We start from the raw sequence: 72,089 nt of genomic DNA, 5'->3' as shown, positions 1-72,089 counted from the left end.
CTTGACATCACCACCGAAGCTCCGTGCAAGACGAAGCCGCTCCACCTCCTGCCTCTAACATCCAGCGCTGCTCCGCAAACGATGCTCCCAAGAGAGAAACGACACCGCAGTGCCGCCATCGTCCAATCTGGAACACCAGATCCTAGGGTTTCCCCCGGAGCAGCATGAGTGGGTCGACAATAGTTACACGACGATGCCTTCATCAAGGTAACGACGAGAACGCCGCCATCGCCTGCCGTCGGCTCGGTTTTCACCGGCAACCATGTCTCCCCTACTCGCAACCGGGACAAGATGATGGATCTCGAGATCCGATCACCAAACCTCTGGCCGGCCATCTCGGGAAGAAGATGACCACCACGTCCAGCAGTGCCACCACGCCGGGCACGCGTCGCCGTCGGCACCCCCATGGTGCCTAGAGGCCGACAAGCCCCGACGAATCCCATGCCTCGCTAAAAGTGCAACTATCCCTAGGTGGTTTTGGTAATTCATAACAACATATAGCTCATTGAGCTAATGCTATTCCAAGACAATTATTTCAGGAAAGCTCAATGATTGGCATGGCATGGATGGTGAAAGTGGAACCCTCAAAATGCTAAGGACAAAGGATTGGCTCAAGCTCAAAAGCTCAAGACTCTTCATTTTACATTTTAGTGATCCAAGATCACATTGAGTCCATAGGAAAAGCCAATACTATCAAGGAGGGATGAGGTGTTGCTTAATGAGCTTTTTGCTTCGTGTGCTTAATGATATGCTCCAAAATCCTCAGCTGCTTTCCCATATCCACAAATGACCTAAACCCTAAGCCAAACTCGGCCCTACCGATTCTTTCAACCCGGCACCACCGAGTTTCACTTGTCATAGCCACTGCCAAACCCTAGCAAATCGGTTCTACCGATAGGGATCTCGGTCTCACCGAGATGGGACTGCAATCTCTCTGTTTTCTTTTCGTAACTTTTCGGTCTCACCGAAAGAGCGGATCGGTCCCACCGAGATTGCAATGTAAACTCTCTGTTTCCCTTTTGTAACATTTCGGTCTCACCGAAATAGCAAATCGGTCCCACCGAGTTTACCTGACCAACTCTCTGGTTAGCTAATTACCAAATCGGTCTCACCGAGTTTGTGTAATCGGTCTCACCGAGATTACGTTATGCCCTAACCCTAACCATATCGGTCCTACCGAGTTGCATGTCAGTCCCACCGAAAATCTCTAATGGTCACTAGGTTTACTATTTCGGTCCGACCGAGTTTGTTGATTCGGTCCCACCGAGATTGGTAAATTGTGTGTAACGGTTGGATTTTGTGTGGAGGCTATATATACCCCTCCACCTCCTCTTCACTCGTGGAGAGAGCCATCAGAACACAACTACACTTCCAACTCATATGTTCTGAGAGAGAACCACCTACTCATGTGTTGAGACCAAGATATTCCATTCCTACCATATGAATCTTGATCTCTAGACTTTCCCAAGTTGCTTTCCACTCAAATCTTCTTTCCACCAAATCCAAATCCTGTGAGAGAGAGTTGAGTGTTGGGGAGACTATCATTTGAAGCACAAGAGCAAGGAGTTCATCATCAACACACCATTTGTTACATCTTGGAGAGTGGTGTCTCCTAGATTGGCTAGATGTCACTTGGGAGCCTCCGACAAGATTGTGGAGTTGAACCAAGGAGTTTGTAAGGGCAAGGAGATCATCTACTTCGTGAAGATCTACCGCTAGTGAGGCAAGTCCTTCATGGGCGATGGCCATGGTGGGATAGACAAGGTTGCTTCTTCGTGGACCCTTCGTGGGTGGAGCCCTCCGTGGACTCGCGCAACCCTTACCCTTCGTGGGTTGAAGTCTTCATCAACGTGGATGTAGGATAGCACCACCGATTAGAACCACGGGAAAAACATCCGTGTCTCCAATTGCGTTTGAATTCTCTAAACCCTTCCCTTTACATTCTTGCAAGTTGCATGCTTTACTTTCCGCTGCCTATATACTCTTTGCATGCTTGCTTGAATTGTGTGATGATTGCTTGACTTGTCCTAAAGTAGCTAAAATCTTCCAAGAACTAAAATTGGGAAAAGGTTAAGTTTTTATTTGGTCAAGTATTCTAATCACCCCCCCTCTAGACATACTTCTGATCCTACAAGTGGTATCAGAGCTTTGGTCTCCATTTGCTTTGATTTTCATAGCTTTTGGTGGTCATAGCCTTGGTTTCACAACCTAGGAGAGTATGGCGTCTAGCGAGGGAAATTATCACCGTAGAGGTCCTTACTTTGATGTACTAATTTTGCTAGTTGGAAGCATAAAATGAAAATGCATATTCTCGGACATAACCCCGCCGTTTGGGCTATTGTGTGTGTTGGCTTGCAAGGTGACTTCTTCGATGGGAAAGAACCAAACCGTGAAGCTACCGCGGATGAGTTGAAGATGCTGCAATACAACGCTCAAGCTTGTGATATTCTCTTCAACGGATTGTGCCCCGAAGAATTCAACAAAATCAGCCGTCTTGAGAATGCAAAGGAAATTTGGGATACTTTGATTGATATGCACGAAGGTACCGACTCCGTCAAGGAATCCAAATTGGATGTGCTTCAAAGTCAACTTGACAAGTTCAAAATGAAGGATGGTGAAGGCGTCACTGAAATGTACTCTAGGCTTGCTCTCATCACAAACGAGATTGCCGGCTTAGGGAGTGAAGAGATGACCGATAGATTCATCATCAAGAAGATCCTAAGAGCCTTGGATGGAAAATATGATACCGTGTGCACATTGATCCAAATGATGCCCAATTACAAAGATCTCAAGCCAACGGAGGTCATTGGAAGAATTGTTGCTAATGAGATGTCACTCAAGGATAAAGAGGAACTTCACAACAAATCAAGTGGTGCCTACAAAGCCTCATGTGAAGCCCCCACATCATCAAGTCAGAAACAAAACTTCAATGAAGAATTGAGCTTAATGTTGAAGAACTTCAACAAGTTCTACAAGAGTAGAAGCAAAGATAGAAGCTCCAAGTCAAGGTCCTACAATGACAAAAGATCTTCTAGTTGAGAGCGAAACTGCTACAATTGTGGAAGACCCGGACACTATTCCAATGAGTGTACGGCTCCCTACAAAAGAAGAGAAGATTCTCCAAAAAGAAGAAGCAAAAGAGAAGAATCACCACCAAGAGAGAGAAGGAGTAGAGATGATCGTTATGAACGAAGACACTCACGGAGAAGCAAGGATTCGAAAAGAAAGGAAAAATCATCAAGGAGCTATAAAAAACGAAGACATCAAGCTCATGTTGGTGAAGTTGTCACTCCGATTCCGAATATACTCAAGATGAAGGTGTTGCCGGTCTAGCACTTGTGTCAACCAACTCCTACGACATATTTGACTCACCAAATGAAGGAATTGGAAGATGCTTCATGGCCAAAGGTCCTAAGGTAACACACCCCGAGTATGTTGATTTTAATAGTGATGAAGATGACTTGTTAGGTGACGATGAATTACTTGTTGACAACTCTAGTGATGAATACTATGATGAAACGTCAATTAATCATGCTAATCAAGATAAAACGAATGACAATGATAAGGAGAAGATTGAGGCTCTAACTAAAGAACTAAACACTCTTAAGTTAGCTCATGAAACTATCTTCGAAGATCATCGAGAACTTTTAAGAGCTCATGAGAAGTTACGCTTTGAAAAGCTCAATCTTGAGCAAGAGCATGAGTTTTTAAAGGCAATCAATGATGATCTCCGCAAGAAAAGTTCTTCTTACATTGCCAAGCGTTTACTCTTCTCCACTTACATGCCTCAAGTCAAGACTAGTAACAAGAGCAAGAAAGATTCTTCCTCTAGTAGTAACAATGATCATGTTAAATCCAATATTGTTGCTTCTAGAAGTTCTCTTGATTCCACTAATGATTCTCTTAGCCAAGTTACACTTGAGAAAGAAAATAGCTTATTGAAGGGAATCATAGAGAAAGGAGTGTACACACTAATAGAAAAAGGGTCAAACATGAAGCACATTAGTGCCGGTTTGAATTAGAGCCGGCACTAATGTGTATATTAGTGCCGGTTCGTGGCGGCGATCAATAGTACCGGTTCGTGGCGAACCTCTAGTACCGGTTCATGCCACGAACCGGTACTAAAGAGGCTGTGTCAGCCTGCGGTCAGGCTATGGCCCCACCATCACCATTTAGTGCCGGTTCGAACCACGAACCGGTACTAATGACGTTGTGGCAGGCTGTTTTTAGTCCCACCTCGCTCCCCTAACAAGCCTTTTACCACCTTAAATTTGTTATTTCTCAAACTATCACAAGCACTTGGTCTTCATTAAACTCTATGTGTAGAATTTGTGGCCGCAATATGAGTCTTCATCGGTTTATAAATCGTTGATGACTCATATTGACAATTCAGATTGTACACACAAAGATCATTGATGATCAAAGTATTTTTTATGTTATAAGTTCATATTGACAATTTCGACTGTAAAGAAATATAAGATCATGATGTAAATGCTCTTATATTTTTTTCATGCATTCAATGATTTGTTTTGAGAACTAAATGACACTAAATTTTGTGCAGGCATAGCACCACCTTTAGTACCGGTTGGTGGCTCCAACCGGTACTAAAGGGTGACCAGTACTACAGTTTCTTAGTAAGCTGTTTTTTAGTCCCACCTCGCCAAGAGAGAGGGACTAGGAGCGGTTTATAAGCCCTGAATGCAGAGACAACGAAGAAGAGGCTCAATGCTCACGTTGCTTAGCTTCAAGCCTTCAGGAATATGGTAGATTGCACAAAGCTACGCGCAGTGCACTTTACACTATTCCAAAAGGCTTGAAGCAAATTAACGAAGCATTGCACCTCTTTTTTATTTTTAATAACTTATTACAACTCCGGACTTATTACACTACACGTCGGCATTTCTTTTTTTAAAACTTTGGTTATAACTCCACACTTTGACCATCAAGTTTTGCAGAAAAGAAAAAATAGCAGAAAAGAAAATAATTATATAAAAAAACTACTCACAAATAAATAGAACAAAATAAATATAGCAGAAAAGAAAAAACTACTCAGAAATAAATAGAAGAAAAAATAAAGCAGAAAAGAAAAAAAAATTATATTTGCTATTTTTCAATCGTTCACAAAATGACCGTGAAATTGAAAATCACTACAAAATGAACTCTGAAAATGTTGAATTTTGGCAAACTAGATGAAAAACTACTCACAAATAAATATAACAGAAAAAAAACTATACAAAAAACTACGAAGAAATAAAAAGAAGAAACAGAAAAGAAAAAATTTAAAAAAAATTGGGGCGCTGCCCTGTGGGCCTGCTACGCCACAGGCGTGCAATTACAGGCCCTAAAGGCCCATCAGACTCAAAGGGCAGCGCGCAGTAGTTAGGCCCAGAAGCCTGCTTATAGAGGAGTTCGAAAGGGCAGCCGCGGCTGGGTTTATAAACCAGTGCGGCTGCCCTTCGCCCGACGAGGTGGGACTAAACTTTGTGCAGGCAGCGCGAGGCCTTTAGTACCGGTTGGTGGCTCCAACCGGTACTAAAGACCACCCTTTAGTACCGGTTGGAGCCACCAACCGGTACTAAAGGCCTTGTCTTCCCGCCTCCTGGCCTGGCCAAAGCTGGCCTTTAGTACCGGTTGGTGGCTCCAACCGGTACTAAAGGCCCACCCTATATATACAGCACTTACGAAATTTCAGTTACATCTCCACTTCTTTCGTCAACCTCTCGCGCGCCGCTCCCGTCGTCGCCGCCCGTCGCCCGTCGTCGTCGTCGTCGTCCCCGCCGCCGCCCCGAACGCCGCGCGCTGCCATCCGTCCTCGTCGCCGTCCGCCCCGAACACCGCTGCGCCGCCGTCCGTACGTATCTCGCTCTCTCTCCTCGCGCGTACCCGGCCGCCGCGCCGCCCCGAAAATGCCGCGCGCCGCCGCCCCGAACGCCGGCGCCCCCGCCCTGTACGCCAGCGCCCCCGCTCGTACGTACGGGGCGGCGGCGTACGGGCCGGCGGATGGCACACACACACACACATATACCACACACGCATACACACACACATACACACATACGTACTAGATTAATGTCGAATAGATTAGTGTCGAATGTTAGATGAATTAGCTAGCTAGATAGAAAAATTGTCGAACTAGAGATTAGAACTAGTTCAATAATTAATATAACTAGTTCATAGAATTTTTTCATAGAATTTTTATGAATTTTTTTATGAACTAGAGATTAAAAAGAAGGAGAGAAAAAAGGAAAATAAGAAGAGGAAGAAGGAGGAGAAGAGGAAGAATAAGAAGAAGAGGAGAGGAATAACAGAAGAAATAAATAAGAAGATGAAAAAGAAGAAAAAAAGAGGAGAAGAAGAAGCATATAAAATAGATCTTCTTCTTCTCCTCTATTATTCCTTCTTCTTATCCTCTATTTTTCTTCTTTTTCATCTTCTTATTTTTGTTATCGGGTATGTCGTTGTCGATATACCCCCCCTCCCCGATAACTTTTAGTAATTAGTACTACTTAGAAAGTGTTTAATGGACTTAGTTAGAGGGCAACTTGTTTATTTTGAGTAAGTACTACATTATTCTATTTATAGTAAGTGCTTAGTAGTTGAACTAGTTGAAGTAGTTTATTTTTAGCAAGAAAAATAATAGAACTAGTTTTTTTAGTCGAATTGGAGAGCACTATATGCAAGGCATATGCATATGATTAGTTGAATAATAATGATCTAATTTAGTGTTTTAATTATGAACGTATAGGAAATGTCATCATCGGACGACGAAAGTCTCCCGGGGGAGTGCGACTGGTGCCACGACGATCGAGGTGAGTGCGACAGACCTCACCTGGACGATGGTCGGCGCTTCAGCATTAAGCTCGAGGAGACCTTCGAAGTTGAAACGGTACGCAACGACGACAAGTGTTTTTTTCATAATTAAGCATGACTTCAACTATTTCAACGTGTAATTTTCATCTTTTACAATTCGAGTATAGTTGATCCCATGCCATGCAAGACGCTATGTCTTGGAGAGGATGGATTTTGAAGACCATGAAAATTTTGAAACGAAGAAAATTCACCTAAGGACCCATCATGATGTGGATTTTGAAGTAAAGTTGTATAATGCTGAGAGCGTAACCCATTTTGGTTGCAAAAATTGGGAAGCATTTTGCAAATTGTATGGTTTTGATGAGGGTACGCTTGTCACCATGGATCTCGGTGATCCTGAAATCGAGCAAGACAATATGGACATTTGGGTCCTTGTTGATACTCCTCCAGTTCTACCGCTATGTGAGTTTCTCAAACATAGTTAATTATTAATAGAACTTATATTGTTCATTTCAAAATAGTTGACAGCTTATTTCCATTGACAGCTTATTTTGAAGTATCAAAGAATGTGCAGAATATGGTAGATAGAACTTACTACACTGATGGCTCTGAGTTAACTTACAAGGAGAAAACTCATCTGGTTGGATTTTGTAATGATATTGAGAATTACAATATCTACAATCGAACTCCTGAACATTATGGTCAATACGTGCCACTAGTGCACGTGTTGAACTACGGTAACTACCATGGAGATACCCTGGTAAGTTTTTTTACTATTACGACATCCGTGCATCTTTTTGCATACTTCTAAAACTAGTACATCATTGCTAACTACGAAGTTATTACTATGTTTTTCAACAGCTTATCCCAGAGGATTGTGTGCCTCATTTGATGTATCAGAATGGCGGCAGCGTTCGTGTTTTGAACATATATCCAGGTCATCCTACGAATCTCAACTGTCCATACCGGATTTCTAAAACAAGTGGAGACATGACAATCAAAGGATGGAAAAAATGTATGGACAGTCGTAAGGAGCTTCTTGGAAGCAAAAGGAAGCGAGGCGCAAGAATTGGAGACAGGATGATCTCCATTCTTCATAATGGAGAGTCAGGGTCTATATTGTTTTATGCTATTTTACCTTAAGTGTGTTTAGTTCCGATCCTACCTGATACTGATGATCATGTGCTAAGAACAATTATGTAGGGTTGGATTCGATGACTATGAGGATGATGATCATATGACTTATTATTAATAACGAGTAGAAGTTGTATGATGATGCTTGATTAATTAGCTAGTAGGACTTGTTATTATATATGATGATGTATGATGCGAGCATGCATGAGTTATTATATATATATATATATATATATATATATCTGCGGGTGAAACGAAAAAGAATTAAAATGGAAAACACAAAATTAAATGAAAAAGAAATCATAAAACCAAAAACCCCCCAAACATTTTAGTACCGGTTGGTGTTACCAACCGGTACTAAAGGGCTCCCGGCCCCCGGAGCTGGCTCGTGCCACGTGGTTGCCCTTTAGCACCGGTTCGTGCTGAACCGGTACTAAGGGGGGGGGCTTTAGTGCCCAAACTTTAGTGCCGGTTCCTAAACCGGCACTAAAGGGCCTTACGAACCGGTGCTATTGCCCGGTTCTGCACTAGTGACAAAAGCCTTGTCGGGAGTAAGCAATTCGAGGAAATTGTACGCACTTCCCACCTCAACCTTCTCCAGCAATGTCCGGAGCGGGAGGCAAGTGGATGGTCTCCTCCGTCACGGAGGGCCATGTCAAAAAGCTAAGGAAGGCCGGATACTTGTCCAAGGACATCGCGCACCGGCATCCCGAGGAGGGGCAGCTTCTCCCCACCCCAAGGCCCCATGAGAGGGTAGTATTCCTTCCCCACTTCCTCCGCAGACTGGGTTTTCCACTCCACCCATTTGTCCAGGGGCTCATGTTCTACTACGGCCTGGATTTCCACGATCTGGCCCTGAACTTCGTCCTCAACATCTCGGCGTTTATCGTCGTGTGCGAGGCTTTCCTCCGCTTCTGCCCCCATTTCGGCCTCTGGCTCAAGACCTTCAACGTCAAGCCCAAGGTGGTGCGCGGCAGCCAGGCGGAGTGCGGAGGCGCCATGGCGGGCAAGATGGCCAACGTCCTATGGCTCGAGGGCTCCTTCGTGGAGACCCTAAAGGGGTGGCAATCCGGGTGGTTTTACATCACCAAGCCACGCGATCCGAAATGGACCGCAGCCCCCGAGTTCCGATCCGGACCCCCCACGCGGCTTATGTCCTGGAAAGAGATGGGCCTGTCGTGGGGCGATGAAAAAGAGGTGACTGGACTGCAGACATGCATCCAGTCCCTGGTGAGCAAGCCGATCAAGCTTGTCCATGTAGTCCAGGTTATGCTCGTCCGCCGGATCCTCCCGTGTCAACAACGGGACTTTAATCTGTGGGAGTTCGACCCGGCGTAGCACTAAACCCTTAACAGGCTCTTCGACACGACGTATGAAGACGTCTGGAAGGTGCTAACCAAAGGCGCCGAGGCTCCCGCATCCGCTTCCGAGGACCGCGGATACAGCTCGCAGCGTCATGCAAGCGAGGTAAGCTATTTTCACCTTTTACAGGATGTTGAGTTTTTTCATAGTTTGACTCCATGCGGGATCTAAACTCCCTCACCTTTGACAGGCTTGGCAGGCGAAGTCCGGATCAATTAACCGTCCGGCTCCCCTGCTCGAAGACCTAGCCCCTGCTCTCCTAGTGAAGCTGCTGGTTCCGGCGCCTTATGTGGTGCCGGAGAAGAAGGCCAAGAAGAAGAAGGCCATGGGGACTCGAAAGAGTGCCCGCAATATGGTGGTGTCGGACTCGTCATCCGACGAGTCTGAGACGCTCTCCTCCCGTGAAAACGAGGAGGAGGAAGAAGAAACCTCTCCCCCTCCAGCGGGGGGAGGAAAGAAAAGGAAGGCCGCCCCAACGGGGGAGGCCGAAGGGTCCAGGAAGAGGAAGACCCCTCCGCCGGACTACTCCCCCGACGCCGAAGAGGACGAAGAGGAGTGGCCAGACAGGGCCAAGCGTCCGGCGAAATCGTAAGTTCGGATATCAGAGTAACTCATGACGTTCCTTTGTTGCACAGCTTTCCCTAATGTCGAACATAATTAGGCAGCCCGCCCTGGGCCGGACTCGACGAGTCGTCGAGTGGCTCCCTGGATTCATCGGACGTGAACTCAGTTCCGCCTGCTGTCTCCCCTCGCACCGCGGACGACGCCGAAGTGGCATCGCGACGAGCTCCGGGGCAGGAGGAGGTGGTCCTGGAGGAGCCGCAAGGCGACCTCCCGGAACCCAGGAGTAAAGGGGACAAGACCCCCCAGGGCTCCAAGTCCGGCTTTGACCCGGACACCGCGCCAGAATCTTCAACAGTTCCGGACCGCGGTAGGCGAACTCCTTCCAAGAGGAGCAAGCCTTCTGAGACGGCGGCCTCCGTCCAACCGGAGGTGCCGGACAATCTGCTGGAGGTGCTTGACGGCGCCTCCATCGACGAGGAGCACCGTACTATTATGAGTACGGTGATCCAGAAGGTTCAGTCCGCCAAGAGCGGACTGAGTGAAGCTTGCGCTAGCCTTCTAACAGGCTTCAAGGTAAGTAAAAAATATGTAAAAATATAACCGCATAGACAGTAGCCCCTGATGCTCTGTTTGGCGTTCGGAAAGAAAAGCCGAATAGAGGATCTATTAAATTTCACAGGAGTCTAACAACAAAGAGTCAATATGCGTATGCAGGCTTCGCTGCTAGCCACCGCCGCACTGTCTGCGGAGGTGGGTGCCCTGAAACAGGGCCTCGAGCGGACCGAGCAAGAGCTCGGCCTTGCCAAGCGGCAGCTCGGGGAGAAAGAAGGTAAGAAATACCTTACAGAAAAAGTGCCTATAAAAAGACATGATTGCAAAAAATAACGGGATTGTACTGCTTATTGTAGGGGCCACGACTGAGGTGGCGACCCTCAAGCAGGCGCTGTCCGAGGCCGAAAAGAAAGCGGCCGCAGAGCGCACCGAGCGAGAGAAACTTGAGGCCCAGGTCGGCGAGGTGCAGCAAGAGCTTCAGGCTCTCATGAAAAACATGAGAGTTTGGAGCTTGAGTCAAAGACGCAAGCGTCCAAGCTCGCGGCGGCCCTTGAGACTACCAAGTCTGCCAAGGCCGAAGCCCAAAAGGCCCTCCAATAGTTGGAGGAGATGAAAAAGATAGCGGCGGGTAAGGCATTCTTTATGCAAAGCAGAAGTATAAAAGTAAACTACTTGTTACTTACCCGAATCCGGAGCTCTCCAGGGGCATTCGCAGATCTTCCCCGCGGCGTATCCGACGCCGCCGCATTCTACTGAGCCGAAGAGGGCAGCTCGACGGAGAAGGTGTTCTGGTCTCAGTATGCTGAGGCCGGACACCCTGTGCCCTTGAGCGACCAGCTGAAACAGTTGGTCGAGCTCCACAAGGCGGCCGAACAGGCCATGAAGGGCTTCATAGTTTGGCTGTGGCCCGGAGAGGCCCTGCCTGGGAGCTACTTCGGGCTGGTGCGGTGGCTGGTGGAGGCCTGTCCAAGGCTCAAGGTCATCAAGCACTCCATCTGCATCGAAGGTGCCCGTAGGGCCCTTGCCCGTGCAAAGGTGCACTGGGGTAAGCTGGACGGTGAGAAGTTTGTGAGGGACGGGCCGCCGCCAGGGAAGGAGCATCGCAAGCCCGAGAACTACTATAAGGATGTTCTTGCGGGTGCCCGCCTTGTGGCGGATGAATGTACCAAGGATGTAATTTTTGAATGAGCTCACTCGTGTTTATCCTGTGCGCTGAAAACTTGTTCATATGCGCTAAGCAATGCTTGTTGAATTTAAAATATTACTTTCTGTGCGGCCGTTTATCAAAAAATTGAGAGATGGCCAGTCGTCGGCTTCTGCTCCCATGCCACTAGTGCTGGGGTGTTCAGGATAAACCTGAGCGCTCTTTTTCCCATAGTTGGGTCCTTCGAGGGAGGCGCTCAGCACAACGAACCAGGCAATCAGACTATAATGCTTGAACACTCTCACTTAGCCATAGAACTCTATAATTTTAAATTTTGGCGAAGCCCCTAGTTCGGAAGACCGAGTTCGGGGCGCTATCCACGCCTTGGCCGGACAAAGCCGGCTCCTCACTCGAAGCGGCATAAGTCTTTAGGGACTCGAAAAACCTCTCGAACAGCGACTGCCCTCTCGCCTCATCATGACAGTCAGTTTTAGCTTTCTCCACTGAGGTGCTTAACCCAGCTCAACCGGGGCACAATCGCAGTGGTTCTCCTAGTGCTACCTTAGCCGATATAGCGGAACGTAAGGCACCAAAACATATGAGCCAGGCAAACCCAACTATTGACCCAAATCATGATTCGGAGCCGATGCATATAGTGCTATAAGTTCGGGGTGCCGCACTTGTGAAAGTGTACGGACTTCTCACGCCATATTTATGGGTACTAAAGCCCCTGGCGTATTTTGCCGTACCATAGTGTACGGGTGCAACATGTCATAAACATATATATGAAAGAGGATAATGCAAAAAATAGACAGAAAGCTATGCATTGTTTATAGAAAGGCTGCTATCAGAGAAGAACGATACAAGTGGTGTGATAAGCAAAAGATATTGGACTATTTAACATGTCCTGGCCAGGGGCAGGCCGCGGAATTGTATTCAAAACAGGTATATTGCTCGTAACAGAGACCACCTGGGAGTTCCATAATGCGGCATGGCTTGTCTGCCTCCCTGGATCTTGCATCGTTTGTGCGGCAGTTGAATTGCCGAACAGGTCGTCCGAAGTATGGAGTCCTGAAAGTAAGAGAAAATTAAAATAATAATTCGGAAGCCCCTAGTATGTTTTAAGCCGTATTTTGGGCTTGCCATTATTCTGCCCCTTCCCCTGTGCCCATGGTATTTCAAGAGCGTAGTTATGTATGCGAGGCACTGGTTTCGCTATGTTGCGAGGGCTGGGGTTGGGGCCGCATTGCTACGCCTGCTCAGAACGTGCCAGGCGGTCTTGTTGTAGGTTACTCCGGGCGCGCTTGGCAGTGTCTGGCTTTTTAGCGGTCGGACTAGAGAATTGCCTAAGAAGGCTGCTTTGTACTTCCGCTGCGAGAGCCGCCGTGTGCTCCTCCGTACGGAGGGAGCGTTCGGTGTTTCCGTTGACCATGATTACTCCTCGAGGGCCTGGCATCTTGATCTTGAGATATGCGTAGTGCAGCACCGCATTGAACTTTGCAAATGCGGTTCGCCCGAGCAGGGCGTGATAGCCACTGCGGAATGGGACTATATCGAAGATTAACTCTTCGCATCGGAAATTGTCTGGAGATCCGAAGACCACTTCAAGTGTTACTGAGCCTGTATAGTTGGCCTCTACACCTGGTATAACGCCTTTAAAGGTCATTTTTATGGGCTTAATCCTCGAGGGATCTATGCCCATTTTCCGCACTGTATCCTGGTAAAGCAGGTTCAGGCTACTTCCACTGTCCATGAGGACTCTTGTGAGATGAAATCCGTTGATAATTGGGTCGAGAACCAATGCGGCAAAGCCGCCGTGACGGATGCTAGTGGGGTGGTCCCTTCGATCAAAAGTGATCGGGCGGGAGGACCATGGGTTGAACTTTTGGGCGACTGGCTCCATCGCGTATACGTCCCGTAGCGCACGCTTCCGCTCCCTCTTGGGAATGTGGGTTGCGTATATCATGTTCACCGTCCGCACTTGTGGGGGAAAACCCTTCTGTCCACTGTTGTTCGGCGGCCTGGGCTCCTCCTCGTCATCGCTATGCAGCCCCTTGTCTTTATTTTCGACTCTTAGCATGCCTGCCTGCTTGAACACCCAACAATCCCTGTTGGTGTGATTGGCTGGCCTTTCGGGGGTGCCATGTATCTGGCACAAGCGGTCGAGTATTCGGTCCAAACTGGACGGGCCCTGAGTATTCTTTTTGAATGCCTTTTTCCGCTGACCGGATTTATAGCCTCTGAATCCGGCATTAACTGCCGTGTCTTCATTGCTATCGCTGCTAACGCGGCGCTTTTGCTTATTCCGACGTGTCCTGCCACTTTTGTCCTTGGTATCCGAATTACCAGGGTTCTTTGCTAAGTTGTTACTGCGAGCTAGCCAACTGTCTTCTCCCACGCAAAAGCGGGTCATGAGTGTCGTGAGGGCTGCCATGGACTTTGGATTTTCCTATCCCAGGTGCCGGCAAGCCACTCGTCCCGGATATTATGTTTGAAGGCTGCTAGGGCCTCTGCGTCCGGATAGTCGACTATCTGGTTTTTCTTTGTTAGGAACCGTGTCCAGAATTGCCTGGCTGATTCCTCTGGCTGCTGAATTATGTGGCTTAAGTCATCGGCATCTGGTGGTCGCACAAAGTGCCCTAGAAGTTGTCGAGGAATGTGGCTTCCAGGTCCTCCCAAGAACCGATTGAGTCTGCTGGCAAGCTGTTAAGCCAACCGACATTACATTCATGTTCACACACTCATGCTAGTTGTCGGTGCTCATACTTCTTCACTGTAATATCCATGCTAGTTTATTTTCCTTTTTATGCCTTCTTCTTGTGTGTTTGAAAAACCTTAAGAAAAACAAAAAAAATTAGTTGTAGCTTTTAGCTAGTTTACTTTTCATGTTGTAGCAGTAATAATTAAAAGAAAACCCCAAAAAAATCTTGTTCTTCTTTTGCTTGTTGGGAGCTTTCCCGTGTAAATAGTTTTATTTCCTTTCTTTTTCTTTGGGGGTCGATAGGAGAAGACCATAATGAAATGTTGAAGTGGCTCTTATATGCATTATTGTTGATTTAAGTGAGAGCCCATATTGCCATGTCTTCTCCTGTTTATCAGATGCCTGCATATTCCAGCTTAGTCCAATGCACGTGCACTATTATTATTATTCACATCGTTCGGTCGTGCAAGTGAAAGGCAATTATGACGATATATGATGGACTGATTGAGATGAGAGAAGCTGGTATGAACTCGACCTCTCTTGTTTTTGTAAATATGATTAGTTCATCGTTCCTGATTCAGCCCATTATGAATAAACATGTTTGCAATGACAATTAGAGATTATAGTTGCTTATGCCATGCTTAATTAGCTAGGAGTTTATAATGGTTTACCTTGCATGCCAACATGCTATTAAAATGGTTGTGATGTGGTATAGTAGGGTGGTATCCTCCTTTGAATGATTCAAGTGACTGGACTTGGCACATGCTCTGAGTAGAGATACCGGATTCGTATAGTAGAACAGTTATTTGAAATGGCTCCAAATATAGCGTAGTAGCTGCATCCACAAGATGACATACATACGGATCTGAATGTTGCAGACCCGTAGACTACAACCTCTCTCACAAGCATAACATGATCAAACCCAGAACTCATTGAGTGTTAATCACATAGTGATGTGAACTAGATTATTGAACTCCAGTAAACTCTTTGGATGTTGGTCACATGGCGATGTGACCTGTGAATGTTAATCACATGGCGATGTGAACTAGATTATTGACTCTAGTGCAAGTGGGAGACTGTTGGAAATATGCCCTAGAGGCAATAATAAATTGGTTATTATTGTATTTCCTTGTTCAAGATAATCGTTTATTATCCATGCTATAATTGTATTGATAGGAAACTAAGATACATGTGTGGATACATAGACAACACCATGTCCCTAGTAAGCCTCTAGTTGACTAGCTCGTTGATCAATAGATGGTTACGGTTTCCTGACCATGGACATTGGATGTCGTTGATAGCGGGATCACATCATTAGGAGAATGATGTGATGGACAAGACCTAATCCTAAGCCTAGCACAAAGATCGTGTAGTTCGTATGCTAAAGCTTTTCTAATGTCAAGTATCATTTCCTTAGACCATGAGATTGTGCAACTCCCGGATACCGTAGGAATGCTTTGGGTGTACCAAACGTCACAACGTAACTGGGTGGCTATAAAGGTACACTACGGGTATCTCCGGAAGTGTCTGTTGGGTTGGCACGAATCGAGACTGGGATTTGTCACTCCGTGTGACGGAGAGGTATCTCTAGGCCCACTCGGTAGGACATCATCATATGTGCAATGTGACCAAGGAGTTGATCACGGGATGATGTGTTACGGAACGAGTAAAGAGACTTGCCGGTAACGAGATTGAACAAGGTATCAAGATACCGACGATCGAATCTCGGGCAAGTGCAATACCGCTAGGCAAAGGGAACTGAATACGGGATTGATTGAATCCTCGACATCGTGGTTCATCCGATGAGATCATCGTGGAACATGTGGGAGCCAACATGGGTATCCAGATCCCGCTGTTGGTTATTGGCCGGAGAGGTGTCTCGGTCATGTCTACATGGTTCCCGAACCCGTAGGGTCTACACACTTAAGGTTCGGTGACGCTAGGGTTATAGGGAATAGATGTACATGGTTACCGAATGTTGTTCGGAGTCCCGGATGAGATCCCGGACATCACGAGGAGTTACGGAATGGTCCGGAGGTAAAGATTTATATATGGGAAGTCATCATACGGTCACCGGAATAATTCGGGGGGGTTACCGGTATTGTACCGGGACCACCGAAGGGGTTCCGGGGGTCCACCTGCCCCGGAGGGCCCTATGGGCTGTATGTGGAGAGGGACCTGCCCCTTAGTGGGCTGGGCACCTCCCCCCTAGGGCCCATGCGCCTAGGGTTTGGGGGAACCCTAAAGGGGGGTGCCTCCTTGCCTTGGGGGGCAAGGCAACCCACCTGGCCGCCGCCGCCTCCTCAGATTGGATCTGAGGGGGCCGGCCCCCTCTCCCTTGCCCCTATATATATGTGGGGGTTGGGAGGGTAGCCGCACCCAAGTTCTGGCGCAGCCCTCCCCCTCTCCCAAGTCCTCCTCCTCTCCCGCGGTGCTTGGCGAAGCCCTGCAGGATTGCCACGCTCCTAGTTCACCACCACGCCGTCGTGCTGCTGCTGGACGGAGTCTTCCCCAACCTCTCCTTCTCCCCTTGATGGATCAAGGCGTGGGAGACGTCACCGGGCTGCATGTGTGTTGAACGGGGAGGTGCCGTCCGTTCGGCACTAGGATCATCGGTGATTTGGATCACGACGAGTACGACTCCATCAACCCCGTTCACTTGAACGCTTCCGCTTAGCGATCTACAAGGGTATGTAGATGCACTCTCCTTCCCCTCGTTGCTAGATTACTCCATAGATTGATCTTGGTGATACGTAGAAAATTTTGAATTTCTGCTACGATCCCCAACAAAAGTTCCTCAAGGTCTAGTGGTCGTATCACTCTGAAGACAAAGCCACTTGGGAACGCGAGGATCGCCTGCATGATGAATACCCCGCTTTGTTTCCTTCTACCTCCTACATCTTGGGACGAGATTTCTTGTAGTGGAGGAGAGTTGTAACGCCCGGATAATTATGCTACAGTAACCACTGCTAATGGTGCCATGTCATCGATTTTACTATTGTTAAGTTCGCATTGATTCAAATTCTGTTCCAATTTCAAATTTATAATAAGTAATAAGAAAAGGAAAAAGTAAATAAAAGAAAAGGAGAAGGCAAAATAAACAGTAAAAGAGAAAAGCCCTTTTTCCCACTGGGCCGTGGCCCAGCTGGACCACCAGACCACCTGGCTGGCCCACCTCTCCCTCTCCCTTATCCCCCCACGCACCCAAAATATCTGGAGAGATCACCCACTCCCCCCCATGTCTTCCTCTTGTCCCCTCCTCTCGATTGGATCAGGATCGAGCCTGATCCCATCCTCGACGCCATCGCCCCGGCGCCCCCCACTGCAGCCCTTCCGTCGGCGCCACCTCACCGCCGTCGCCTCACCCATCCTCCCCGAAGCCCTCCCTCGCTGCGACGCCCCGGACGCTGCGCCCCAAGCCCCGTCACTAACGTCACCGCTGTCGCCTCGTTCATCACTGTCCCTCGTCGCTCGCGTCCTTGCCTCCTCCTCGCTGGCGTCATCGATCCTCGCCGGAGAACCCCTGTGTCGGTGTCAAAACCGGCAGATCTCGGGTAGGGGGTCCCGAACTGTGCGTCTAGGCGGATGGTAACAGGAGACAAGGGACACGATGTTTTTACCCAGGTTTGGGACCTCTCGATGGAGGTAAAACCCTACTCCTGCTTGATTAATATTGATGATATGGGTAGTACAAGAGTAGATCTACCACGAGATCAGAGAGGCTAAACCCTAGAAGCTAGCCTATGGTATGATTGTTGTTCATCCTATGGACTAAAACCCTTCGGTTTATATAGACACCGGAGAGGGCTAGGGTTACACAGAGTCGGTTACAATGGAAGGAGATCTACATATCCATATTGCCAAGCCTGCCTTCCACGCCAAGGAAAGGCCCATCCGGACACGGGACGAAGTCTTCAATCTTGTATCTTCATAGTCCAAGAGTCCGGCCAAAGGTTGTAGTCCGGCTATCTGGACACCCCCTAATCCAGGATTCCCTCAGTAGCCCCTGAACCAGGCTTCAATGATGACGAGTCCGGCGCGCAGATTGTCTTCGGCATTGCAAGGCGGGTTCCTCCTCCGAATACTTCATAGAAGATTTTGAACACAAGGATAGTGTCCGACTCTGCAAAATAAGTTCCACATACCACCGTAGAGAGAATAATACTTACACAAATCTAATCTGCTGACGTATTCTATAGCATGACATCACACCACAGCCAAGCCTTTATTCGAATCGTTTTTACTGTCCCACCTCAGCGTGTTTTGCGAGGCGGTTTCCTTGGCACGTCTTGTCGAAGCAGAGATCGTGCTCCCTTATCCCGGGATTCTCATCAATACGGGCATGGGTAACCCAACCGCGCCATTGATTACGGCGCTTGGGAGATAAGCGAGTTTTACCAGGCTAGTGGGGACGCATAGTTTCGTCCGCCCATATAAGGGGATAAGTATCCACCTTTTCATCCATGCCTTCTTCCTCCTTTGCTCATCAATCTTCGCGCACTCGAGCTCCAGCGCCCAAGTCCGCATTCCCCACCTCAACCTTCTCCATCCATGTCCGGAGCGGGAGGTAAGTGGATGGTCTCCTCCGTCACGGAGGGACACATCAAGAAGCTGAGGAGAGCCGGATACTTGTCCGACGACATCGCGCACCGGCTCCCAGACGAGGGGCAGCTCATCCCCACCCCCAGACCCCATGAGAGGGTGGTGTTCCTCACCCATTTCCTTTGCGGACTAGGCTTCCCGCTCCACCCATTTGTCCGGGGGCTCATGTTCTACTACGGCCTGGATTTCCATGATCTGGCCCCGAACTTCATCCTCAACATCTCGGCGTTTATTGTCGTGTGTGAGGCTTTCCTCTGCATCCAGCCCCACTTTGGCTTATGGCTGAAGACCTTCAATGTCAAGCCGAAGGTAGTGGGCGGCCGTCAGGCGGAGTGCGGAGGCGCCATGGTGGGCAAGATGCCCAACGTCCTATGGCTCGAAGGCTCCTTCGTGGAGACCATAAAGGGGTGGCAATCGGGGTGGTTCTACATCACCGAGCCGCGTGACCCTGAATGGGTCGCAGCCCCCGAGTTCCAATCCGGAATCCCTACGCGGCTCACCTCCTGGAAAGAGAAGGGCCTGCCGTGGGGTAAAAAATGAGAGCTGACCAGACTCCAAACATGCGTCCAAAACCTGGTGAGCAACAAGCTCAAACTTGTCAATGTAGTCCAGGTCATGCTCATCCGCCGGATCCTCCCATGCCAACAACAGGCTTTCAGCTTGTGGGATTTCGACCCGGCCCAGCACCGAACTCTGAGCAGGCTCTTCGACACAACGTACGAAGATGCCTGGAAGGTGCTATTCAAGGGCGCCGAGGCTCCCGCATCCGCTATCGAGGATCACGGATTCAGCGCGCAGCGTCAAGCCAACGCGGTAAGCTGTTTTTACCTCTTACAGGATATTTGTCTTTCATAGTTTGACTCTATGCGGGATCTAAGCCCCCATGCCTTTGACAGGACTGGCAGAGGACGGCCGAACAGATCAACTGTCCGGCTCCTTTTCCCGAAGACCCAGCTGACGCCCGCTTGGCGGAGCTGCTGGTTCCGGCACCTTACGTGGTTCCGGAGAAGAAGGCCAAGAAGAAGGCCACGGGAACCCGGAAGAGTTCCCGGCGCCCGATGGAGTCAGACTCATCGTCCGATGACTCCGAGGCGCACTCCTCCCACGAAGACGAGGAGGAGGAAAGAGAGGTTTCTTCCCCAGCAGGGGGAGAAAAGAAAAGGAAGGCCGCCCCAACTGGGGAGGCCGGAGGGTCCAAGAAAGGGAGGACCCTTCCCCCGGATTACTCCACCAATGCCGACGACGGCGAAGAGGAGTGGCCACTCAGGGCCAAGCCCCTGGCAAAGTCGTAAGTATTCGGACACCAGAGTGACTCGTGGCGTTCCTTTATTGCACAGCTTCTCCTGACACCGAATATGATTATGCAGTCCGCCCAAAGCCCGGCTCGACGTGTCGTCGAGCGGTTCCCTGGATTCGTCGGATGTGAATAGTTTTTCACTTCCGACCGCTACCTCCCCTCGCCGTACGGAGGACGCCGAGGTGTTGTCCCAAAAGGTTCCAAGCCAGGGGGAGGTGGTCCTGGAGGCGCCGCAAGGTGACCTCCTGGACTCCAGGCACAAAGGGGATGAGACCCCCAAGGGTTCCAAGTCCGGCCCTGGGCCGGACACCACACCGGAACCTTCAATGGTTCCGGAGTCCGGTAGGCAGCCCCCTAATAAGAAGGGCAAGACTACGACGCTGGTGACCTCCGTCCAACCGGAGGCACCGGATAATTTGCTGGAGGTGCTTAACGGCGCCTCCATCGACGAGGAGCACCATACTATCATGAGTGCGGTGATCCAGAAGGTTCAGTCCGCCAAGAGCGGGCTGACTGAAGCCTGTGCCAGCCTGCTAACAGGCTTTGAGGTATGTGGAAAATATGTGAAAATATTACCGCATAGACAGTAGCCCCTGATGCTCTGTTTAGCGTTCGGAAAGAAAAGCCGAATAGAGGATCTAATGAAATTCGCAGGAGTCTAACATAATTGAGTCGATATGCGTATGCAGGCTTCGCTGCTGGCTTCCGCCACACTGACTGCGGAGGTGGATGCGCTGAAGCAGAACCTCGAGCGGTCCGAGCAAGAGCTCGGCCTTGCCAAGAAGGAGCTCGAGGAAAAAGAAGGTAAGTAATACCTTGTGGAGTATATATAAAAAGATGCAGTTGCAAAAAATGACAGGATCACTATTGGTGTCCTAGGGGCCACGACTGAGGTGGCGACCCTTAAGCAAGCGCTTTCCGAGGCCGAAAAGAAGGCGGCCACGGAGCGCACCGAGCGGGAGAAACATGAGGTGCGAGTTGGCGAGGTACAGCAAGAGCTCCAGGCTCTCGTGAAAAAACACGAGAGTTTGGAGCTTGACTCAAAGACGCGAGAGTCCGAGCTCGCGACGACTCTCGAAAGTGCCAAGTCTGCCAAGGCCGAAGCCCAAAAAGCCCTCCAGGAAGTTGAGGCGATGAAGAAGATAGCGGCGGGTAAGACATTCTTTATGCAAAGCAAGCACGTGAAAGTGAATTACTTGTTACTTACCCGAGTCCAGAGTTCTCCAGGAGCATTCGCAGGTTTGCCCCGTAGCGTGTCAGATGCCGCCGCCTTCTACCGGGCCGAAGAGGGGAGCTCGACGGAGAAGGTGTTCTGGTCTCAGTATGCTGAGGCCGGACACCCGGTGCCCTTGAGCGACCAGCTGAAGCAACTGGTCGAGCTCCATAAGGTGGCCGAACAGGCCATGAAGGGCCTCATAGTTCGGCTGTGGCCTGGAGAGGCCCTGCCTGGGAGCTACTTTGGGCTGGTGAGGCGGCTGGTGGATGCTTGTCCGTGGCTTGAAGTTATCAAGCGCTCCGCCTGCATCGAGGGCGCCCGTAGGGCGCTTGCATGTGCTAAAGTGCACTCGGGTAAGATGGATGCGGAGAAGCTGGTCAAGGACGGGCCACCGCAGGGCAAGGAGCATCGCCACCCCAAGATGTACTATGAGGGCGTCCTGAAGGGTGCCCGCCTTGTGGCGGATGAATGTTCCAGGGATGTAATATTTGAGTAAACTTGTTTGTTTTATCCTGTGCGCTGAAAACTTGTTCATATGCGCTATGCAACGCTTGTTTTAATTTAAAATATTACCTTCTATGCGGTCGTTTATCAAGTCTGAGAGATGGCGAGTCGTCGGCTTCTGCCCCCATGCCACGAGTGCTGGGGTGTTCGGGATAAACCTGATCACTCTTTGTCCCATTCTTGGGTCCTTCGAGGGAGGTGCTCAGCACAACGAACAAGGCAATCGGACTATAATGCGTTATCACTCTCACTTAGCCAGAGAATTCTATAATTTTAAATTTCGGCGAAGCCCCTAGTGTTCGGAAGACCGAGTTCGGGGCGCTATACATGCCTAGGACGGACAAAGCCAACTCCTCGCTCTAAGCAGCGTAAGTCTTTAGGGACTTGAAACCTTTTCGAACAGTGACCAGCTCTCGCCCTATCATGACAGTCAGTTTTAGCTTTCTCTACCGAGGTGCTTAGCCCAGCTCAACCGGGGCACAATCGCAGTAGTTCTCCCAGCGCTACCTTAGCCGATATAGCAGAACGTAAGGTACCAAAACATGGGAGCCGGGCAAACCCAACTATTGACCAAAGACATGATTTGGAGCTGATGCATATAATGCTATAAGTTCGGAGGGCCGCACTTGTGAAAGTGTTCGGACTTATCACGCCGTATTATGGGGTGCTTGAGCCCCTAGCGTATTACCGTACCAAAGTGTACGGGTGCTAGATGTCGTAACTGAACATATATATTGAAAAAGAAATGAATAGAGAATGCAATAATAAGCTGAAGCTAAGCATTGTTTATTTGAAAAGGCTGCTTTAAAAGCAGAACGATACAAATAGTGCGGTAAGCAAGATATGGGACTATTTGACATGTCCCCCTCCAGGGGCGAGCTGTGAGACGGTATGTAAGGCAGGTATTTTGCTCGTTATAGAGACCACCTGGGAATTCGACGTAGCTTTTTGCCTCCTTGGTTGTTGCATCGTGTGTTCGCCGATTGTATTGCCGGACAGGCCTTCCGAAGAGTGGAGTCCTGAAAGTAGGAAAAAATGACAAAATCAGGAGCCCCTAGTGTGGTTGAGCCGCATTTTTGGGCGTGCCATGGTCGTGCCCCTCCCCCTGTGCCCATGGTATTTTCAGAGTGTAGTTATGTACGCGTAGTACTGATTTCGCAGTTTCGCGAGGGCTGGGGTTGGGGCCGCATTGCTACGCTTGCTCGGAATGTGCCAGGCGGTCTTGTTGTAGGTTACTCCGGGTGTGCTTGACGGTGTCCGGACGTTTAATAGCTGGACTGGAGAATTGCCTTGAGAGGCTGCTTTGTACTTCCGCTGTGAGGGCCCCCGTATGCTCCTCCGTTCGGAGAGAGCGTTCGGTGTTTCCATTGACCATAATGACTCCTCGAGGGCCTGGCATCTTGAGCTTGAGGTATGCGTAGTGCGGCACCGCATTGAACTTTGCAAATGCAGTTCGTCCAAGCAGCGCGTGATAGTCACTGCGGAACGGGACTATGTCAAAGATTAACTCCTTGCTTCGGAAATTATCCGGGGATCCGAAGACCACTTCGAGTGTAACTGAGCCTGTACAGTTGGCCTCTACACCTGGTATGATGCCTTTTAAAGGTCGTTTTTGTGGGTTTAATCCTTGAGGGATCTATGCCCATTTTCCGCACTGTATCTTGATAAAGCAGGTTCAGGCTGCTACCGCCGTCCATAAGGACTCTAGTGAGGTGAAATCCATCAATGATTGGGTCTAGAGCCAATGCGGCGAATCCGCCATGGCGGATGCTAGTGGGGTGGTCCCTTCGATCAAAAGTGATCGGGCAGGAGGACCATGGGTTGAACTTTGGGGCGACTGGCTCCAACGCGTATACGTCCCTGAGCGCACGCTTCCGCTCCCTTTTGGGGATGTGGGTTGCGTATATCATGTTCACCGTCCGCACTTGTGGGGGGAAGCCCTTCTGTCCACTATTGTTCGGCGGCCGGGGCTCCTCCTCCTCGTCGCTGTGCAGCCCCTTGTCTCTGTTTTCGGCATTTAACTTGCCGGCCTGCTTGAACACCCAACAATCCCTGTTGGTGTGATTGGTTGGTTTTTCGGGGGTGCCATGCATCTGGCACGAGCGATCGAGTATACGGTCCAAACTGGACGGGCCCAGAGTGTTCCTTTTGAATGGCTTTTTCCACTGACCAGGTTTAGAGCCTCTGAATCCGGCATTAACTGCCATATCTTCAACGTTGTCGCTGTTAATGCGGCGCTTGTGCTTGTTATGACGTGACCTACCATTGCTGTCCTTGGTATCCGAATTACCAGGGCTCTTGGTCATGTTATTGCTACGAGCCAGCCAGCTGTCTTCTCCCGCGCAAAAGTGGGTCATGAGTGTCGTGAGGGCTGCCATAGATTTCGGCTTTTCCTGTCCAAGGTGCCGGGCAAGCCACTCGTCACGGATGTTATGCTTGAAGGCTGCTAGGGCCTCTGCGTCCGGATAGTCGACAATTTGATTTTTCTTGGTTAGGAACCGTGTCCAGAATTGTCTGGCAGATTCTTCTGGCTGCTGAATTATGTGGCTCAGGTCATCGGCGTCTGGTGGTCGCACATAGGTGCCCTGGAAATTGTCGAGGAATGCGGCTTCCAGGTCCTCCCAACAACTAATTGATTCTGCTGGCAGGTTGTTAAGCCAATGCCGAGCTGGTCCTTTAAGCTTGAGTGGGAGGTATTTGATGGCGTGTAGATCATCGCCACGGGCCATGTGGATATGAAGGAGATAGTCCTCGATCCATACCGCAGGATTTGTTGTGCCGTCGTATGATTAAATGTTTACGGGTTTGAAACCCTCTGGGATTTGATGATCCATTACTTCATCTGTGAAGCATAGTGGGTGTGTGGCACCTCTGTACTGGGCTATATCACGACGTAGCTCAAATGAGCTTTGTCTGTTGTGTTCGGCCCGGCCGGATTTACTGTATCTGGCGTGACGGTTATCGTCTCGTGTCGTGGGGAGCCCGCGCGATCCGTAGATCGATCTTGTTTGCCTTGCCTTGTCCTCCAACATCTCTCGCAGGTCTAGCGCATTTCCCCGTGCCTTGGTATTTTTTGAGCGACGCCAGGGTGTGGCTTGAGTGGAGGGCCGGGAGGCGTCTCTGTCACGGCCGCGAGGTGGCTGGTCAGACGCATCATGCGCTGGTGATGTAGGTTTAAGTGCTTCCTCCTCTAATCGGGGTTGCAACCTGCGCTTTGGGTAGCTCTTGGAGGGGCGTTCGAGCTCATATTCCTTGGCCGCAAGGACTTCCTTCGATCTGTCGGCTAGCAAGTCTTGATCGGCTCTAAGCTGTTGCTATTTTTTCTTAAGGCTACTCACCGTGGCCATAAGCCTGCGCTTAAAGCGCTCTTGTTCGACGGGATCCTCAGGCACGACAAATTCGTCGTCGCCGAGGCTTGCCTCGTCTTCGGAGGGAGGCATGTAATTATCATCCTCTTCCTCTCTATCTGCCGCTCTCTCAGGGGGGCTGGCTTCTCCATCCTCCTGTGCTGAATCTTGCTGGAGGGAGTTGTCTTCGGCACTGTCCGGGGTGTTATTATCTCCTGTGCCGGTATCACCGTTTTTGCTTTGGCGGGACTTAGAGCGGCGCCGCTGACGCCGGCGCTTGGGTTGCTTCTTGGAGGGGTCATCCCCCGCTGTTCCGTCGCCATTGCCTTCTTTGGGTGTATCCACCATATATATGTCATATGACGAGGTGGCTTTCCAGTGCCCTATAGGCGCTGGTTCATGTTCGTCTCCTACATCGTCGTCCATACCGTCGATGTCTTCGGAGTCGAAGTCTAGCATGTCGGTTAAATCATCGACAGTGGCTACGAAGTGGGTGGTGGGTGGGTGTCGAATTTCTTCGTCGTCCGCATCCCAATCATGTTGGCCATAATCCGGCTAGGGCTCTCCTGACAAAGAGAGAGACCTTAGTGAATTCAGAATGTCGCCGAAGGGCGAGTGCTGAAAGATATCCATGGCGGTGAATTCCATGATCAACGCCCAATCGGATTCGATTGGCAGGGGCGCAGAGGGTTCGGAGTCAGGAGAAGAGTCCGGCACCTTGGAGTCACGGGCTTCGCAGAGGATAAGGCTGGTGTTCGGCTCGATCGCCGTTGAGACTGCAGCCCCCGATGCGGTGTCTAGCCACCCGTCCTCGATTGATGCAGTTGGCTCCGAGCTAAGGGTCGAAGCTGTTGCGGGCGCGGCCTCCAGGGCACTGTTCGGCGGCAGAGCTAAGTCATGCCCATAGTGACAGTGCGGCGCACTCAGCTGTGGCTCGAATCCGTCGAAGATCAAGTCTCCGTGGATGTCAGCCGTGTAGTTCAAACTTCCAAATCTGACCTGATGGCCAGGGGCGTAGCTTTCAATCTGCTCCAGATGGCCAAGCGAATTAGCCCGCACTGCAAAGCCGCCGAACACGAAGATCTGTCCGGGGAGAAAGGTCTCACCCTGGACTGCATCGTTGTTGATGATCGGAGGAGCCATCGGGCCTAAAGGTGACGACACAGAGGAACTCTCAATGAAAGCACCAATGTCGGTGTCAAAACCGGCGGATCTCGGGTAGGGGGTCCCGAACTGTGCGTCTAGGCGGATGGTAACAACAGACAAGGGACACGATGTTTTTACCCAGGTTCGGGCCCTCTCGATGGAGGTAAAACCCTACTCCTTCTTGATTAATATTGATGATATGGGTAGTACAAGAGTAGATCTACCACGAGATCAGAGAAGCTAAACCCTAGAAGCCAGCCTATGGTATGATTGTTGTCCGTCCTATGGACTAAAACCCTCCGGTTTATATAGACACCGTAGAGGGCTAGGGTTACACAGAGTCGGTTACAATGGAAGGATATCTACATATCCGTATTGCCAAGCTTGCCTTCCACGCCAAGGAAAGTCCCATTCGGACACGGGACGAAGTCTTCAATCTTGTATCTTCATAGTCCAAGAGTCCGGCCAAAGGTTGTAGTCCGGCTATCCGGACACCCCCTAATCCATGATTCCCTTACCCTGCATCGAGGCTGAGGACAACTCCATTCCCCCATTTTTCTCTGTCACCTCGTGCCCCTGCTTTCGTTCGGCGCACCTGTCTCCGCCCACACACGCTCGCGGTTGAGCCCCCGTGCGCCAGTCCATGCCCTCCGCCGCCTGCTCGCTGCACCGCGCCCGCCCTCGCTCGGGCACCGCCCCTGGGCCAGGCCGCGTCCACGGGAGGCCGCGTCAGGGCCGCGGCTGCTTCCCGGCGCCTCGCGCGCCCCGCCACCTCCTTGCGGCGACGCCCCGCCGCTCCACGTCGGCATGGCCGCCTCCGGGCACAAGTGCCCGTTGCCCAGCACCCGGCAACCGCGCGCCCGCTATGGCCCCATGGGCCAATGAGAGTGGACCCCATCCTGTAAAAAAGTAAATAAAAATGATAAAAAATAGTAATTACTTAATTAATTAATTAGTAATTAATTAATTTAACTAATCATGTTAATTAACCTAACATTAGTCTATTTAGTTAGCTAATTAACTGTTAATTAATTAAGCACACCATGACGATTGGGAACACTGTGCAGTTTGACTCAGTCAACCTGCTGACCCTGCTGTTGTCATGATGATGTCATGCTGATGCAATAACCCCATTTTAGAATTAATAATAATTTCAGAATAATGCTAAAACTTTAATAATTCATAGAAAATAAACCGTATGTCGGATGAAAATAATCTGTACATGAAAGTTCCTCAGAACGATGAGATGAATCCGAATACCCGGTCTGTTCATCCACCACACATCCCTAGCATAGCAAACATGCAACATTTCCCCTCCTTTTCATCTGTCCGGAAATGCCTAACTTCAGGAAAGCATTTCCAGATGTTTCCCCCCTTCGCCGGTATCGTGTAGCCTTGCGTTAGAACACGCGTAGTGCTGCTTATTGTCTTGTCATGCACTTGTTTGCTCTGTATTTACTATTTGTCCCCCCTCTTCTCTCCGATAGACCCCGAGACCGTTGCTGATGCCACTGTGATCGACTACGTCGACGACGACCCCTTCTTCCCTTTCAGCGGAGCTTCCAGGTAAGCCCCCCCTTTGATCATCCCGATATCGCCCATTCCATTCTCTCATGCTTGCATTAGATTTTGCTACTGTTATTGTTTGCTCCTATTCTGATGCATAGCCTGCTTTTGTACCTGCTATTGTTACCTACCTGCTTATCCTAAACTGCTTAGTATAGGTTGGCTAGTGATCCATCAGTGACCCCCACCTTGTCCTTGTTGCCCCTGCTTCATCATCGACGACTCGATCAACGTGATCGACGACCAGAGCCTGACACCTCACATCACATCACACCCCTTTTGTTGCTCAACTCTGCAGAGCTACTATCAAGTGCCGAGGGTGATCCCTCATAACGCACTCCTGATGATAATTCTGTAGTATAGCTATTCGGTCATGGTCATCAAGGGTGATTTCCTCTTTCACCATTCCTGATACGGCTCTGTCGTGCAACACCTCAAGTGTGAACCTCGAGGGTGGTCCCTCTTACGTTCACCTTGATGATTACATGAGTGGAATCCACCGGGGGTGATTCCTCGGGTTTTCCCCTTGATGTTTGGACACACGGTTACCGGGACTTTACTTGAGACCTTGTTGAAGTCGGGTCGGTCCTGAGGGGTACTCGCAAGTTGATGTGAAAGTCGGGTGGGCCCGTTGAGCACTGGCGAGTTTTCTACATGGCATGGTTGGGCAGTCTGTGCCCTTGCCGTAAGTCCATGAGACGGGGTGACGGGGTCACATTACGGTGCAACGGGGGATGGGCCCAGACCCCGGAGTGCTTAGGATGTAGACCGGCGGGACCTCTCTGCTGAGCCTAGGTAGGGCTACGCCGTGTTAATCTTCCGAGGCCGGGCATTGACCCCAGAAAGGTGTGTCTAGCCAGACTGATCGAGCGTGTTGGGTAACGTGGTGCACCCCTGCAGGGAAGATATATATTCGAATACCATGTCCACGGTAATGGACACTCAGACTTGTATCCAGATCTTATATAACTAGAAATGGATACTTGAGACATGAGATGGATATGTGGCTCTGAGATTGCTTTCTCGCAGGGAGTCGAGGAGGGATCTCTGGGCATTAATGTTACAACATGTTTCATAATTATAAACTGCTATTCTTTACTCTTCTACATGCTGCAAGAGGCTTGGAGCTGCTTGAAGATACTAGTCTTTGATAGGCTAGGCCTTCTCCTCTATTCTGGCATTTTGCATTTCAGTCCACAGATACAACCCTCCCATTTGATACCAATGCATACTTAGTATAGATCTGATGCTTGCGAGTACTTTGGATGAGTACTCACGGTTGCTTTGCTACCCCTTTTCCCCTTCCTTCTTCTTTCCGGTTCATGCAGCCAGATGGTGGATCCCTGGAGCCAGATGCCACCGCCAACGGATTCTGCTACATGGAGACTGCTGAAGACCAGGAGTAGTTAGGAGGTCCCAGGCAGGAGGCCTTGCCTCTTCGATCGTGTTGCTTTTGTGCTAGACTTCTTAAGGCTTCCTTGTTTAACTTATGTCTGTACTCAGATATTGTTGCTTCCACTGACTCCTGTATATTGAGCTTGTATTCGGGCCCTCGAGGCCCCTGGCTTGTAATATAAAGCTTGTATCTTTTTGATTTGTGTCTAGAGTTGTGTTGTGATATCTTCCCGTGAGTCCCTGATGTTGATCATACACATTTGCGTGTATGATTAGTGTATGATTGAATCGGGGGCGTCACAGCACCTCTTCCGAGTGGAAGCACGGCCGGGGAGGCCCATTGTTGGAATATACAAGCCAAGTTCTATAATGAAAAATTCCCACTAGTATATGAAAGTGACAACATATGAGACTCTCTATATGAAGAACATGGTGCTACTTTGAAGCACAATATATGAGACTCGCTATATCATGGTGCTACTTTGAAGCACAAGTGTGGAAAAAAGGATAGTAGCATTGCCCCTTTTTTTTGGGCCTTCTTTTTTTTTCTTTGGCCTTTCTCTTTTTTTATTGGGACAATGCTCTATTGAATGATGATCATCACACTTCTATTTATTTACAACTCAATGATTACAACCCAATACTAGAACAAAGTATGACTCTATATGAATGCCTCCGGTGGTGTACCGAGATTGCAATGAATCAAGAGTGACAAGTATGAAAGAATTATGAACGGTGGCTTTGCCACAAATACTATGTCATCTACATGATCATGCTAAGCAATATGACAATGATGATTGTGTCATGATAAACTGGATGGTGGAAAGTTGCATGGCAATATATCTCGGAATGGTTATGGAAATGCCATAATAGGTAGGTATGGTGGCTGTTTTGAGGAAGATATAAGGAGGTTTATGTGTGAAAGAGCGTATCATATCACGGGGTTTGGATGCACCGGCGAAGTTTGCACCAACTCTCAATGTGAGAAAGGGCAATGCACGGTACCGTAGAGGCTAGCAATGATGGAAGGGTGAGACTGCGTATAATCCATGGACTCAACATTAGTCATAAAGAACTCATATACTTATTGCAAAAATCTAGAAGCCATCAAAAACCAAAGTATTATGCGCATGCTCCTAGGGGTATAGATTGGTAGGAAAAGACCATCGCTCGTCCCCGACCGCCACTCATAAGGAGGACAATCAAATAACACCTCATGTTTCAAATTTGTTGCATAACGTTTACCATACGTGCATGCTACGGGACTTGCAAACTTTAACTCAAGAACTTCTCAAATTCACAATTACTCTACTAGCATGACTTTGATATTACTACCTCCATATCTCAAAACAATTATCAAGCATCCAACTTTTCTTAGTATTCAACGCACTCAAAAGAAAGTTTCACAAATCTTGAATACCAAGCATGTTATTATTAAGAAAATTACCATGCTATTAAGACTCTCAAAATAATTTAAGTGAAGCATGAGAGATCAATAGTTTCTTTAAAACAAATCCACCACCGTGCTCTAAAAGATCTAAGTGAATCACATAGAGCAAAATTATAACGCTCAAAATATATAAGTGAAGCACATAGAGCAAAACTACATAGCTCAAAAGATATAAGTGAAGCACATAGAGTATTCTATCAAATTCTAATTCATGAATGGCTCTCTCAAAAGGTTTGTACAGCAAGGATGATTGTGTCACACTAACAAACAAAGACACAAATAATACAAGACGCTCCAAGCAAAACACATATCATGTTGATGAATAAAGATATAGCTCCAAGTAAATTACCGATGGAAGTGAACGAAAGAGGGGATGCCTTCCGGGGCATCCCCAAGCTTTGAATTTTTGGTGTCCTTGGATTATCTTGGGGGTGCCATGGGCATCCCGAAGCTTAGGCTCCTGCCACTCCTTGTTCCATAATCCATCAAAATAATTCACCCAAAACTTGAAAACTTCACAACACAAAACTCAATAGAAATCTCGTGAGCTCCGTTAGAGAAAGAAAACAAAACACCACTCCAAGGTACTGTAATGAACTCATTCTTTATTTATATTGGTGTTAAACCTATTGTATTCCAACTTCTCTATGAGATTCAGAAAGAGATAGATCCAGACTTGGAAGTGTAGAAACCACTTTTGGGTGAAGTGGATGGATTTGACAGATCAAAAAGACTGTAAAAAATGAGATTTATTTACCCCAATGAACTGCTAGACGAGGCAGATGGGAGACCGAGCAGTCCAATCTCCCGTGCCCTAACTTGGCGACGGAAGACACCTACGGCAGCGGTGGAGAAGGCGAGGTCCACGGCCGGTGTGAGGACGGCGTCGAAGAGGTCGGGGGAGCTAAGCGCTTCGTCTCCGGCGTCGACGCGAGCTAGCGGTGGCTCTAGGGTTTGAGCAAGGTGGTGAGGTGGAAGAGGAGATAATGACCGTGCAGGATGGGTATTATAAGGTAGAGGGCTACACAGTGCGATTACGCAGGTGCCCCTCACAGTTCACACCTGATGGACATGTAACATGCATGCAACTCATTGAAAGTTGTTCCATGTTCCCACGCACGCCTGGTTTGTCGGGTGGTCGTTCCGACTTCTCCGGTATTCAGGCAAAAGAGATATAACATTGAAAGCAATTTTAAATGTGTTTCTCTGTATCTTCAGCTGACAAGGACCCAGTGAAGATATTCGACACGTTTCAACGGAATGCATATGACTAGATAGATAGAATTTGAGGAAGAAGCATAGAAGGGATTAGGGCCCGATCACATTCACTTAGTTCAGAAAATGGCAAGTTCGAAGACATAGCTATAAGTGAATACTGTAGAGGACAGAACATATATAGATTTATATATCAGAGAAGACCAAATCAACATTGCGAAGATAATCCTTGAAGTCAAATCAATGTTGAAGACAAACCAAAAAGCAAAGGTAATGCAATCATGACGCCAAATGAGAATCTTCGAGAAAGTTTGGTGGTGGCATTACCCACTGTATAGGAAGTATTAGACCTAGACACGGCGCACAATTATTGTGGCGCTCCGAAGTCAAATTCCGCATTAATGTATTCACACTTAGAGTGTATGTCTTCATTGATTGAAGATATACGTTACTTCGTGTGTTGCACATCTAAGTCATCATCATGCATAAGCATTAGGATGTGTGTCCAATCACAGGACATTTGAGGATTCTAAGATATTTAGCTCACACCGCAACTTGCAAAACCTATTCTCATCCAAGGGCCTTCTGAAGATATCTGCCAATTGCTCTTCAGTGTTGACGTGAATGATATCAATATCTTCCTTCATGACATGATCTCTGAGAAAGTGATGACGGATCTGAATGTGCTTTGTCTTCGAGTGCTGAACTGGGTTGTTGGCAATCTTGATGGCGCTTTCATTGTCGTAGTAAAGTGGCACATGCTTCAGGTGGATTCCATAGTCCTTGAGAGTTTACTTCACCCATAGAAGCTGAGCGCAGCAAGATCCAGCAACAATGTATTCAGATTCAGAAGTGGAGAGTGATACACAGTTCTGCTTCTTTGAAGACCAACAGACAAGAGATCGTCCAAGAAAGTGACATGTGCCTGATGTGGACTTGCGATCAACCTTGTCAATAGCATAATCAGCATCTGAGAATCCAACTAGATCAAACTTTGAGCCCTTTGGATACCATAATCCTAGTGTTGGGGTGTAAGCCAAATATCGAATAATTTGCTTCACAGCTAAGTGATGCGATTCCTTTGGTGCCGCTTGGAATCGGGCACACATGCAAAATCTAAGCATTATATCAGGCCTAGATGCACATAAGTAGAGTAGAGAACCAATCATGGAGCGGTATACCTTTTGATCGAACTCTTTACCATTGTCGACGGGGCCCAATTGGCCTTTGGTTGGCATTGGCGTCGTGTACCCTTTGCAGTCTTGCATTCCAGACTTCTTCAGGCAATATTTGAGGTATTTTTCTTGTGATATGAAGATGCCATTACTCTGCTGACGAATTTGAAGACCGAGGAAGAACTTCAGCTCACCCATCATGGACATCTGATATTGCTCTTGCATCATATGCTCAAACTCATCACTTTATCTCTTGTCAGTGTAGCCGAAGATAATGTCATCCACATAGATTTGGCACACAAACAGTTCACCATCATATGTCTTCGTGAAGAGAGTGGGATCTAGGGAACCAGGTTTGAAGCCTTTGCTCTTCAGAAAGTCTTTGAGTGTGTCATACCAAGCGCGAGGGGCTTGTTTGAGACCATACAATACCTTGTTGAGCTTGTATACCATATCAGGACGCTTTGGGTCTTCAAAACCAGGTGGTTGTGCAACATACACTTCTTCTTCAATTTTGTCGTTGAGAAAGGCACTCTTTACATCCATTTGGTATAGAAGAATGATGTTGTGGTTGGCATAGGCTAGAAGTATACGAATGGCTTCAAGCCTAGCCACAGGAGCAAATGTTTCATCGAAGTCAATCCATTCAACTTGTGTGTAACCTTGAGCAACAAGACGAGCCTTGTTTCTGACAACTTAACCATGCTCATCTTGTTTGTTGCGATAGATCCATTTGGTACCGATGATGTTGTGCTTGCGAGGATCTGGACGCTTTACAAGCTCCCATACATTTTTCAGCTCGAACTGTTGAAGCTCTTCTTGCATAGCTTGAATCCATTCAGGTTCCATGAAGGCTTCATCAACTTTCTTGGGTTCAGATATTTAGACAAATGCAAAGTGCCCACAGAAATTTGCTAGTAGTGTTGCTCTTGAACGAGTGAGTGGACCAGGTGCATTGATGCTATCAATTATCTTCTCAATCTGTACTTCATTTGCAACACGAGGATCAACTGGACGAAGATTTTGCCCTTGCTGATCATTGTCTTCATTTTCAGCATTGGCTTCAGGCTGAGCAGTGTCTTCAGGCTGATTAGGTGCAGAAATGATGATTTCCTATTCAGCCTGTGCCTCTGAAGGTATGATTTCTCCAGTACCCATAAGCTTGATAGATTCACTTCATGTAGCTTCATCTAGCACATTTGGTAGGTGCTCTCTTTGCGAGCCGTTAGTCTCATCAAACCGCACATCCACAGTTTCAACCACTTTGTAGTGAAAGAGGTTGAAGACTCTGTAGGAGTGCGAGTCCTTCCCGTAGCCAAGCATAAAACCTTCATGTGTTTGATGACTCAAAAGTATAGGGGATCTTCACAAAATAAAAATGTCGTATATGCAACACTTCCAAAGTAATTTTTTTCTAGATGCAATTGCTCTTGTTTCTTCATATCATCAATGTTTGGGTCAAAATAAGTGGTTGTCTCGTTCCTTCGTACCACCTTCAACATAATCATCTTCAGGGACTTCTCTCAAGAAAACAAGTTCTCCAGGAAGACCAGAGGTTGAAGAAGCACTACGGTCGTTGGATGGACATCATACAATCAATGGAGCTAGAATCGTTCAAATTGACTAAGTTGACAAAGCCCTCCATCCCCATCAACTTAGTAGGCCCACAAGTCAGCCTCCCACTATACAGGGTCCCAGCTAGAAGGGGGAGTATTCATTTTTTGTGCGTAATAAGGAGGCACCTCCTTGCGTGTGAAGATATAGCTGGTGGGTCCGACCTATAAGCGGGGGCAACGTTTTTTTCGCGAAATACAGAGGCCCTTCCGGTGGGTCCCAGATGTCAGGTGGAGGAATCATTATTTTGCGCGTAATAAGGAGGCATTTCCTTTTGTGCGGCCGTGAACCCAGCTGTCAGCCTCTCCATGTATAGTCCACGTCCGATGGATGTCATTCGTTGACCATGTTGACCATGCCGCGCTGAGAGCACCAGGGCGGTGGACGACGGCGAGGCCTAGGAAGGGGACGACGCGGAGCCAGGGAAGATCCGGCAGTGGATGCCCACGCGGAGAGGAGTACGAGGGTTCACTGGTTCGGCTGCGGTGTGAGGCTGCCGTCGCCGCAGAATAACCGGGGGTGTTGGTGAGTAGACGGATGGCTTGGCCAGCGGTGGTAGTAATAGGGGGCGGTGAGGACTCTGCGGCAGCACAGCCGGCCACGGGAGGCGGGAGCAGGTGGCACGACCGGTGCTGCTTTGGGCGGCTGGAGCAAGAAGACCAGAGGTTGAAGAAGCACGACGACCATTGGATGGACATTGTACGGTCACTGCTGCTAGAATCATTTATAAAGACTAAGTTGACAAAGCCCTTGGTACGCGTCAACTTAGTAGGCCCACAGGTCAGCCTCCGAAACGGTGCGCCCCAGATGTCAGGGGGAGGAATCATGTTTTGGGCGGCTGAAGCTAGAATATCCGAGATTGAAGAAGAAGCACGACATCCGTTGGATGGACATCCAACGGCCACTGCTGCTAGAACCGTGTGTTGACTATAAGTTGACAAAGCCTTGCATACATGTGAACTTACTTTTTTTAGGGGACGCGTCAACTTAGTAGGACCACAAGTGTGTGGCAGAGAACTTATAGCCCATTTGCGATTTGTAAGAATGTACAGCCCACTTTTGAATTCCAATGGAATTTACTACAGCCCATTTACAGTTTGTTAAAAGTACAACCCATTTTCTAGCAAGGACAACGATTAATAATTTCAACCAACCGTCAAAACAAAATTAAAAAACATTCCCACATTTTGATGGGATCCAAAATATTTTTATCCCGAAATTTCTAGTCTGATTAAATACAATTTCAATATAAATTTGTATTACGTAAAAATCCAACAAAACATTGCGCGCGCAACAATTAATGAAATTAAAATTTTCAAAATCCAAAAATAATATTTTATAAACTAATTACGTGTTTGGTGCATTTTTTTAGAGTTACTGCCCAGTTTTTATAATTCACCCCATTTAATATTTATTCAAGCCTATTTTCCTGTTAAGCCTAATGCATCCCTCCATGGATATCTGGCCTGGGCTAGACGGGCCACAGCCCGCCCAGTTAATACCCTGCTCTCCTCTAAACAACAACGAAAACATCGCCCAATAAAAACTCTGCAGTGCTCACACCTCAAAAACACAAATACTGCTCGAGCTGCTTGGTCCCAGCTGTCGGCCGCTCCTTATGCAATTCTCTCGTTTATTGACTACATAGGTTGACAATGGTCTGGGATCGTGATGTCAGGAAACCAGGAGGAAGCAAAAAATAATATAGTTGTACATAATAAGGAGGCACTTGCATACGTACGGCTATGGCCTAGTGGGTCCCTACTATCATCCAGTCAAAATAAAGTCATCTCCTGAATCCTCTTGTTCGTTGACCATGTTGACAATGTTCGGCGCCACGACGAGCACAACAACTCGAAGGACGATGGAGAGGGCCTCACGGGCCCTACGGATGGTCTGATACAGCGTCCGCTGTTCATTCAGGAAGCCAGGATCATCAGACACCTATGAGCACCTTCGAGAGACTGAGACGACATGAAACGGTAAGGTCGCGCTTGGGGGCTCTGGTTTATTTCACACCTGTATTAAGATACAAGTGTAATTTACTCGTCATCGAAAACAACGCGTAAAATACAGGCGTAATGAAACCGAGGGCCCGAGGTCTGTAAGTAAAACCGGCGGGTTAGGCATGTAATTTGAGAGACTAGTGTATATTTTACTAGTCGAAATCGACCAACCAAGCGCTTCGCCTGAGACCATCTGCTTTTATTTACAAGCGGTTTTGGTTGGAAAATGACGATCCAATCACGGCCTAAGATGATGAGTTGGTCGAAAGATCATATGGTTTCACCTCTAACCTACCCGAGTTTTCGTATAGGCTATGAATGAAACATAAGACAATGAACTTCTTAAGCATAGAAACAACAGAAGAGGATGATCTTCTTAACATGAAAATTACGGGCATTAGATCAACATGCAAAACAATATGAAGCATTATTCTCAGGAGGCACGGTGAACAACTCGTGATGCCGCATGCCACAACATTCCAAGCTCCACTTTGCAATCAAACTCACAAGGCATGGCATTACATAGAAAACATTCAGAACAAACTCTTAAAATACCTTACATAAGTCAACATTCATGTGACTATGCATCTCAGCAGAGTAAATATTTACTTCTGAACTGAAGACAGGAATAGGAAAAAATGATCGACGTTGCTCACAACAAAGGGCGTCCCAGTCAAAAATATCAAATGCATGTCTTCTGGCTAACATCAATGAGAAAAAATTGACAAGGTTTTCCAATTCCAATATATTAAACTAATGTCTTCTTGCTAACATCAATGATTAAACTTTGACAAGCTTTTCCCATTCAAAATATGTAATGCCTATGATTGTGGAATGGGCGGGGTTTGTCATCAGTTTGTCATCTGATAGTCTGGTGGCTCAAGGTGACGATGAATGATTAGAGAACCATTTGATGTATTGTGCATGATGAAGTATTATGGAGGACACGAACCATCTGAACATTTTGTGCAGTTCCACTAAAATCAAGCTAAGCATCCCTGTGGATTTCGTATTTATATCCTGCCAGAAAACAAAGACACATCAACACACACATGAATATTGGCCCCAGTGTCAACCCACCAATCGGTGGACTAACAAACTGAAAGTACAGTAAACAGATTACCATACCCAGATGCCCCATCATTGTTGCTTAGAGTGACATTGACAGACTTGGAGTCCTGTCCTGGCTTCTTGGTACTTGTTTGGGCACTTGTTTGCCTAGTGTTCCTCCGAACCATAAGTAAAGCGGCCATCTCTCTTTTTGTCTTTCTTCTTACCCTTCTTAATGGCCGACGCTGGCGGCTCCATTCAAACTAGTCCGGTGGCTCAAGGTGACGACGAATGATTAGAGAACCATTCAATGTATTGTGCATGATGAAGTATTATGGAGGACACAAACCATGTGAACATTTTGTGCAGTTCCACTAAAATCAAGCTGAGCATCCCTGTGGATTTCGTATTTATATGCTGCAAGAAAACAAAGACACATCAACACACACATGAATATTGGCCCCAGTGTCAACCCACTAATCGATGGACTAACAAACTAAAAGTACGGTAAATAGATTACCATACCCAGATGCCCCATCATTGTTTCTTAGAATGCCATTGACAGATTTGGAGTCCTGTCCTGGCTTCTTGTACTTGTTTGGGCACTTTTTGCTCAGTGCACTCCACGTGTTGTAGAGTTTCCTATGCTCTCTGCTGACTAGTCATGTCACTGGCGTCTACTAATACTCTGTAAAGCTTTTCAATCATTCCTTATGTAATGTAGCGGAAATAGTGACTGCTTCTTACTGCAAAGTGGTAAGACCAACTGGACCCACTAATGCAGCAGTTTGCCTAAGACACATTGGCTCCTTTTGTGCAGTTCCACTAAAATCAAAGTCGGAATAAAACCGAGCTTTAATTTTGATATCCCTATAAGCAACAATAGGTATAAGGGAAACAATTACTGAGAAATAGCGGTTGATGACTTGTACTCCCAGAAGAAAAACATCTACTGATCTACCTTATCTTAATGGGAAACAAAGCAGGAGAGTAGCAATTCTCAATCAGTGTGATTCATTCATATTAACCGAGACATTATCTTAACAATGCCTTGTTTCAACATGTATAAAGAACGACAAAGCAGAAAAGTACCAATCCTAAAACAATGCGACTGGTTCATGTTAACAGAGACATTATCTTAACAATACCTTGGTTAAACTTGTAGAAAGAACTACAAAGCATGATAGTGTCATTTGTAAAACACTGTAACTCATATATAATAACAGAGACATTACCTGAACAATACATTTCTTAAACGTGTACTCTGGCCGATCCCTAATAGAAATTGTACTCCCGCCGATCCCTAACAAGTGGTGCAGTTTTGAACTAAGATTCAGTAGTTCATTCTGAAGAAAGTCAGTACTGACCTTTCAAGACCAAGATTTGAAACAACTCGTCTGGAAGACCTAAAAGAGATCTCAACACATATATGGAAATCCGGTCTCCTTTTGTGCAGTTCCACCAAAATTAAGCGAAGCAAAATGTCGCAATAGCAACAAGTTGAATAGATATCCCTGTTTTAACAGAGGCAAAAAAGGAATCCATTACTGGCCAATAAAGGAGGACGAAACATGCGGCCACAAAAATGGTAATCCTGCCAATCCCTAACAAGTGTTGCAGTTTTAACTAAGATTCAGTAGTTAATTCTGAGAGTGGCATTGCTTAATTTTACCAGCGACATTAGATTAACATAAAGCATAAACGTTTCCAGGGGAGAGTGGGCACAACAACAACATGTGCTTCCATCTACTTATAAAGGGGGTGATGCAGAGTTTGTTGTAACAAAGCAACAAGCATCATGTCTGGGTTGGTCCCATTTTTGTTCACTACTTAATGGGAAAAGACAGCAATACAATAGCTTCAATTCATCATTTATTTAAAGCAGTACTAATACAAGTAGCACAACATCTCAAAGCACACTGCAAAATTGTGTGGGTGAAGGCCTGTACTGACCTTTCATGAGATGACCAAGATAAAATACGAATCTACCAACATGAATAGGAAATGCAATCTCGTTTTGTGCTGTTGCACTGAAATCAAGCAAAGTTGCCGGTGTGACATTTAAGTTTGCTATAGCAACATGTTGAATAGATATCCCTGTTTTAATAGAGGAAAAAAAAGAAACAATTACTGGCCAATAAAGGAGGATGAAACATGCGGCCACAAAAAGAACCATCTACCTTATCTTGATGGAAAACAAAGTATAGGACAGTGGCATTTCTAAAACGGTTGCATTGATTCATATTAATAGATAAATTCTCTTAAAACAGTTCAGTAGTTAATTCTGATAGTGGCATTGCTTAATTTTACCAGCGGCATTAGATCAAGAAAAAGCATAAACAGTTCCAGGGGAGAGTGGGCGCAACAACACCATGTGCTTCCATCTACTTATAAAGGGGGTGATGCAGAGTTTGTTGTAACAAAGCAACAAGCATCATGTCTGGGTTTGTACCATTTTTGTTCACTACTTAATGGGAAAAGAGAGCAATACAATAGCTTCAATTCAACATTTATTTAAAATAGTACCAATACAAGTAGCACAACATCTCAAAACACACTGCACGATCATGTGGATGAAGGCAAGTACCCACCTGTCATGACGCACACAAGATCACCTACGAATCTGCCAACACGAATAGGTAATCCAATCTCGTTTTGTGCAGTTGCACTGAAATCAAGCAAAGTCGCCGTTGTGACGTTTAAGTTTGCTATAGCAACAAGTTGAATAGATATCCCTGTTTTAACAGAGGCAAAAAAGGAAACAATTACTGGCCAATAAAGGAGGATGAAACAAATGGCGACAAAAAGAAGCATCTAACTTATCTTGATGGAAAACAAAGTAGGACAGTAGCATTTCTAAAATGGTTGCATTGATTCATATTAACAGAGACATTCTCTTTAAAACAACATTCGTTAAGAATGTAATTTACTTTTAACAGTGGCATTGCTTCAATTTTCCAGCAGCATTCTTAGATTAACAACAACAAAATAGTTGTATGGGACATGGGACATGCCAACACCATGTGCGTCCACACATATAAATGGGTGATGCAGAGTATGTAGCCAATCAACATATCTGCGTTGGTCCCATATTTGTTCTCTTTGAACCTTTTTCCTATGTGAGGGCATCAAATCTAGTCCTGCACAAACTACCCGCTCCCCCACAGTTTCTTTCCCTTTTCAACAAAGAGATCGGTTCCTTACATATGTGTGTACTGGGTTACCCCATTTTTCCCTTTTCGACCAACAAAGCGGCTGGATAGCCAGTCTATACTACTTTCCCTCCCACCTTTCCTCATTGAACCATGTCCTAGATTTATGCTCCACCCACCGCACCCTTCTTTCCTCTTTGAACCAAGACCTAGATTCGACTACATTATCGAAAAAGATCTGCATGCAGCTAGAGCAATGACGGTTTCAAAGAAACTTATACCTTAGGGTCGTTGGGATGTGGCAAGGCGTGCGGCGGGAGGCCGGATCTGCCCACACTACGTACCGCAGTGAGGAAGAAGGAGTTGGTGGCCCTCCCGCACAGGCGCTTGGTGAAAGAGAACAGCGCAGCCGGCAGTGGATTGCCTCCCTCGCCGAAGGTGATAGAGTGAACGCTGCACCTCCTCCCCTTCCCGGTGCGGCGGGATCTGGATGCCTCCTTCACCAGCTGTGAGGGGGGGTAGAGAGAGACAGAGGCCACAACGCAGTCTTGTTTAGATCTGGTGAAGAGGGTCAGAGACTATGAATATAGCAAACCCTAGCAAAGGAACGCGGAGCCTCCAGCATGTATATATATGTAGTGCAGCTAAGAGCATTTAGATCATGATCTTATATTTCTTTATAGTCTGAATTGTCAATATGATCTTATACATCAAAAATACTATGATCATCAATGATCTTTTTGTGTACAATCTGAATTGTCAATGAGTCCTCAACGATTTATAAACCGGTGAATACTCATATTGCGGCCACAAATTCTATACATAGAGTTCAATGAAGACCAAGTGCTTGTGATAGTTTGAGAAGTAACATATTTAAGGTGGTAAAAGCCTTGTTAGGGGAGCGAGGTGGGACTAAAAACAGCTAGCCATAACCTCATTAGTACCGGTTCGTGGTATGAACCGGCACTAAATGGTGATGGTGGGGCCATAGCCTGACCGCAGGCTGACACAACATCTTTAGTACCGGTTCGTGGCATGAACCGGTACTAAAGGTTCGCCACGAACCGATACTATTGATCGCCGCCACGAACCCGCACTAATGTACACATTAATGCCGGTTCAAATTCAAACCGGCACTAATGTGCTTCACATTTGACCATTTTTCTACTAGTGCTTAGCAAAAGCAAAGAACACCTTTCCTTCCAATATATAGGATGAAAGTGTAATCAAGTAAAGCACATGTCTCCTTTTGATCTATGCATTGTAGTTTTTTCTAAGGAGAAGAACTGTAAGGCATTTCCAGCCAATCCTCTAAAATCTATTGAAGAAGTAAATATTTTGATTTACTCCGGTAACCGGCACTTAGCCAAAGTCCTATAACTATCAGAGGAGTAAAACAAATTATTTCGCGGCACCTTGGACTCCTACTTTACTTGGCCGCCCACCCGCCCGAACAAAAGCATTCCCTCTTCCCTCGCCCTCACCCACCCCACCTCCCGCTGTATCTACTCCGACGCCTTCTATGTAGCCTCCGCTGGCCAACACACGCCACTGCCAACCCCTGAAGGACCCACAACATTCCTCCATCACCCGATTTGGGCCTCTCTCGCTAGCAGCGACATCTAAATCGGCAGATCTATGGTCCTCGCTGGCGGTGCCGGATTCGACGCATTCCGGCTGCCGGCAACGGCGCATTTTCAATGGATCCGACGGCCGAAAATTAAATGAATTTGACAAAAAGAATACCCAAGAAATTTAAAGGATCAGGTAGAAACGACCAAAACTCAAGAGTAAAGTACTCCACTGACGTTGTCTTGGGCACAAACATCCCCCGTCCCCCGTGCCGCTCCCGCAAGCGGCCCGGGTGGAACCCTAGATCGCCGCCGCCGCTCCCTTCCTTCGCCTTCCTTCTCCCTCACCGCCGCCAGGGGACGCCGCCGGGCAAAGCCCGCGCGTGCGCCGGCGGCGGCGGGGCTCCCTCCCTCCTCGCGAGGCTCCTGGGCGGCGCGGGACGGCCGGCCCTCGCGGCGGCGCTCGGCTCGGCGGCAGGTCGTGTCGCCGGCGGATCTGCGGGGCTCCCCTTTGGTGGCGCTGCGGCGATGGCGGCGGCGTGGTCTGCGCGGGGCGGCGAGGCGCGGGCTCTTCCTCCTCCCGATCTGATGGCGCCGCGGTGGCGCCGGCGCTCGGCCGTGCGGCGGGGTCCGCGAGGGTGGTCGGCGCGCGACGTCTCCCTCCCCGATCTGATGGCTCCACGGTGGCGCCAGTGCTCGGGCGGCGGTTGGCTTCGGCAAGCGGTGGCGGGCGCTGGGATCTCGGCGGCGCTCCGGCGTGTGCAGGCGGCGGCGGTCCCTGTGCACGGTCGGCAGCTCCGTCTCTGACCCGGACGGCGCGGGGGATGGCGGCGGCCCGGCGTGGCAGGCGATCTGGATGCGGTGGTGCCGGTGGCTCGCTGATTGCCGGTGCTCCAGGGTCTGTCTGGTGGTGCTGGTGGTGACGGCGGCCCGTGCACGAGAGTTGGATTCCTTCGAACTGATCTGGGTGAAAACTTGCCTTCGGCTTCTGCTAAGGCCGGCGGTGGCGGCGCTATCTGCGTCGTTCCCTTCTTGAAGGCATCGCCATGGAGAAGTTCAAGGCCACTCTCTGCTACCTCTGGGGGAAACCCTAGATCGGATGATCGGATGATCGGATGACGGCGGCGCTCTAGTGTCGTTCCTCCCTTGGGGCGTCATTTTTGGAGGTACACACGTGATCGAGGGACCAGTGGACGGATTCTTTGGTGGAGCGGTGCTTCATCCTACACACTGATGGCGACGGATCTTGACGGCGTGGCGCAGTGCAGATTCAGAGTTCACTGTGGGAAGATGGACTCGCGCAGGAGGACGACGCTGTCGGGCGTCGTGGTGGCGTCGATGGCAGAAAGACCTGGCACAGTACATGCAACAGTACAGCTCTGAAGATGGATTTGTGGCAGGTGGCTGCGGCGGCCTCATACCCGGTAGGCGTCCTGGTTGAGGAGTGCGCCGGACTGGTAGGTGCCCCATACCCGGCAGGCGTCCTAGTTGGAACCTCAGGTCTTAGATGTTTAGGTTTAGCTGCGATGTCTGTTTGGTATTAGGCCCAGACTATCTGCGCCCCTTCATCATTTGGATAGGTGTAGCGACAGATGTTGCTTAGACGATGGATTTAGTCTTGCTGTTGTATGGCTTTGTAAGGTTTTGTGATAATAATTAATAAAGTGACCGTATGCATCGACCAGATGCAGAGGCCGAGGGTCATCCTCCTTTTTTTTTTTAAAAAGACACCCTAACTTCAGTTTTACCGGCTTGTTTCACTGCCGAAATTTTGTTCTGCGGTTACCACCGTAGCTTCAGGTCAATAGTCTTCCAGGACCAGGTCCAGGTGCGGTGCAGGCTGGCCACAGATTGTGCTGTTACCGGGGCTGACAGTATGGGCTGGTTCGTATTCGGTGACCGTGTCCGTTGCGTGGGCGTGGAGCTTTCTGCTGCATGCGGGAGTCACTACACATCGACATACACGTAGGCTCCTGCGTGTCCAAGGATCGAAGCGTGTCGCACACTCGCACTGCATGGCGACACCTGGTGCGCCGCGCCGAGACACGCAACGACACGCGCCGTCGCGTCGGTTCAGTGCCTTCGTACAAGTACTGGTACTCCTACTAACACATGCATCATCCTTCGTCCAGTGCTCCGATCGAGTGTATTGTGCAGCCTCTGTGTGCAGGTTCAGTGCGTGCAGGCGGTATGTCTTCTTCTCTCTTTTTGGGCTGCCTGATTGCTTCGCGTTTATCTGTGTGTCTGTATGGCTTCCATCAGGCATACCGTAAAAATCTGCACTTCTGTGTACTTTCAGCTGCTCAGCGCGCGCCCTGCTCTACGAGAGGAAATGCGGATCGATCACCCCGAGGCTGCGGCAGGCTACCCGTACAGTGTATGTTTTCGCCAGATGATCTTCAGTGGCCTTGCAATCAGGTAACATCAATTTAATTCAGACTAATCCTCAATGTACGTCGACTCGCCGGCAAAATCGTTATCAAACAATATTTGTATGCCATGATCTATCTGCGTGAAAATCAAATTCTCTTTACGGATCAACCCAGAAACAAGTATATTTGTGCTGTGCGCCTAGTGTCACATCCCTATCTATGGGTAATGTACTAGAGTTAATTAAGCATGCATACAACATGTTTAAATATATTTAATCTTGAACTAACATAACGAAAAATATGATGAGTACTAAGTGGGATATTACACCATTGTGCACACCGTCAGATGAACTGATTGGCCTCGTCACAAATCCGGATTATATAATTAAGTAAGGACCAATAGAAGCTACTCCTAAAGATTTTTGAAAAGTTCAAAATGCATATTGAAGAGTTACGAAAAATAAAAGCAATGACAGAAAGCAGAAACCCTCATCGGTCTGTTGCTTTTATAGTTAGAATTCCCGATGAAGAAGTAAGAGGTATTTTAATCCAGAATGGTAATAAATTTTAAATGCCTTAATGATAATACATAGAAGATGCATACAATATACCTAATAAGTAGGAATGGATCAATAGAATACAATGAAGCAAATATTTATCTAAATTTGATTTAAAAGAATGATTTTGGCAAGTAAAAATGGTCGAAGAATCTATCCATTCGACAACATTTACTTGTCAAGAAAGCTATTATGAATGATTACTCATGCCATTGGGCCAAAAGAATGCTCCTGCACTTTTTTCAAGGAAAATGCAAAATATATTTAATCAGAATCAAGCATTGATATTGGTGTATGTAGATGATTTACTAGTATTCTCAAAGTCGTACATCGAGCATATAGCCCATCTTGAAGTGTTCTTTCTGAAGGTAGAACAAAATGGGCTCATATTATAAAAAAAATAAGATGGAAATTTGCAAGGAAAGAATACATTTCCTTGATCATGAAATAGGATAAGCAAAATACATTTACAAGAAAATATTGCAAAGAAAATATTAGAGTTTCCGAACAATATGTGTGATAAAAAGGTTTTACAACAATTCTTAGTATCCACTTTTTTATAATGAATTATGATATATGTTCGTCTTTAACACCTTCACGATCCTCTTCTCTTTGTAGCTAGCTAGCGCTAATTTTCTATTGTGCATGCATACGCCCGCCCCCCTCTCATCCTCCCTCAGCGTCCCCTCCATCGCGCACGTTCGTTATTTCTCTTTAGGTCGTTCACCCGCGGTGTGTGTAGGCCCCCCGACTCCTTCTTTCCGGCACACACCGGTCGATATACCTCTCTAGCCAAGTGTGCCTACCACAAACACATACTTCCCCTCTTCTCTTCCCACCCGTCCGCCCCCTATCTCCAATACGGTTCCATGCAGGTGCACACTCTCGCCCCTCTTTTCATCGATCTCATAGTCGCACACTCCTCCCCCCTCGACATAGTAGGCCTCTTGCACCACCTCCTAGCCGCACTCCTCTCCCCCTGTCTGTCTCTCCGGACCTGTAACATCCCAAAATTCTAAATTTTGGAAGGTTATATTAAATAAATAATTATGATTGTTTGTTTGTTTGTTGTGTGATTGATGGTGTGAAATTGAGTGGAAATTGAATTATTTTTTTGAAAGTTGAATGAGAGGGAATAAAAGGACTTTTCCAAAACTTTCATCTTGCATTTTTCTTGATCTCCATGAATTCAAAGTCATCTCATCACAAGACCCTAGAGTGAAGATAATATGACATCTTCCATTTTAAGAAAATAAAAAGGGGTTTGAAAATGATTTGAATTCCATTTGAAATATTTCAAATTTAGAAACTTTAAGCAACTCAATGAGTTCATGAGGGAAGATAAAATGACTTCTTCAAATTTGAAGAAACAGAGTTGGAAGTTTCAAAGAAATAATTTCAAAGTCACTTTGAAGTTATTTGAATTTCCAGATTTCAAATCCTCTTCCGAGTTATTTAGTTTTAATTCAAATTATTTTCTCCTAAAAATACATAAATGGAAATAAGGGTAAAATAATTCCCTTCAATGGAAAATTAGGAGAAAATAAAATTGGAATCATTTTGCTATTTAAAAAATGATTTTTATTGATTTTAAATGCAACAGTAGCACTGTTTGACTTTTATGAATTTTTGTGGAATTTATTTGAACCTGAAAAATAGTTCATCTTATTTAGGGTATTTTTTTCTGAACATTCTAGTATGCCTATGTAGAATTTTTATTTTCTTCTGTTGCATTTTTTCTTTAAGTTAAAAAAACACGCATACCCGCGCACAGGCCCAGCCAGCCGCGCACTTCGGCCCGCGGCCTGGTCCCAGCGCCCGAGCGCTCGTGTCGCTCGCCCGCTCGTCTCTCTCCCTCGCTCATCTCTCCCCTATCGCTGACCCGCGGGGCCCACTCCCCAGGTCGTCCCTAACCTCCCGCAGACCCTGCTGGATGAGCACACACACGCACACGCCCGAACCCGCCGGCCGAAGCTCTAGGGATAGAGCTTATCCCTCGCTCCCGAGCCCTCTCTCCGCGCCTATAAGAAGCCCTCGACCCCCTCTCTCCATTCTGCCACTTCGTTTCGCCTCACACCACCCGTAGCCGACGCCCTCCTGCTTTGGATCTTGCTAGAGCCGGAGCTTCCTTGCCGGAGTAAAACGCCACCAGTAAACTGCCCCGACACTGTTCTTCTTCACCAAAATATTGCCCGGGTCAATGAGCATCCGTTTGACATTTTCTTTGCTCTTAGGGACCACCAGAGACAACGCCCCGACGTGTTGCGTCCTCACCGGAGCTCCAAACGCCGCCACCTCGCTCCACCCGTCCAGGCCACCCCGACATGCGCCGTCACCACCACTGAACCGCCCACGTCGTGCCCGTCCCGTTCGTCTCCTTCCCCTCCGCCGAGGAGCACCGCCGCCACCGCCCGTCCGCCGCCTGACGCCAACGCCGCCGCCCCCTGCTCGTCGTCATCGCCGCTGTAAGCCGAGCCTCCCGCCTCGTTCGTTTAGTTTAGTTCTTTTTTATTATTATTTATTTGGATTAGATTGGTTAACCGCGGTTTAAAATAAACCGGTCTCCGGTTTTCATTTTTTTAGCCGCGGTAGCTGTTTTGCTTAGATAGCGGTCATTCGCCGAATAGCTTCCGCAGCGAACGCTGCTCGGCCAGTAGGAATCTGCCACGTGGTCGAGGACCTGTTCTTAGTTTAGTTTATTTTCTGTTTCACCATCTAGTCCCTGGAATAAGTTGATTAGCCCCTGATTTTAGTTTAGCCACAACTTTTTAACCGTAAGTCCAAATTCGACGAAACCAGCGGTCGCCTCGATTAGATCTATCAAGATGACCTACCTTTGCAAGTTTTTGACAAATACAAATTTGAATTATTTTAAATTCAAATTTAAACCCTATTTGGCCATATCTCCTAGACCGTAGCTCCGATTAAGTTGATTCTTTTTGCACTTTGTCACCGTAGCCAAACCCTATCACCTAGACCTTTCTCAAAAAAAAGTTATTATTTATTTCCTTATTTCATGATAAATGTTTATTATTCATGCTAGAATTGTATTAACCGGAAACATAATACATGTGTGAATACATAGACAAACAGAGTGTCACTAGTATGCCTCTACTTGACTAGCTCGTTGATCAAAGATGGTTAAGTTTCCTAGCCATAGACATGAGTTGTCATTTGATTAACGGGATCACATCATTAGGAGAATGATGTGATTGACATGACCCATTCCGTTAGCTTAGCACTCAATCGTTTAGTATGTTGCTTTCTTCATGACTTATACATGTTCCTATGACTATGAGATTATGCAACTCCCGTTTATCGGAGGAACACTTTGTGTGCTACCAAACGTCACAACGTAACTGGGTGATTATAAAGGTGCTCTACGGGTGTCTCCGAAGGTACTTGTTGGGTTGGCGTATTTCGAGATTAGGATTTGTCACTCCGAATGTCGGAGAGGTATCTCTAGGCCGTCTCGGTAATGCACATCACATAAGCCTTGCAAGCATTACAACTAATGAGTTAGTTGTGAGATGATGTATTACGGAACGAGTAAAGAGACTTGCCGGTAACGAGATTGAACTAGGTATTGGATACCGAGGATCGAATCTCGGGCAAGTAACATACCGATGACAAAGGGAACAACGTATGTTGTTATGCGGTCTGACCGATAAAGATCTTCGTAGAATATGTAGGAACCAATATGGGCATCCAGGTCCCGCTATTGGTTATTGACCGGAGACGTGTCTCGGTCATGTCTACATTATTCTTGAACCGTAGGGTCTGCACGCTTAAAGTTACGATGACAGTTTCATTATGAGTTTATGTATTTTGATGTACCGAAGGTTGTTCGGAGTCCCGGATGTGATCACGGACATGAAGAGGAGTCTTGAAATGGCCGAGACATAAAGATCGATATATTGGACGGCTATATTCGGACACCGGAATTGTTCCGAGTGATTTCGTGTAAAACCGGAGTGCCGGAGGGGTTACCGGAACCCCCCGGGGAAGTATTGGGCCTTAGTGGGCCTGAGGGGAGAGAGAGGGCAGCAGCCCAGGAGGTGCCCCCCCCCTCATGGGGAGTCCGAATAGGACTGGGAGGGGGGTGCGGCCCCCCTTTCCCTCTCCCTCTCCCTCTCTTTCCTTCCCCCTCTCTATTCCTAGTTGGACTAGGAAAGGGGAGTCCTACTCCCACTAGGAGGAGGACTCCCCCCCTCTCCTTGGCGCGCCCCAAGGGCCGGCCGGCCTCCCCCTTGCTCCTTTATATACGGGGGCAGGGGGGCACCCCAGGACACACAAGTTGATCTTCGTGATCGTTCCTTAGCCGTGTGCGGTGCCCCCCTCCACGATATTACACCTCGGTCATATTGTAGAGGTGCTTAGGCGAAGCCCTGCGACAGTTGAACATCAAGATCGTCACCACGCCGTCGTGCTGACGAAACTCCTCCCCGAAGCTTTGCTGGATCGGAGCCCGGGGTGCGTCATCGAGCTGTACGTGTGTCAAGAACTCAGAGGTGCCGGAGTAACGGTGCTTGGATCGGTTGGACCGGGAAGACGTACGACTACTTCCTCTACGTTGCGTCAACGCTTCCGCTTCGGTCTACGAGGGTACGTAGACAACACTCTCCCCTCTTGTTGCTATGCATCACCATGATCTTGCGTGTGCATAGGAAATTTTTTGAAATTACTACGTTCCCCAACACTTCATCCTCTGGGCCAGCGTCTCCGTGTCCCTGCAAGGATTGTGACAAGTCAAGATAAGCAACACAGGGTGAGGAGGCAGAGATGACAGAGAGGAACCGGATGCTTACTCATCGTCCTCCTCCTCCTCTACGGTCTTCCTCTTCCTCCTCGGACTGAGGGATCCAAAATCAAAGGTGATCCCCGCGCCGACGTTCGCCGGAGGAGGCGAGGGAGGCGGCGTCTGGGCACGCTTGGGTGAAGAAGGAGCGGCCGTCTTCTTCTTCACCGCGACCTTGGCCGGCTTCTTCGCCGCCGCGGCCCATGTGTGGGGCCGGGACCCCTCCAAGGTCAACTGCGGCTGCGCAGTGCCGCGGGGCCGAACCGGCTCACCGGAACTAGCCCGCCGCAGGACTCGCCCCCTCCCCGCAGGTGGCGCCGGGTCTGCGGTCTCCTCCCCCTCCGATGATGACTCACCGGTCACATCCTCGACCAGTGGAGCCTCGGTGCCGGCGTTGCTGGCTCCCTCGGCGGCCGCCGCCCATCGGGCAAGCTCCTCCGCCTCCGCGGCCGTCGCGGCCTTGTCCTCCACACCACCGGCATTGCCAGCCTCCCTGGCGAGCTGCGCATTATCCTCAAGTTATGGACCCAGTCCGTGTAACCGCTACCATCATCTTTCAACTTTGCTTTCTCAAGGAACGCATTAAAATTCAACGGAACAATGACACGGGCCATCTATCTACAATCAACATAGACAAGCAAGATACTATCAGGTACTAAGTTCATGATAAATTTAAGTTCAATTAATCATATTACCTAAGAACTCCCACTTAGAAAGACATCCCTCTAATCTTCTAAGTGATCACGTGATCCAAATCAACTAAACCATAACCGATCATCACGTGAAATGGAGTAGTTTTCAATGGTGAACATCACTATGTTGATCATATCTACTATATGATTCACGCTCGACCTTTCGGTCTCAATGTTCCGGGGCCATATCTGCATATGCTAGGCTCGTCAAGTTTAACCTGAGTATTCTACGTGTGCAAAACTGGCTTGCACCTGTTGTAGATGGATGTAGAGCTTATCACACCCGATCATCACATGGTGTCTGGGCACGACGAACTTTGGCAACGGTGCATACTCAGGGAGAACACTTTTATCTTGAAATTTAGTGAGAGATCATCTTATAATGCTACCGTCAATCAAAGCAAGATAAGATGCATAAAAGATAAACATCACATGCAATCAATATAAGTGATATGATATGGCCATCATCATCTTGTGCTTGTGATCTCCATCTCCGAAGCACCTCCATGATCGCCATCGTCACCAGCGCGACACCTTGATCTCCATCGTAGCATCGGTGTCGTCTTGCCAATCTTGTGCTTCTACGACTATCGCTACCGCTTAGTGATAAAGTAAAGCATTACAGGGCGATTGCATTGCATACAATAAAGCGACAACCATATGGCTCCTGCCAGTTGCCGTAACTCAGTTACAAAACATGATCATCTCATACAATAAAATTTAGCATCATGTCTTGACCATATCACATCACAACATGCCTTGCAAAAACAAGTTAGACGTCCTCTACTTTGTTGTTGCAAGTTTTACGTGGCTGCTACGGGCTTAGCAAGAACCGTTCTTACCTACGCATCAAAACCACAACGATAGTTTGTCAAGTTGGTGTTGTTTTAACCTTCGCAAGGACCGGGCGTAGCCACTCTTGGTTCAACTAAAGTTGGAGAAACTGACACCCGCCAGCCACCTATGTGCAAAGCACGTCGGTAGAACCAGTCTCGCGTAAGCGTACGCGTAATGTCGGTCTAGGCCGCTTCATCCAACAATACCGCCGAACCAAAGTATGACATGCTGGTAAGCAGTATGACTTATATCGCCCACAACTCACTTGTGTTCTACTCATGCATATAACATCAACGCATAAAACCTGGCTCGGATGCCACTGTTGGGGAACGTAGTAATTTCAAAAAAATTCCTACGCACACGCAAGATCATGGTGATGCATAGCAACAAGAGGGGAGAGTGTTGTCCACGTACCCTCATAGACCGAAAGCGGAAGCGTTAGCACAACGCAGTTGATGTAGTCGTACGTCTTCACGATCCGACCGATCAAGTACCGAACGCACGGCACCTCCGAGTTCAGCACACGTTCAGCTCGATGACGTCCCTCGAACTCCGATCCAGCCGAGTGTTGAGGGAGAGTTTTGTCAGCACGACGGCGTGGTGACGATGTTGATGTTCTACCGACGCAGGGCTTCGCCTAAGCACCGCTACAGTATTATCGAGGTGGACTATGGTGGAGGGGGGCACCGCACACGGCTAAAAGATCAAACAGATCAATTGTTGTGTCTCTAGGGTGCCTCCCTGCCCCCGTATATAAAGGAGCAAGGGGGGTGCGGCCGGCCAAGGGAGAGGGCGCGCCGGGAGGAGTCCTACTCCCACCGGGAATAGGACTCCCCCCCTTTCCTAGTTGGATTAGGACTTGGGAGGGGGAAAGAGTGGAGGAGAAGAAGGAAGGGGGGCGCCGCCCCCTCTCCTTGTCCTATTCGTACTGGGGGGAGGGGCGCGCGGCCCAGCCCTATCCGCCTCTCCTCTCTTCCACCTAGGCCCACTAAGGCCCATTAAGTTCTCGCGGGGTTCCGGTAACCTCCCGGTACTCCGGTAAAATCCCGATTTCACCTGGAACACTTCCGATATCCAAACATAGGCTTCCAATATATCAATCTTCATGTCTCGACCATTTCGAGACTCCTCGTCATGTCCGTGATCACATACGGGACTCCGAAAAACCTTAGGTATACCAAAACATATAAACTCATAATATAACTGTCATCGAAACGTTAAGCGTGCGGACCCTACGGGTTCGAGAACTATGTAGACATGACCGAGATACGTCTCCGGTCAATAACCAATAGCGAAACCTGGATGCTCATATTGGCTCCCACATATTCTATGAAGATCTTTATCGGTCAGACCGCATAACAACATACGTTGTTCCCTTTGTCATCGGTATGTTACTTGCCCGAGATTCGATCGTCGGTATCTCAATACCTAGCTCAATCTCGTTACCGGCAAGTCTCTTTACTCGTTCCGTAATACATCATCCCACAACTAACTCATTAGTTGCAACGCTTGCAAGGCTTAAGTGATGTGCATTACCGAGAGGGCCCAGAGATACCTCTCCGACAATCGGAGTGACAAATCCTAATCTCGAAATACGCCAACCCAACAAGTACCTTCGGAGACACCTGTAGAGCTCCTTTATAATCACCCAGTTACGTTGTGACGTTTGGTAGCACACAAAGTGTTGCTCCGGTAAACGGGAGTTGCATAATCTCATAGTCATAGGAACATGTATAAGTCATGAAGAAAGCAATAGCAACATACTAAACGATCGGGTGCTAAGCTAACGGAATGGGTCATATCAATCACATCATTCTCCTAATGATGTGATTCCGTTAATCAAATGACAACCCATGTCAATGGCTTGGAAACATAACCATCTTCGATCAACGAGCTAGTCAAGTAGAGGCATACTAGTGACACTCTGTTTGTCTATGTATTCACACATGTATTATGTTTCCGGTTAATACAATTCTAGCATGAATAATAAACATTTATCATGGTATAAGGAAATAAATAATAACTTTATTATTGCCTATAGGGCATATTTCCTTCAGCCCCCTCCGCGCAGCAAGTGCGGGCGACCTCGCCCCATCCGCGGGTCATGAAGATCTTGCCCAGGGAGACGACCTCGATCTCCGCCCCTTTTGCCGGAGTGCTGCATTCGGCGTGCTGCAGCCACAACTCGAGCGGCCCACTCGGCGGCATCTCTTCGGCAAAGAACCACGGAAGCTTGATCCATGTGCGCGGTGGCATCACCGCCCACACCACGAACTCACGCGAGGAGCCCTCGGCGTGGGTTCATGGGTCGGCGGCTCGTGCGACCACAGCATGGCCACCACGGCCGTAACGCGAGCGGCGCGGGGCGCCGCCTCCTCCTCCGGAGCCTTGCGCTTGGGCGTACAAGGGCAGCGGGTAGCCGGGAGGAGGCCGCTCGTACCAAGGCCTCATCACCTCCACCCTCACGCCAGCATCGCGGGAGCAGCCAAACCTCTTCTTCGGCGGAAGTGGCCCCTGCTCCTTGCGGGGGTTTTTTCCTTTCTCAACAACGGAGAATCTCCATATCGGCGCCATGGGTGTCGCGGCAAGACAGCAAGGCGAGGAGGAAGAAGGAGGAGCGAGCAGAGAGAGGAAGGAGATTGCACGCAATGATGGTTTTCTCCTCATTTATAGCCAGGAGGAGGCCAACCGTCGGCCTCCACGATTGCACGCAATGATGGTTTTCTTCTGCATGCAGCGGGGTCTCGTCAAGTCGAACGGTTGCTGAGGCAGCGTGGGGAAGCGAAGGCGCCAACGTCCCGTCAATCGCCACACGTCAATCAAGGCCATAGGCGGTTGGGGCTCGTGGCGCTCCGCACTTGCCCTTTGGCTTTGCCTCGAAGCCATGTTCGAGCACGCCTTGGGCTCGGGGGCTACTATCGGCGTCCTGCGAACAGGGGTGCCTAGACTTGCCTGCCTGCGGCCCACGGCGTGGCTCCACCAACGGCCCGGTACGGCCCGGCTTCGGCAACAACTACTCAAGACCCTCACGAGGGGCCAAGCCTCGCGAGGCAGACGACACCAAGGCCTCCCTGGGGGCGGCTTCGCTAGGCTGGCTCCCGAGGAGCGGAGATATCTATGCAAGGGACACCTCGCAAGGTTTACATGACGTGAGCCATGACGACCAAGGCCTGGCACGCGCCAGCAGGCGCAACGTACCAGTTTCCTCTTTGGTGCCAAAGAGGCAAGCGCAGGCGAAGAGACCCGAGGCATCAGGCAAAGGTTTTCATATCGGTGCAACAAGACCAAGACCAGCGGGACGGGAGGATGGAGGTCATTACAGAGCCCACGGCAGCGTCACCACCAGAGCCTTTGGCCGTCGAAGACCACTTTTGTCAGGATAGCATGTACTATTTGTCCCCCTTAAAACTTGGTCGTTGTGGGATCCCTTCCCGCCTAACATTTGGGAAGAGGACCAGGGCCTCTATAAATAGGGCTAGCCACCACCGTAGGGAAAAACTCATCTTGGATCGGATCCATTCCATCCTCACACCCACCAGCTCGTCGAGCTCAAGAACACCTCTCCCCCTAAGGCTGTTCATCCACTGTACTAGTTCATCCTCAGCCCTCGAGGCAATCCACCACCACACTGGAGTATGGTATTACACCACGCGGTGGCCCGAACCAGTATAAACCTGTGTCTCGTGTTCTTTGGGTTCGTCGAGCTAGGCCATGAAATCGTTGGGTAGGCAGGCTGGGGAGAAAGAGTCCTTCGTGCACACCCCAGAGTTCGAACCTCTCAAGGGTCTGCGGAACCCCGAATCCGACACAAGCAGCGCGATGGGGTCATGGGGGTCCACAACTATGGTGGCAACCATGGAGGTGCTGGGCACCGGCCGGCAGCGGGGATTTGGGGTTGTACGCGGTACTCGGCGGGGGCTTTGGGGCGGGGCGCGTGGTGGATCTATTGACTGGCGGCGCGTGCGGTTACTTGGCGCTGGCGGGAAAGAAGGCGGGCAGGAGTCGGCGGCGCACGCGGCTCCCTGAGTTTACCAGACTAAGTCACTGACATGTCGGAGGAAGATAGAAAAGTATAAGGTTCATTTTTTTCGACGGGAAAGGATCGGGCAAGTCGCCAGAGTTAGGAACCAGGGGTTTTAGAGTAGCTCCATCCATATCAATCGCAATACCGAAGAAAGAACATGCTTGCTTTAATATACTGCTCCGTCCAGAATTACTTGTCGTGGAAATGGATATATCTAGACGTATTTTAGTTATAAATACATTTAATTTTATCTATTTTTGCGACAAGTAATTCGGGACAGAGCGGGTAGATTAGTTATAGGATTAGAAAGCCCCAGAGCTAGCACATACATATATGTATTATGCATGTAGGGTTTTCTTTTATTATGCAAAACATATTTTATCATTTTAGTGGTGCCTTAGGCAATGGGGCAGCAACAGCCATCGTAGGAAGTGCACTTTCCTCCATGGCAAAATTTCTCGCATGATTCCAACGTGCAGTTAGGTAAGTCCAACTCATAGCACTTCGCAAGTAGGGGGAGAGCATCTGTTTGTATCTGCACCAGATCAACACATTTTGTTAGGCCAATTATGTGCAACATAGCTTGCCACCTTATATTTTGGCATTGCTAAATATACACTAGTTCTAATGGGATCTCAACATTTCAAGATGCACGTTAAGCAAATGATCAAGGAGAATAAGGAAGACATGTAAAATAACATAACCTCGTTGTTCGCGTCGCATGAGGAGAGAAGAGTAGCCATGACCATGAGAGTTGCCAAAAACAGGGAGCCTGCTTTCTTCTTGAAGATAGCCATTTCGAGAGGCACTAGTGCTTTCTTAGTTTTATTTTGCCGCAACAGCCTAGTACCTTTTCAATGATCGGTGCTCTTTGGGCATACTTTTTGCTTGTGGTAGTGTTCACCTCTCCTACTGTTATATAGATACATATTGCAGCCTATTTATGTCAATTGTTTAATGGTAATTAATAATATCTTCTACTCCCTCCGTTCGGAATTACTTGTCGCGGAAATGGATGTATCTAGACGTATTTTAGTTCTAGATACATTCATTTCCGAGACAAGTAATTCCGAACGGAGGGAGTATATCAATATTTTAGTTATCAAATCAATCAGTATTTGGGGAATCAAATTTGTTACAAATAAAGCTGCGGGAATCAATAATACCAGGGATGCATTAGCTATGAAAATATATCATAATAACTTTTGTACTCATAGTTGATGGTGTAAAATGAATGCATTATTAATTATAATAAATAATTAAGTAAATATCACATCCTTATGTTTTCCAATCAGAGCATTAATTGGTGTACATTGTTTATACAATAAATCTATCCAATAGTTTTCAAATCAGAGCATTAATCGGTGTACATTGTTTATACAATAAATCTATCTAATACAATATCTTCTGATATCGAAAGAAAGCATTAACAACGGGAAATCAGTACAAACTTAGTCACGATGATCTAGCCCAAATATATGCTTAGTTGGCAAGAAAATGAAAGATTTCCTAAATCATATGTGTACACACATGTATAATTAAATGATAATATCTACTCATCTACTATTCTTAGCTAAGGGCATCTACGGTTCTGACCCGCAAATTTGCTCCAGCATCCGTCCGTGGCGGACAGGAGAACCACTGCCCGGACACGGATGCGGGAGCCAGCCATCCAACGTTGTTCGCATACATTTCAACAACCACTGTTTGTACTAAACAGACGAAATTCATGCAAACATGAGAGATTTTATTAAAGTAAGGTCATAATTTACATAAAAAGTACGATATCTCAACCTTTTAACTAAAAAACTAGAAAAAAAACTAAAACCTATACCGAACGACCACCTCGTACCCGTGACCGCCCTGTCTGCCGTGCCGCTTTCATCGTTTATGCCGTCGTCGTGGTCCCTCCAGTGACGGAACGGTGCTGCAGGGCCGCCACAACCTTATCCGGCAGCTGCCTGCCGTTCGCGGAAGAGCCGCTCTACTTCCTGCTGTGCGGTGCGTTGGGCCACCGCAACCACTGCCGATGTAGCCCTCGGTGCCCTGGTGGCGGACTTTCCGCGGCCGGCATTGGCGGAGTAGTCGCCGAGCGACCACTCCTCGCCGATCTTGATGAGCTCGCCGTCAAGGCAGCGACGGTGTGATGCCTACTACGCAACTTGATTCTTGTACACACGTGTTGGGCCTCCAAGCGCAGAGTTTTGTAGGACAGTAGTAATTTTCCCTCAATTGGATGACCTAAGGTTTATCAATCCGTGAGAGGTGTAGGATGAAGATGGTCTCTCTCAAACAACCCTGCAACCAAATACAAGAAATCTCTTGTGTTCCCAACACACCCATTACAATGGCAAATTGTATAGGTGCACTATTCGGCGAAGAGATGGTGATAAAAGTGTAATATTGATGGTAGAAATATATTTTTATAATCTGAATAAATAAAAATAGCAAGGTAGAAAATAGTAAACGGGCACAAAAACGGTATTGCAATGCTTGAAAATGAGGCCTAGGGTCCGTACTTTCGCTAGTGCAATCTCTCAACAGTGCTAATATAATTGGATCATATAACCATCCCTCAAAGTGCGATGAAGAATCACTCCAAAGTTCCTATCTAGCGGAGAACATAAGAATAAATTGTTTGTCGGGTACGAAACCACCTCAAAGCTATTCTTTCTGTTCAATCTATTCAAGAGTTCGTACTAAAATAACACAAAGCTATTCTTTCTGTTCGATCTATCCTAGAGTTCGTACTAAAATAACACCAAAGCAAATTCATATTCATAATACTCAATCCAACACAAAAAACTTCAAAGAGTGCCCCAAGATTTCTACCGGGGAAATAAGGACAAGAACGTGCATCAAACCCTATGCATAGATTACCCCAATGTCACCTCAGGAATCCGCGAGTTGAGTGCCAAAACATATATCAAGTGAATCAATACGATACCCCATTGTCATCACGAGTATTCAATTGCAAGAAATATATCAAGTGTTCTCAAATCCATAAAAGTATTCAATCCGATAACAACGAAATCTCAAAGGTAAAAACTCAATTCATCACAACAAGATAGAGAGGGGAAAACACCATATGATCCGACTGTATTAACAAAGCCCGCGATACATCAAGGTCGTGACATCTAAAGAACACAAGAGAGAGAGAGGGAGAGAGAGATTAAACACATAGCTACTGGTACAAACCCTCAGCCCCGGGGGTGGACTACTCCCTCCTCATCGTAGTGGCCGCCGGGATGCTGAAGATGGCCACCGGAGATGATTCCCCCCTCCGGCAGGTGCCGGAACGGGGTCTAGATTGGTTTTCAGTGGCTACAGAGGCCTGCAGCGGCGGGACTTCTGATCTAGGTTAACCCCGAGGGTTTTCAGAATATTTGTGAATTTATAGGGTAAAGAGGGGGTGCGGGAGGCCACCGAGGTGGGCACAACCCACCTGGGCGCGCCTGGGCCCCCAGGTGCGCCCTGATGGGTTGTGCCCCCCTCATGGCACCCCCAGGTGCTGCTCTGGCCCATCTTGGGTGTTCTGGTCCATAAAAAATATCCAAGAAGTTTCGCGGTGTTTGGACTCCGTTTGATATTGATTTCCTGCGATGTAAAAAACAAGCAAAAAACAACAACTGGCACTGGGTCAATAGGTTAGTCCCAAAAAATGATATAAAGTTGCTATTAAATGATTGTAAAACATCCAAGAATGATAATAAAATAGCATGAATACTTCATAAATTATAGATACGTTGGAGACATATCACGGTGCCTGGTGCCTATCTCTGCGGTGGTGAAGGAGCGATCGAGGGCCCACATAGCGGCGAGATTGGGGTTGTTTGGGATCCAATCCAGCACCACATCCATTTTGGCGAACGCGGAGCGATGGCCAGTGTTGCGCCGGTCGTATCGCGCCTGCTACCTCACCACGCGCTCCTTGTCGGAGATGATGACCGTGGAGCCCGACGAACCGCCGACACCGCTGCTTCGGATGTAATGGAGGATGCAGCTCTGCGCCTTCGTGATCGCGAGCGGCAGCTCATCCATGATAGGGTGGTGGCGGCGGGGTGGCGAGGCAAGCCCTTCAATGCAGGTGTACCGGTTGTGCGGGGGCGACGTCGGCTCGTCCTTGACCCCGCGTCTGATCTGGACGCCGCGGTTGTGTGGGGCAGCTCGTCCTTGACGCGGCGTACGATCTAGATGTCATGGTTGGGCTGGGGCAATGCGTGGCTCGTCCTTGACCCGCCGGGCGTTTGATGAAAAGCACGGGAGAGGCGGGGGGGGGGGGTTCTGGTGGGCCAGGGTGGTCAGACACGGGCGTGGCAACGGTCCGAACGCCCGCAAAGCCCACTAGTTTGTCTATGGTTTGCGGGAAAATGTACATCTGGACGGCCAAGTGGACCGATACAAACCCGCTTGGATGTCAATACACGTCCGGATCGCACGCTCCAAACATATGCAGACAGTTTAAGGGTTGGCGTTAGGGATGTCCTAAGTATGATAATCACCAAGTGTGATGGGTAGTTGTAGAATAATTAAATGTGGACGTGAAGTGTATCGAACACTGTACTAACAAGAAGCTGAAGTAGTTATTCTCTCATACTAACAAGAAGCTAAGCTAGTTTTTTTCTCAAGCTATATATGTCACTTATATAACCATCTATGCAGCAAATATGATGCAAGATAAAAGTTACTTCTACTTGTAATAAATATGTAAGATATGTAATAAAACAACTTATACGGAGAGAGAGAGAAATATGTAAGATACATAATAAAATAACTTATATAGAGAGAGAGAGAGAGAAAATCCATCCTACCACCCAGGGATAGTTACCTCACATGTCTAATATACTATCATATTGTATTATATATACTACTTTATAATTTCAAATGTGTTCATATATTTTATATAACATATTCCAAAGTGAGTTACATGAAAAAATTGCAAGTTAGCCCATGGTTTTTATTTTATTTGCGAAATACAAATATATTTGCACGTAAAAAAGAGCATACCCAAAATACGCCGCATACTATCCTAAAAAATAGTATATATATATACTACGTAAACATTCTTATATAATACATATTACGTGTACATACTTTCCGATTTGATATATACTACATACAACATATAAAACTCAAGTGGTGGTAACAATCACTGATGGTCGATAAAATTTGTCATACACACACACACACACAAATAAACACTATTCTGATCACAACCTGAACTTCCTGAGTTACACAACTGAACTTCCCTCTGTAGGAACCCGACCTCCGGGCTATCTTCGCAACTATGTCTCCCCGCGTAAATTTTTATGGTCGGTCGTGTTCTATGTGATGTAAGTGTAATTTGCAAACGGTTTTTAGCAATTAAATGCCCGTTTCAAATAGGAATCTCGCTCATTGGCGGATTTGCAAACGGTTTCGTGATGAACATGCGTGTGTTGCAATTTTACTGCCCGAGTTGTTCGACCTGAACTTCCCCCAGTGCTAGGTTGAACTTCCGCAAACATTGCCCAAATAGGGCTTGCGATATACCGTTGGAAAGCTATGGACATGAGTATCACGACCCAAGTTGATTTTTTGGCAAAACGTAAGTGGTTTAAGAGCAGTTTTGAAAACCGTTTTTTCTTCATACAAAAAACATGAATCATATTTTTGATCTCATTTCTAAACAGTTTATCGGAATTAGGCAAATAATATGGCGTTGGAAAGCTGCTGCAAAACCTCTCCATCAACATGCTGATAGTTTTCTCTAATTTCATATGGTTAAACTGTAATTTGGAAAATCATAAAATTTCGCAAACCGAACAGCCGAGTTCATATTTTTGATGTCATTTCTAAACGGCTAATCCAATTGAGGCAATGATATCGCGTTGAAAGGAATATAAAAATGCGCTACTTTTTCATGTTGAAAGTTTTTCTAATTTTGAATGGTTTAAGAGTAATTTAGAAAATGGTACAAGTTCCACCGAGTTCGTATTTTCGAGCTAATATTTTAACCGTTCGTCTGAATGCAGCAAATGATATGGCATTGGAAAGCTTGAGGAAATGCGAAACTTTTCGGTATATATTTTTTCTCCCAATTCCGTATGGTTTTAAGTCAATTTTGAAAATGGCTAAAAATATTTTTTGGCCGTAATTCTAAAAACTTTATCTAAATGGGGCAAATAATATACCGTTGAAAAGCTACGGAAAATGCGAAACTTTTTCATGTAGATGGTTTTCTCTAATTCCTAGCCGTTTTCAAGTAATTTTGAAAACAGCGAGATCATTCATTCTGCCTTTATCGCGAAACAGATTTTTCGAAAATGCACCACGTGAAGAACTTTAACTTCTCAGCATGTCTACTTGAACTTTACTCTATTTTTCATGTGCTTTTTTTCTCGTGGATCTCCATCCACTCACCGAAATTAAGCAAGTTATATACCGATGGAAAGCTGTTGTAAACATGCAACTTTTCTGTGTTGATCAGTTTTTCATACTCGCGACGGTTTTAAAAGTTTTTTCATCTGAAATTCATTCAGTGCAGTAGTTGAACTTCCTGTTGTTTTCACGTTGAACTTCTATGACGTATTTTTATTTGTAATTTCTCATCCAATCGATAGTGTTACACAAATGATATTCCTTTTGTACAAACCTCTCTCACAATAATTTTTTTTAACTTTCTCCGGCCGAGGACTTGAACTTATAACAACAAAACTTTTAGTCTTTGCTTTTTATTCCTTTTTAATACAAAATGCACATTGTGTAGTACGTGAAATTCTGGCAGTTATCAATCTGAACTTATCTCGGTTACGTGAAAATATCTGAGTTTTTTATGAATATTAATCTGAATTTCTTAATATTTTTTATGAATTTTGAAGCGCCCTATTTTTAAAAGTTGAACTTCTTGTTATTTTAATTTTGAACTTGTTGTTTCCATTTTTTAATAACGAGGAAAATCTGAGTTTTCTATAATCATCGAACTTCTCCATCTTTTTAATATGGACTTCCTCGTATTATTTCTTAATCTTTATATGAAATTTTGATGCACTCTATTATTAAAGTTGAACTTCTTGTTATTTAATTTTTGAATTTCTTGTTTCCATTCTTTAATAACGAGGAAAATCTGAGTTTTCTATAATCATCGAACTTCTCCATCTTTTTAATTTGGACTTCCTGGTTTTATTTCTTTTATTAACAGAAAAAATCCTACTTTCTGACAGACATCCAGCCACTCCATTTTTAAATTTGACTTCTAGGTTTATTTTAACAGAGAAAATCTTTTTTATAAAATTGTTTGAGATGTTTTTTAATGTAGAAAGTTGTTGAATAGAAAAGAACTTTTTTCATATAGAGTATCTTTGTTCCAAATTTGGGGTGGACTGAGAGAATTATTTTAAAACATGAGACACAACATTCTTTTTGTGTTTTTTGAACATGTAAACACATGCTGAACATCTTTAACAATAATTTTTTTAACTTCTCAGGGAAGATCACTTGAACTTCTTGCAACAAAAATTTTAGACTTCGCCTTTTTACTGTTTTTTCTCATATGAAACACACACCGTGCACTATGTGAACTTCTGGCTGTTATCACTTTGAACTTCTCTCTGTTTCACTTTAGTAATGGTAAAAATATGATTTTTTTATTGACACCGAACTGCTTTAACTTTTTTATTTGAACTTTTTTGTGTGTTTTTTAGAAATGTGAAAAATTGAAGTTCTTGATTTTATTTCTTTTAGTACCAAGAAAATGTGAGTTTTTTTATAAGTAGCAAACTTCTCTATTTTTTTATTTGGACTTCATGGTTTATTTTTTTAGTAACGGAAATATTCTAGCTTTGTAATAAGTATTGAACCGGTTCGTTATTTAAATATGAACTTCTAGAGTTTTTTTTATTTAGAAACGGTGAAAATCCTTTTTAGTGATTTTTGAACCCCTCTATTTTTAGAATGTGAACTTATTGTTTTCTATGTAGAAACGGTGAAATATCCACTTCAATGTGCCATGTTATCTTTTGAACTTCCGAGTTATTTTTGTTTGACCTTCTTATGATGTTCCCATCATCGGATACGGATTTTCTAATTTTTATACATTGAACAATTGTGTGATTTAATTTTGAACTTGTTGTTTCCATTCTTTCATAACGAACAAAATTTGAGTTCTCTATAATCATCAAAATGCTGCATCTTTTTAATTTGGACTTCTTGGTTTTATTTTTGTTTTGGAAGCGAAGACAAATTATTTTTCTATTAAACATCGAACAGCTCCGCCATTTTTAGTTGAACTTCTAGATTTTTGTGAGAAACAGGGGTAATCTATTTCATTATTTTTCTGAAGTGCTACATTATTTTAATTTGACCTTGCTTGTGTTTTTTAAACGTGAAAATATGTTATTTGTTACATATTTTAAGATTCTTCGTTATTTTTAATTTTGAATTTTTTTGTTATTGTTTTCCAGTAACGGGAAAATCCGTGGGAGAAAAATTTTGTACACCCATAACACTTTCTTTGAATTCTATAATTTACTAAATTTGAACTTCAACAATTTACACTATTCTAGGTGATGCTTGTTTTCTTCTTTGGTGATTCTTGTTTGTCCATAAAAATTCCACTTTTTTATGCTAACTTTGAAGGAGTGTAAGTGTGGACTTTATTTATGCTACTCATTCGAACTTCACTAGTGTATTTTTACTTTCTATGTTAATTGTTGATAAAAGTTTTTAGTTGACGTTTTTAGTGTGTTTGACCTTCCATGATTTTCACACATGAACTTCAACTAATTTTCATTTTTTAGTAGTGTTCTAATTTTTCAAATTTCCTATTTCTAGTCTCCAAGCGAACAATTCTAAAATTAAATGTCATCTTAAACCTGTTTTTCCTAAATGCGTGGACCGCTCAACAACAGTTGGGTCGTTGAGCGTGGGAAGTTTTCTTTTTTTTTTCAAAACTTTGTGTGTGCGTGCATGCGTGTGACTAGTTGGGTTTTGCAGTGACACCGTAAAATCAGCACACATCACTCAACAACAAAAGAAAACTTTATGTTGCGCACAATTCTTATGGAATCCTAGTAGCACTAGCACTACGAAGTGACACTTTGAATCATGATCTCAAATTCTCAACGGTCAGCACGCAATAACAAAAGGACATGCAAGAACGAGCAAACCATAGAGTACAATGTATGCACTTTCCAAACTAATAGTAATTTTTTATACAGAAGTTGTGCATTTTTTTACACCAGACCTTTTGGTCTTTATCTCTATGTCTTATCTCCTAGAAGTAACCGCCACTATACGATTTATTACTTGTCTTTTCTTCTCCGTGTAGCTGGTCTCTACTTATGGCATATGAAGCTAGCAAGTGGACGGAGCAACCTCAGCTAGAGAAGTCCAGGTTCAAGTTCAGTTTTGGGTTCAACCTGGATTAGCTCTCAAGTAGGAGTAGTCAGAAGAAGCGGACAAAACTTTTAGCACAAAAATATAAAAGCGAGCTACCAAATAAGGCAATTCCTATTTAGCGCTGTAGGCGCCGGTTTCTACTGTTTAGCAGGATCTCGTGGGCTGGCCCATCTTTCATTTTTCTTCCGCTCTCTAAACTTTATGGAAAACTGCAAAAACACAGCGCGAGCTAGGGATTCGAACCCTGAATCGCTGGTTATCAGTGATTGTGGCGTGACCAACCCGGCTACCTCACTAACTATGATAACAAAAACGTTTTTCATCCATTTATACCTTCAATTTTTCCTTTTTTCTTTCTTTTTCTTTTTTCTCTGTTCTTTTCTTCTTTCTTTTTCCAAATTCGTAATTGTTTTCTTCAAATAGATGAACTTGTTTTCAAAATCCATGAACTGTTTTTTTAAAACTCTTGAACCTTTTTCAAAATCGATGAACTTATTTTTCAAATTTGATGAACTTTTTCATTTGTTTGAAATTTTTCTCAAAATCGATGAACTTTTTTTCAACGTTGATGAACTTTTTTCAAAACTGATGAACTTTCTCCAAATCCGATGAACATGAACTTTTTTATTCTAATCGATGAACTACTTTCATTATTTGATGAACATTTTTGAAAATCGATGAACTCTTTTGAATTTGTGAACTTGTTTTTGAATACATGAACTTTTTTCAATTTAGATGAACCTTTTTGAAATCCGATGAACTTTTTTCAAATTTGATGAACTTTTTTCAAATTCGATGAACTTTTTTTATTCAAATTGATGAACTAATTTTATTGTTCGATGGACATTTTTTGAAAATTGATGAACTCTTTTGAATCTGTGAACTTTATTTTGAATACATGAACTTTTTTATTTGTTGAACTATTTTTTGAGTACACGAACTATTTTTGCATGCGCATGAACTTCATTTGTAATATGGACATGTTTTTAAATAATTGGAAAATCTAAACGCTACAGTGTAATGCGAAATTAATAGTGCGTATGTGTTTCTATTCTTTTAAACTTCACGCCCTAAATAATCACTACAGTGTGGCTGGTCAAGTGGTTAGCCTCGGTCTTTGGAAGCTTGAGGGCGCAAGATCGATCCCGATCGATTGCAGGTTTTTGGGCCGCCTTTTTCCTCGCCGCGCCATTGTGGGCCGGCCCATCCAGCCGCGGCTGAAGGCGCTGACTAGGAGTTCCCATCAAATAAATTGGATCTTTTGCCCCACTTTATTTCTCCATTTGATCATTTGTACCAGTAGTAGCATTCGGCCAAGTACATTACGAGCCACCCCAAAGTATTAGCAGCTCGGCGCCCATGCCTGCAGCCTGCAGGCTCCAGCTAACCTTCTGCTCGTCGCATTGCATCGCCACCGCTCAGTCATTACTCCTTCTCTTCTTTTTCTTGCTGCTAGGCACAACCAAATTACATAGTTGCAATTAAAAAAAGTTCAGATGGGGGAAAGGCCGCAACCTACTTTTAAATGGTGCTGCTTGCACTAGATTAAGTGGCCGTTAGTTAGCCAACAACTGGAACTGAAGATTCTGCCACTAGTAGGGGAATTTGCTCGAGCACTTTGCTCGACAGGTACGCGGCGGCAGTTGGCCGGCGGTGGGGAAGGAGTCTGCATAGTGGCGCACAAACTTTGGGGAGGGGAGGTGCTGTGGCATGATCCCTGCAGTACAGCGAGGTGTGGCTCGGCGGCAGGGCCTCTCGGGGGAGCTCGGGGAAGAGGGGAAGCGCGGGCGACGGAGTGGTGCGGTCTGCGGCGGCATGTAGGGGTCCCTGCGGCGCACGAGGGAGCTAAGGTCCCAGCGGTGATGGAGCAGGCGAGCCAGGACCTCGGCAATGGCGCTCGGGATCCAGGGCCCGGCAGAGGGAAGCATGGTACGGAAGCACGCGGCGTGCAGCATCCGGCACAGGAAGAGGAAGTGGAACGTGAAGGCGTCGGGGGGCACGCCCCCGCGGCGCATACGCCGGTAGAGGAGGAACGGGTGCTCAGGTCCCGAGGAGGCGCGGAAGCAAGCGCGGAGCGTGGTGTCGAAGAGGAAGGTGGAGCAGGGCATTCGGTCGAACAGGCTGAGCGCGTAGCGGAGGTGGAGCGGGTCGCCGGGGGAAATGCAGCTGGCGAGGGAGTTGGGGAGGTGCGCGGCGGAGGGCTGGTTGAGGAGGCGGCCGGAGGCAGTGAGGACAGCGTGGAGCTCCGTCACGGACGGAGCGAGGGGTCGGCCATGGCGCCCGGGTCATCTCACGTCGCGGCTGCTCGCGACGAAGAAAGACGGCCGAGTTTATTTTATTTTATGATGATGAAGTGGGCTCGTGCTTCTGTTTAGCTGCCCATCTAATGAATACGTCTCTCATTGTGATACTCGACCAAACGCACAGGCCGGCCCATCTGTCTGTTTTCAACCGGACTTCTCATCTTCTCACCTCAAAAAAAAAAACCCTCATCTTCTATGCTGCCCCGCCTGGGACTTGGGCCGGAAGAAACAACTCAAATGGAGTTGCTCTATATGCGCCGACCTACTTTCATCCTTCGTTGGTGATATAAAGAGCATCATCTTATATACATTTAATCTCTATTTGTCCAAAATTAATACTAGATGGGTGATTGTTTGCCTATCACGTAATGTTCCAATGCTTTGGACAAGCCTAGGACGATCCCGCGGCGCATGAAAGAAACATGCTCGCTCGTACGTGAAACAGACAAAACCAAAATAGCTAGCATATGTGAAAATCAATCGAAGTGGAACGAAACAAAGCGGGATGAAAAAAAGAATATTTCCTTCCTTTATTAGTAAATATAGATTCATAAAAGAAATAGCTAGCATACTCGCCATATCGGTGATTCATAGCTCGTTATTTGCTCAACAATGCATGAGAGGGTAGAGGTGCACTGGAAGACGTGGCTCAGCATGTAGCACTAGCGGCTTCTCTATGAAGAGGTCGTGCTTGGACTCGCTGAGATTGATGGCCGACACCCCAGCCGGTTTGGTCCAGGTGAAGCCATGCACGAGCCTGCCAAAGAGCATGACACTCATGGTTGTTCCTAGTGATGCCGCGATGCATCCCCGTCGTCCGGTGCTGAAGGAGATGAACCGCAATTCGCTCTCAGTAAGCACCACATTGATGTTGTCTCCCATATGGCGCTCCGGCTTGAAGCGGAGCGGTTCATCCCAGACGGTGGGGTTCCGGCCCAGGGCCAGCCTGCTGAGGATGACGTTGCTACCCTTGGGCACGTGGTAGCCCGCAACAATGGTGTCAGCAATCGCGACGTGCGGCAGGTTGAAGGGAGCGATTGGGTGGAGGCGGAATGCCTCACGTATGCATGCCTTGAGATAGTTGAGCTGCATGATGTCCGACTCTTGCACCAGTCGCTCATGACCGACCACCCGGTCCATTTCCTCCACCGCCTTGGCCAGCAATTCTGGGTTGTTCACCATCTCCGCCAGTGCCCACTCCACTGCGTTTGACGGGTTATCAATGGCCGCTAATATTATGCCCTGCATGCACTCCATGGAGATAAATGTAAGTTATTACAATTTATACCTTTGCATAAAGAGAGATTACATTGAATAATTGGAAATTTAAATAAAATTTAAGTTGAAATCACATCAAAATGGTAGAAAATTACAATAATGGTATGTTTAAACTATTAATTCATAATTTCTTAGTCTATTGTTTCCATTTTCTAACACCTGCAAAATACGGTATAATATCTAGTATTTAATAGTGTGAGCTATTACCTTTTCTCATGGATGACGTATTAGTACCTTGTAGGACTATGAGGCAATTGGTCACTAAATTCAATCTAGGCCCTTGAACCATCTTAAAATTTCTCATTAATTAATATTTTGCTTACCTTCGACTGTGCTTTGACCTCATCGATGCTGAGCAACGGCTTGCCGTCACCGTCGGCGAGCGTGATGAGAACGTCAAGGAAGTCCTGGACCCCGTCCTGCCTCTCGCCGCTGTTCCACTGCCTCCAACGCTCTTCGATGACCACGTCGTGCAGTCTATCCACTTTTGTGTTTGCCTCCTTAATAATTTTCTCGTGGCCATCGAGATCTAGGCCAAGTAGACACGGGAGGTAGTCGCTGACGCAGAACGCGAAGGTGAACCCTAGGAGGGCGAAGGAAGCGTCCATGTGCTCCACCTCCATTGGCCCCGGCCCGCCGTCCGGCTGAGGCTCCCCGAAGTACCGTTGGCCAAAGACAAGCCGACGGATGATGTTGCCGCAGTAATGCCGTGCGACGTGCCTGACATTGACGTTGGCTAGTCCCGACGTTGAAGATGACAACCCCCCGGCGGTGAGGTTGTAGATGTAGCGCGTCAAGTTGTCAGCTTCATCGGCGCGCTTGTCGTGGAGCCACTTGTGACGGGAGGGGCAGATGATCTCATAGGTGAGCACCTTGCGCATCTTCATCCACTGGTCACCGAACGGCGAGAGCACGGCGTCCTTGTACCCGCTGCTGATGACGCCGGAGGCGAAGGTGAGTGGGCGGGACGAGAAGTTTTTGTCCTGCTTCTTGAGCACCTCCCTTGCGATCTTGGGACATGTGATCGGGACGACGTGGACGCCGCCGAGGCGGAAGCAGGCGATGTCGGTGCCCATATCCTTCATCACGCGATGGATCCAACGGAATGCCGGCTTGTTGACCACCATCTCAGGCAGGTTACCCACCACTGGCCACGGACATGGCCCCGGCGGAAGTGGAAGCGGCACCGTCGCTGATGAGCACGTGTCACAGCGGACCTTGCTCTTGGTAATGACAAGGTATATGAGTGTTATTACGATGAGCAACTGGGACACAACAAAGCAGCAGCAAGCCAGCATTTTGGAGACTGCTGCTTGCAGAGTGCACACAGGTTTGCGAGGTAGCTACCCTTGTTATCGTTGCGTAGGGAAGCCAACTTTGCTCTCCGTGCTGCTCTGCCCATGAGGGCAAGACCCCTCTTTATATGTTACCTCCGTCCCAAAAAATTGGCTTAGACTTATTAAATACGAAGGTATTTACGTATCTAACACTAAAACATGTCTAGATATATTCCTCATGTGTGGATCGATCGTTTACCACATTTATCACATGGCATTTCAAATGTATTTATCCTGAACTAATAATAATAATTGTCTACAGAATGAAAATTCTTCTGTTTGTAGATTGTCTTATATTTATTTAGATACGAAGGATGATACTAATAATAATAATTGTTTATCCAAACGTAGTCAAAACAGAATAAAAAACTTCTATTTATAGATTGCCTTATATTTATCTAGATACGAAGGCTAATACTAATAATAATTGTCTATCCAAACTTAACAAAACAGAATAAAAAATCTTCTATTTATAGATTGTCTTACTTTATCTAGATACGAAGGATGATATTAATAGTAATGATTGTCTATCCAAAAGTAATCAAAATACAATAAAACATCTCCTATTTGTAGATTATCGAGAGTACTCATCCGAAAACTAACCATAATTGTCTTTCCAAAAGTATTTCAGACGCCAGGATGATGGACCATATGGGCAGCTTTCGGTTTGAAGAGATGGTCGGACCATGCATCCAGGATTCAATGAGATGCTACACCGAGACATCCCATTTAGCGCTGTACGCGCCGGCGAAAGACGTAGCGCGTAACCCCCGCTCCCCCGCACCGACTCATGGGCTGGCCCATGTGTGGGTAGGGAAAGCGGAAGCATCTATTTTTTTTGCTTTTTTTTAAATTGTTTTCCATTGTAAGGCTAATTTAGGATTTCAATATAGTTACAACTTGTGAAATGTTGGTGAATTCAAAAATTGTTGATGATTTGAAAAAAATGTTCACGACATGATAAATGCCGACGGAATTAAAAAAGGTTAACCAAATTCAAAAGAAAAGAAAAGAAAAGAAAAACGAAAAAACAGTATAGAAGACATAAAAAAACGGTTCTGGAAATGTTCCGGAACTTTCTGAAAACCGGTGGCAAAATAAACCGCAAACGGACCGGCAGATACGCTGAATGGGGAGCCCGGCCAGGGGAGGGGGGGTTGCATGCTATGTTGCTAGCAGCGACCTACGTGCTGTATAGGATCCCGCTGCTACATCATGCATGGAACATGCATGCACGACGCAAGGAACAGTGGGCTCATGGGCCTCCTTGTAGCAGGTTAAAAGATGTGTCCAAGCACATGCAGAACTCGGCACGTACGTACTGATTTCGGTTCGGTGTGGCTTGAAAAAGACCTGCATGAGCTCTACGACAGGGAAGAAGTGATGCAGCGGCCAGAGGGGCGACCGCAACACCAAGTTCTTGCAAAATAGGGCATCACATAGGCGCCGTAAAAAACACGATTCTAAGAGCATCTCTAACAGGTGCGCAACCGCACGACGCGCAAAAACTTTTTTACAACGTCAAAATAGTGTTTTTTGCGTGAAGTAGGGCGCTGGCTCCAGCAGCCGCAGTAAAATATGGCACGCGCGAGCAGCTTCAGAAGGCGCGCTAATTTACAGAGCGCACGAGCAGCCGACGCTTGCAAATATGATTTTCACATGTACATTTGACAATATGGTGATGTTTCAAACATTAAACAAATGTGCAAAACAAAGACATAGCATAGTTCACTTACACGGCATAGTTCAAAATCACCCAACCAAGTTCATGACAAATAAAAGTTTGCACAAACAAATGGCACATCAACAATCATGCCACATCACTCATCATCGTCCTCTTCTCCCTCTGATTATTCCTCCTCATCCGAAAACGATTCTTCCTCCTCCTCTTCATTTTCGAGCGTCGCATCGTCATCCGGAGCTCGGATGGTGTTCGTAAG

The 72,089-nt window shown here is 46.8% G+C and overlaps 2 protein-coding genes, 1 long non-coding RNA gene and 1 pseudogene across 3 annotated transcripts; 1 reads left to right on the top strand and 3 right to left on the bottom strand.

Annotated features, from left to right (window-relative positions):
- The first annotated feature begins 44,693 nt into the window (after positions 1–44,693).
- LOC125512852 (uncharacterized) lies at positions 44,694–65,376 on the top strand. The gene is made up of 5 exons (XM_087528694.1): positions 44,694–44,761; positions 44,873–44,991; positions 47,747–47,967; positions 61,868–61,913; positions 65,161–65,376. The coding sequence occupies exons 2-5, from the start codon at positions 44,906–44,908 to the stop codon at positions 65,258–65,260; spliced, it is 453 nt and encodes a 150-aa protein (XP_087384820.1). The 5' UTR covers positions 44,694–44,761; positions 44,873–44,905; the 3' UTR covers positions 65,261–65,376.
- On the bottom strand, positions 55,996–56,680 carry LOC147964085 (uncharacterized). Its single transcript, XR_015609243.1, has 2 exons — positions 56,558–56,680; positions 55,996–56,388 (listed from the first exon to the last, which is right to left on the bottom strand). It is a non-coding gene; the product is annotated as an uncharacterized LOC147964085 (long non-coding RNA).
- A 2,764-nt stretch (positions 65,377–68,140) lies between the features above and the next one.
- On the bottom strand, positions 68,141–70,110 carry LOC125516067 (tyrosine N-monooxygenase-like). The gene is made up of 2 exons (XM_048681554.2): positions 69,136–70,110; positions 68,141–68,776 (listed from the first exon to the last, which is right to left on the bottom strand). Exons 1-2 carry the CDS (start codon positions 70,108–70,110, stop codon positions 68,141–68,143), a joined length of 1,611 nt encoding a protein of 536 aa, XP_048537511.2.
- Positions 70,111–71,999: 1,889 nt separating this feature from the next.
- The window catches only part of LOC125516565 (tyrosine N-monooxygenase-like), a 4,519-nt pseudogene continuing 4,429 nt past the window's right edge, over positions 72,000–72,089 (bottom strand).

Source organism: Triticum urartu, chromosome 6A (genome assembly GCF_056163025.1).
Source record: "Triticum urartu cultivar PI428250 chromosome 6A, HENAU_Tu73, whole genome shotgun sequence".
NCBI lineage: Eukaryota > Viridiplantae > Streptophyta > Magnoliopsida > Poales > Poaceae > Triticum > Triticum urartu.
This window is presented reverse-complemented; position numbering and strand designations above follow the sequence as displayed.

What these genes read in the sequence shown, in the direction of transcription:
- LOC125512852 (XM_087528694.1), top strand. Translation starts at nt 44,906, where the DNA reads ATGCGGATCGATCACCCCGAGGCTGCGGCAGGCTACCCGTACAGTGTA. An exon ending in TGCTCGTCGTCATCGCCGCT is followed by an intron (nt 47,968 to 61,867) that starts GTAAGCCGAGCC and finishes GTCTGAATGCAG; the next exon opens with CAAATGATATGGCATTGGAA. An exon ending in AGGAAATGCGAAACTTTTCG is followed by an intron (nt 61,914 to 65,160) that starts GTATATATTTTT and finishes TTCTCCGTGTAG; the next exon opens with CTGGTCTCTACTTATGGCAT.
- LOC125516067 (XM_048681554.2), bottom strand. Translation starts at nt 70,110, where the DNA reads ATGCTGGCTTGCTGCTGCTTTGTTGTGTCCCAGTTGCTCATCGTAATA. An exon ending in AGGTCAAAGCACAGTCGAAG is followed by an intron (nt 68,777 to 69,135) that starts GTAAGCAAAATA and finishes GAGTGCATGCAG; the next exon opens with GGCATAATATTAGCGGCCAT.